The sequence below is a fragment of the Aethalodelphis obliquidens genome, unplaced genomic scaffold, assembly GCF_003676395.1.
Source record: "Aethalodelphis obliquidens isolate GAN/ISIS:26980383/991018 unplaced genomic scaffold, ASM367639v1 scaffold8, whole genome shotgun sequence".
Lineage (NCBI taxonomy): Eukaryota > Metazoa > Chordata > Mammalia > Artiodactyla > Delphinidae > Aethalodelphis > Aethalodelphis obliquidens.
Genome location: NW_020837952.1, coordinates 57,621,294 through 57,691,681, shown reverse-complemented (window position 1 = coordinate 57,691,681; position 70,388 = coordinate 57,621,294). Strand labels below are relative to the sequence as shown.

The 70,388-nt window shown below is 44.8% G+C and overlaps 3 protein-coding genes and 1 pseudogene across 10 annotated transcripts in view; 2 read left to right on the top strand and 2 right to left on the bottom strand.

Annotated features, from left to right (window-relative positions):
• SNU13 (small nuclear ribonucleoprotein 13) overlaps positions 1 to 6,226 on the top strand; it is a 7,408-nt gene extending 1,182 nt beyond the window's left edge. The window contains exons 1-3 of one of the 3 annotated variants that reach the window (XM_027107824.1): positions 2,275 to 2,332; positions 4,240 to 4,360; positions 5,013 to 6,226. In XM_027107824.1, coding sequence (XP_026963625.1) covers positions 2,330 to 2,332; positions 4,240 to 4,360; positions 5,013 to 5,275 — 387 coding nt within the window. In that variant the 5' untranslated portion in view covers positions 2,275 to 2,329 and the 3' untranslated portion in view covers positions 5,276 to 6,226. Of the gene's footprint in view, positions 1 to 2,274; positions 2,479 to 4,239; positions 4,361 to 5,012 lie in introns of those variants that run through there. The other 2 variants (XM_027107823.1, XM_027107822.1) reach the window with 2 other exon arrangements.
• Positions 6,227 to 12,360: 6,134 nt separating this feature from the next.
• On the bottom strand, positions 12,361 to 41,866 carry XRCC6 (X-ray repair cross complementing 6). Of its 6 annotated transcripts, none has more exons than XM_027107817.1 (14): positions 41,828 to 41,866; positions 40,586 to 40,672; positions 37,979 to 38,091; positions 33,126 to 33,264; positions 32,617 to 32,871; positions 31,886 to 32,069; positions 27,623 to 27,809; positions 25,625 to 25,793; positions 24,733 to 24,894; positions 23,445 to 23,474; positions 21,838 to 21,967; positions 20,557 to 20,657; positions 16,613 to 16,726; positions 12,361 to 12,777 (listed from the first exon to the last, which is right to left on the bottom strand). In XM_027107817.1, exons 2-14 carry the CDS (start codon positions 40,662 to 40,664, stop codon positions 12,581 to 12,583), a joined length of 1,860 nt encoding a protein of 619 aa, XP_026963618.1. In that variant the 5' UTR covers positions 40,665 to 40,672; positions 41,828 to 41,866; the 3' UTR covers positions 12,361 to 12,580. The 6 variants fall into 6 exon arrangements, with proteins under 6 accessions (XP_026963618.1, XP_026963617.1, XP_026963621.1 ...); XM_027107816.1 differs by lacking the exon at positions 41,828 to 41,866 and adding an exon at positions 41,330 to 41,436; XM_027107820.1 differs by lacking the exon at positions 37,979 to 38,091 and having other exon boundaries at positions 41,828 to 41,847.
• On the bottom strand, positions 40,987 to 41,495 carry LOC113620350 (40S ribosomal protein S23 pseudogene; annotated as a pseudogene).
• A 274-nt stretch (positions 41,867 to 42,140) lies between the features above and the next one.
• DESI1 (desumoylating isopeptidase 1) lies at positions 42,141 to 65,031 on the top strand. The gene is made up of 6 exons (XM_027107815.1): positions 42,141 to 42,450; positions 55,350 to 55,371; positions 56,499 to 56,568; positions 59,781 to 59,890; positions 60,551 to 60,673; positions 62,431 to 65,031. The coding sequence occupies exons 1-6, from the start codon at positions 42,363 to 42,365 to the stop codon at positions 62,522 to 62,524; spliced, it is 507 nt and encodes a 168-aa protein (XP_026963616.1). The 5' UTR covers positions 42,141 to 42,362; the 3' UTR covers positions 62,525 to 65,031.
• The last annotated feature ends 5,357 nt before the right edge of the window (positions 65,032 to 70,388 follow it).

Here is a 70,388-nt window from a genome sequence, read left to right as displayed (position 1 = left end):
CATTCATTCATTCAGTTAGCCCTTGGAAAAATTAAAAGGTGAATAAATACACACTAAGCAAATTTCAGTTGCTATTTATAAGGTGGTTTGGTTTTAAAGTTGAGTGGAATTTTTGTTGTTGTTGACTTTTATTAAACCAATAAAGTGACTCTTTGATCGTGTTGGATCTCCTGAAGTCTCCCCTTTTGTGCATTTTATGTTTATTAAGAGTTGAGAATCCTAATTTCCAGAGATGGGCTATTGGAAACTGCAATAAAAATATCTGGCATTTTAAAAAGTATATTTATGAGGAGTGATAGGAATAAAAGTGTTGCTGGAACCTTTATTGTTTAAGAGGAGGGTGACATTATTGAGCATTAGATTTTGACAGACATAAGTTGTGATTTCTCAGATAGCCACCAAAAGAATATAGATAAATAACTCCAAACCACTAGAGGGGAAAATAGTGGGGAGAAAAAACTCAAAGGAAGGAAAGAGAGAAAAGGAAACCGAACAGGTGGGACAAATAGAAGGCACAAAAGAAGGGAGATTTGGACCCAATATATTAGTACTTAAATAAATACAGGAATGGACTAAGTGCTTCAGTTAAAAGACAGGTTGAAGTAAAAAGAACGGGAAAAAAAATCAGTAAAGATAGTGGCTAAAAAATAAGGTACAAGTAAAATGAAAATGACATAATTACAAGAAGAAATAGACAAATATGCAATTATATAGCATTTAATTGATCGTGAAGCCAAAACATCAGTGTGGAAATAGAAGATTAGAACAGCACTATGAATAAACTTGACGTAGTGGTCGTAGTGAAACCAGTGAATACTTTACCTATCAGTTATAGAAGACACTTCTCAAGCAGAGAACATTAATGAAAATTGGCCACCTACTGGGTCATAAAGCAAGTTAAACAACTCTTAAAAGATGATAATAATATAGACCGTGGTCTCCCAACCAAAATACAAATGACTTAGAAATCAGAAACAAAGCGTTTAGAAAGAAGGTATAAAGAACTCGTGGTTCAAATGGAAAATATGTAAGGGAAATTTGAAAACAACTGAACAATAGTGAAAATACCACATATTGAGAGTATGTAGGGTACAAATGAAGCACTGGAACCTAAAATGCTTGGTGAGGGAGAAGTAGTAACGTGAAAAGTCCCTTCTGGTGAGATTAATCAAGAAAATAAGCAAAAAGTTATAAATAAGGAGTAACAAACTTGAAGGAGCTATAATTTGCAGACATTAAAAGAAAGGATATTATGAACAATGTGATATCTATAAATGTAGAAATTTAGATGAAATGAACAAATACCTGAAAAAATAGAATCAAAACCAATTCAAGTAGAAATAGGACGGCTGAATAATAATAAAGAAACTAAGTTAATGTACCGTATGTTAATTATAACTCAATAAGAAAAACTAAAGTTTTTTGACATGAAAAAACTTTACACCTACTTTAAAAAATAGCTTTATTGAGATAATTTGCATACCATAAAGTTCCACTCTAAAAGTGTATAACTCAATGGTGATCATTTTGTAATGTATAGAAATATCAAATAACGGTGTTGTGTTTTGCACCTGGAACTAACACAATATTGTGGTCAATTATACATTAATTTTAAAAAACAAAACCAAAACAAGGTGGTAGTAGAAAAAAAGTGTATAACTCAGTGGGTTTTCTTATATTTACAGAATTGTGCAACCATCATAAGAAAATATTAAAATTGGTTTTATCTCGGGAGTGTAAAAGTGGTTTAACATTAGAAAAACTTTAAGGAGAAATGTCTAATTCATCCAACTCAGTACAAAAAACATGACAGAATTCAACATCAATTTTATTTATAACAGAAGAAATTCTTAGTATACTACGGAATAGAGTGAATTTTCTTAAGCTGAAATATCTTAAGAGTAAATCTAAAAGATATTAAAACTTTTGGAGAAATTACAAAGCTTTATTTAAAAGCACTAAAGGTAGATACATGTGTTTGAATGGGTTGACAGATTCTGTATCCTAAAGGTGTCTTATCCTAATTGGGATTACTTCAAATCTACAAATCAGTCCCAGCAGGCTTTTTTTGTACACCTTGAAAAAGCTGATTCTAGAATGTATGAAGAGAGCAAATAATTAGAGGTCTACTCCAGCCCTTGCCTAATTCCTCACCACCCTGGGACCATGACAAATTCACCCAGTGCGATGTGTTGGTATTAGGGAACAGGCATTTTGGTGCAATCAGGTTATTGACGCCACTTCCCCTGACGTCACTTCCTGCTCCTCTGTGGGTGGGTCATTTCTTTGTCTTTGCGGCATCGGGCTGGAGACCGCCGAGGCGGACTCAATGGTGAGTGTTCCCACTGGGCCATCACCCATGGGTCACCACCTAGAACCGCTGTGCCGCCGCGGCACCGCACACGTGTATAATCAGCAGCCTCCAAACCCAGGGTTAGACGGCACCGCTGCGGGCGAACTGCTCAGTGCTCAGGAATGGTAACGTGGGCTGCACCCGGGTTATGTCTATAATAAAATATATATTTGTAAAAAGAATCACAGGGAAAACAAATGAGAAATTAATAAAAATGGTTAAAGTTGAGAGGTGAAGATGGGATAGAAGGAATGGAATAGGCCAGGCACCACCCAATTTGTTCCCTACGTGTGTTATTTTGAAACGGATCTATTGAGGTAGGATTTTTTTTTTTTTTTTGGTACGCGGGCCTCTCACTGCTGTGGCCTCTCCTGTTGCGGAGCACAGGCTCCGGACGCTCAGGCTCAGCGGCCATGGCTCACGGGCCCAGCCGCTCTGCGGCATGTGGGATCCTCCCGGACCGGGGCACGAACCCGTGTCCCCTGCATCGGCAGGCGGACTCTCAACCACTACGCCACCAGGGAAGCCCGAGGTAGCATTTTATCCATAGGTATTACAGTATGTGACTATAAAATAAGGATTTTCAACAACTGCAATGCCACTACAATACCCCAAAATTTAATAATTCCTTAATATCAAATATCTAGTATTAGAATCAAAGGCTGGGACTTCCCTGGTGATCCAGTGGTTAAGACTCCACAGCTTCCACTGCAGGGGGTGTGGGTTCGATCCCTGGTCGGGGAACTAAGATCCCGAATGCCCTGCGGTGCAGCCAAAAAAAAGAATCAAAGGCTGGATCAGATTTTTTCTTAGCTCTCCGCCCACGCCCCCCCACCCCAAGACAGCTTGATCACAGATGTTTTGCTAAGAGGGGCAGTGGTCACATGGTATTTTTTGTGATGTTGGTAGCTATTAAAATCAATGTCTGGATCCATTAATTTGGATTAAATTAGTATGGGTTGCAAGATGGTGCTATTTAATTTTATCATTCTTTCTTTATTAGGTGGAATACGGGAGAAACTTATCCTCGCTATTTGGTTACCTAGTAATACAGTCTGTATAGGAAAGGCAGGATAAATGCTCTACAGTTTACCTTTACCAGTTTTCAAAACACTGACTTTGGAACCATGTAGATGTTTTATATATTTTTAAGAATTTTTTTAAAAAGCAAACTAAATACGAAGGAGCCCTAATTGTATATCAAATTGATAACCACAGGAAAAAAATAATTTGAGTAACTTTTGAATATAATACTCTGGACGGCTTTAGTCAGATATATTCTAAGAATAAAAAGAAATGTTGACCTTATAGTTGGTGTAGGTAGTATTGGTATAGCAATTCTGAAACAATTTTTATATGTATTGTAGGGTAGAATAAATGAGAAAATATGTTGATGTTTTGGAAACCGGGATTCTTACTGAAAACAGAATAAGATTCAAATATTGAAGGGAATAGAGGGAACTTTGTGCTAGGTTTCTATAAATTATACCTTAGTTTAGATTTAGTAAATTCAGGGTGGAATATGGAAATCCAAATTTAGAGATTACTCCATGTGACTGAAATGGGTACTGAGCCATGGAAGCCTGTAATAATCCATTTGCAATAATATTAGCAAGCATTAGGCTAAAGAGGCAAAAATACATAAGCTTTAGTATACATTATTGGATTATGTAATTACTAATTTTTTTTTCTTGAGCCTAATATTTTCATTTTTCTAAGTTGAGAGTGGGCAGGCCAGTGTCAATTATTAAATGTGTGTGTTTGGATGGGGGGAGCAGGGAAGCTGACCATTGTCTCTCTCAATTGTTGACTGAAGTATTTTGTGACTTGTCTGGAACAACTTCTAGTTCAGTTTGACTCATGCTTTGATTTCCCCCCCGCCATAGACTGAGGCTGATGTAAATCCGAAGGCCTACCCTCTTGCAGATGCCCACCTCACCAAGAAACTATTGGACCTCGTTCAGCAGTCATGTAACTACAAGCAGCTTCGAAAAGGAGCCAATGAGGGTAAGGCAACCAGAGAGTGCTCCAGGAAGAGTGCTAAAGGCACTGTCCCTGTGTGGGGTCTCTGGACTAGATTTCCAGTATGGAAAGAGGGCTGGATGCTCTTGATTAGGCCCAACATGAGGACCTAAGAGTGTGGTTCGTGGGCTAGCACTGGGTCACAGAGATAAGCAATCAGGAATAAGTATTTGAACAATGCTGTGGTGCATTGAACTTGCTCGGTGAGTTGCATGTGGTATGAGGTTTCTAGAAGTATAGATCGTGGCAGATTGGGATGGTAAAACCCTGATCCTTGATCACAGAGTTTGAGAAGTGCTGCATTGCACTGCTTCGTGCTGGTAGAGGTCAGCCAGGCAAGGGGTGGTGGTGACTTGGATGAGTGTGGTAGCAGAGGACAGGAAAGAAGGGCTCTGATTTAGGATGTGTTTGGACAGAACTGATGGGTTTGATGTAGGGTTTGAGAAAGGCATTGGGGATGAGTAATTGGTGCTTGGCTCCCTATCACTTCCCAAGGCCACTATGGGGCACAGAATTGCTTAGTCCTGGACGTTTTGCCCAGTTTTCTTGCACCTGTTTCTTTTCCTTGGAAATTGCTTTGTTGTGGCTTCCCTGCCCCAACCCCACATCACCTATTGGCCTCATGTTCTCTCTACAGCCACCAAAACCCTCAACAGAGGCATCTCTGAGTTCATTGTGATGGCTGCAGACGCCGAGCCCCTGGAGATCATCCTGCACCTCCCACTGCTGTGTGAGGACAAGAATGTGCCCTACGTGTTTGTGCGCTCCAAGCAGGCCCTGGGGCGAGCCTGTGGGGTCTCCAGACCTGTCATCGCCTGTTCTGTCACCATCAAAGAAGGCTCACAACTGAAGCAGCAGATCCAATCCATCCAACAGTCCATTGAAAGGCTCTTAGTCTAAACAGGTGGCGTCTGCCACACTCCCTGCTGCTGACTCCTACCCCAGGGGTTATGTATCGTTTGTTTGTTAGCATATAGTATTTCCAGCTACCTTCTATTGTTATAAAATATTTTAGTGCTCAGTTTGGTTTTTGTATTTTTGTATTGTTTTTGTCTTGTTTTTAGGTTGTCATCTCCTCCCCAGCCTCTCCTGTAATCTCCACTTCCACTCTCTCTCTGCCGTCTTATCCTCCCTTTTGGAAAATGCATGCCCAGAATAGGTGGAAGCAGGGTGGTTGATACCATTCAAAGGCAGGGAAGAGCCAAGGTAGAGATTTGGTTACAGCCTTCAGGTGCCACCTTCCTACTGTGCAGGGCATGATGGAAGTAAACACTGTCCACTTTGTATCCCTTGTGCCCAGCATACAGGATCATGTTTGAATAATCAAGGGGTTTCCTTTGCTCTCTAGGACATTATGTATCATTTGGGGAGGAAGCATGTTTCTGTGAGGTTGTTGGGTGTATGTCCCAAGAGTCAGTTTCTGATGTACCCCTGCTGTTTGCTTTTGGTAATATATTTCCCCCCAACTCCCACCTATGCCTCTGAGGGTGGCAGGGCAGCAACATACCAAAGAGATACGCTGCAAAATTCCAGAGGCACCTTGGTGAGTGAGACATGGGACAGTTGACCTAGGTCTTGAAGGTGTGGCAAGAGGTTCTGGAATGGAGGATTCTGGGCCAGTCATGGAGAACTGGAAGCTACAGCAAAGATGATGGAATTCAAGGGAACATCCTTGCTTTGGTGAATGGAGATTTCTACAGTAGACGCTTGGTACCAGCTCTGAGAGCCCTTACCCCTTGCCTATTTCCTGCCATGATGTGGGTCAGATGTGTGTATTCTCTGTCACATCAGAAGGACAGTGCTAATGTGTCATTCTTGTGAGCACCCTAATAAAGAACACATATATTCGTATTCCAGTTTAAAGAAGGTGTGATTCTTGTTAGGAGTCCAGCTGATACTTGAATGAAGCGTTAGAATGGTTACTAGTTTCTTGAACTTTTCACCAAGAAGGTGTGGAAAAGCCATGACCTCCACCAGATGATTTCTGGTAGTTCAAAATGTCTTGTTCAGTCATTGAGGTGTTGCTGTCACTCTAGAGCAGTATTTCTCAACCTCAGCTGCCCTGTATGTTGTAGAATGTTTAACAGCCTCCCTGGCCTTTACCCACTAGATGTCACTAGCAATCTTCCCCGTCTACCCGGACATTGCCAACTGTTCCCTGGTGGCAGAGTCACCCCTGGTTGAGAATCACTGTTGCAGGACTAGGGCTCCTAGCAGTCCTCCACAGGTGCTAGAGAGCGGGGGAGCCGGTATTGCTGACTGAAGCTGCTGCCACCTCGCCTGCCGCATTACTCTCTATCTTAAAGTACCATGAGAGCCTGACACCTCCTCTACCTTGAGAAATTTTCTTCCAAAGTACAAACAACTGGATACCATAATGGTCATATTGATGAGAATGGATTACATTTAGTTTACTCTTGGCCAGCTTGGGCCAGTGTGACCACTCCAGCAGTGGGTTCCTAGGGAACCTAAAATCACCCTGTCATGCTAAGGCCTGTTCTGTACCTACTGAGCTCATCATCTCCCCCAGCTCACTCCAGTGTTTATATACCCCGCCCCAACTGCCACCCCAAGCAGTTTTCTATCTATCTGTGGATGGTGGATTCTGAGGTAGTACATACGTTCTTTTGTTGTATATGTATCTTTACAATCATACTCTAAAAGACTGAAGTAATTTGGGGGTGGAGGGAGATCAAGTAATCCAACCTCAGGAGTTCCCTGGTGGTCCAGTGGTTAGGACTCTGAGCTTTCACTGCCAACGGCCCAGGTTCGATCCCTGGTCAGGGAACTAGGATCCCACAAGCCATGGGGCATGACCAGAAGAAAATAAAAAAGGTAATCCAACCTCCACTTAGATGGAAACTAGGGCATACCCACCAGAACCCTGAGAAATGGGGTGGGGCAGGGCTTCTGGAATCTTCATCTCTAGGGTCCATCTGGAGTGCTAACTCAGTTCCCACAGCTTCATCGTAATCCTTCAAAGGACAGGGCATCGATTTGTGATCACCCGAAAAAACTCCATGACTCTTCTCTGTTCCTAATGGCTCTGCTGTGTGTCTTGTGTCTGCCTCTCTGCCATGTTCTGTCTTTGCTCAGTGTTTCATATTTGGTTTCTTGAACACTTCAAATCTGTTTCTCAGATTCTTTGTACTTGGTATTCCTTTACTGCACTAGTGGCTTTCTCCTCATGCTAGTCTTAATTCAAGTACCACTTTTTAAGGGCCTTTCCTAGCTACATCTCATGTTTCCTTTACCCCTAGCACTGTAACATTCTGTTTTTTAACCTGTCCTTAGCTAATATCTGAGGTTGTTTTCTGATTATTGCCCTCATTAGGAACTTGTGTGACTGTGATCCCCTAGCACCTGCAGCAGCGCCCTAACACTGATGCTCCAAAAGTGTAGAATGAATAATTCCTAAAGCCTAGACATGCAAGCAAGAAGGAAATCTAGTAATTCCATTCAGTCACCTATGAAGTAGGTTGCAAATTTTTGTGTGTAAACATTTTATTTTGGAGAGAGAATCCATTAGGCCTCAAAGGGTCCTCTGACCTCAAACACTGGTTAGGAATTTCTGTTTTAGAATAAGTTTCCTGAAACTCTTTTCTCAAGAGGACCTATGATTAAGGAATATTTTTACATTAACAGTAATGGTCTTGTTAAAGAGATTATTCATTCTGTAGTATTCTTAAGTACTAAACAATGCATTTCCATTATCTTTAATCCCAAACTGATGTGACAAGGAAGGGAGGGAGAGGAGCTTGTTCTAGGCACTTAGTATCCCTGGGTTCCTCTTCTCAGTGTCAGCTAAGTTACATTTTGAAAAGTCAAGAATGTGCTTTAGCAGATATATCTGCTTGAGGGAGGTGGGGGGGTATAATTGCTTGTTTTCTGAAGGAAAAAAATTTTTTAAGTAGCAAGTCAGTATTTTCCGTGATACCCTGTGGCAGCCAGCCTCTAAAATGTTCCCCAGTGACACACACAGCCACCCCCTAGAATTCATGCCCTTCTGTGTGAATGCTCTGAGACCAGTCTACACCAACTCAGAGCTGGTCTAGCTGCAGGACTCAGTATTATGGAATAACATGTGACTTTCAAGTTTCTATAAAAGACATTGCAGCTTCTGCCTTCATGTCTCTGGATCACTGACTGTGACAGAAATCATAGCCATGTTATAAAGACTTCTAAGCAGCCTGTGGAAAGTGCCTTGAGGCCTCTAGCCAAAAGTCAGCACCAACTACCAGCTGTAGGAAATGAGTCTATCTCATCTGTACTTGAGGTATTTTAATTCATAGAGGTGACAGAGTGATGACATGGAGAAGTTGGTACTACTGAAAGAAGAATTTATTACTTTTCCCAGGAGAAGGGTGCCGGTGTGCCATGCAGGACCACAGGGAAAACACCAGGTTTTGGTCAGGCAGCAGAAGCAGGAGCAAGGGGAAAGCTTAGGCCACAGCCTTTATTGGGGTTTCTTTGGCAAAGGCAAGGCAGGGCAGAGTAAACAGCTTAGGATTGGCTAATTTGAACAATTCTGGTGGGCTTTGGGCTATAAGGGTGGTCTCTAGTTGCCTGGTACCCTGCCCTGATAATTTAAGGCAAGGGCAATACTGGCTTGGTGTGTGACGTAGATAAAGGAGGTGCTTCGCTTGCGTGAGAGGTATGCTCCCAAGTAAGTTTTTAACTGGCTTTAGTAACTACCTAGCCCTGGGAGGAGCAGTCTCTCCATCCATTTGTAAGGCCCCGCAGCTTATGTCAAAACATAAAATACAGAAAATAAAAAATGTGATTAATACAGCCTCCCTGCAAGTGGATCCTCCAGCCTCAGTCAAGCTTTCAGATGACAGCAGCCCTGGGCAACATCTTGAATGTAGCCTCATGACTGACTTCAAGCCAGAACCACCCAGCCTCTTCTTTCCCAAATTCCTTATCTACAAAAATGGTGAGAGAATATGTGGTTATTGTTGTTTTCAAGCCAACAGTTTTGGGGGTAATTTGTTACACAGCAATAGACAACTAAGGTTGGGAGGTAGATGAAGAAAAGCTGAGGCAGTCTTGTCAAAACAGCACCAATAAATACGACCATGTCAAAATTGCTCTGGTGACAAAGAATGCCGGAAGTGCTAGCAGGGCCCACAGGTGAGAGGGTCCCAGCTGCTTGAGTACCCAGAAGTAAATTCTAGGTAGGACTGGCTTTCATATATGAGGCAGTCAGTTACAATGAAGATTACACATTCAGGGATAGTTTGGGCTCAAACCAGAAAGGCTGGATAGTCATCATAGCTGCTGGTCGAGAATAACAGGTATGTGCTTTCCCTCCAAAACAGATTTGAGGTTGGAATTTCTGTTTGAGGGGGAGGGAGAGGAAGTGGATGACTAATCTCTCCCAGATTTCACGGTCCTGCGTTACTTTTCTTCTAATTTTTTAATAAGACATTACATCTAAACATTACAGGACTTCCCTGCCTGCCAATGCAGGGGACGTGTTTGAGCCCTGGTCTGGGAAGATCCCACATGCTGCAGAGCAACTAAGCCTGTGCACCACAACTACTGAGCCTGTGCTCTACAGCCCCCGAGGCACAGCTACTGAGCCCGTGAGCCACAACTACTGAGTGCCACAACTACTGAACCTGCGTGCCGCAACTATTGAAGCCCGTGTGCCCAGAGCCCGTGTTCCACAATGAGAAGCCACTGCAATGAGAAGCCTGCACACCACAATGAAGAGTAGCCCCTGCTTGCTGCAACTAGAGAAAGCCCTCGTGCAGTAATGAAGACCCAACGCAGCCAAAAAATAAAAATTTAAAAAACAAAACAGGACAAAAAAAACTAAACATTAAGGGACATCCCTGGTGGCACAGTGGTTAAGACTCCACGCTCCCAGTGCATGGGACTGGGGTTTGATCCCTGGTCAGGGAACTAGATCCCACATGGATGCCGCAACTAAGAGTTCACATGCCACAACTAAGGAGCCAGTGAGCTGCAACTAAGGAGCCCCCAAGCTGCAACTAAGACCCAGCGCAACCAAATAAATATTTTAAAAAAAAATTACAGATGTTCCCTCTGCATTCAGCCAGGAGGCATATGCACCTATGCACATATGCTTGTTTGGTGCAGTTTTGGCCAAACATCCATCCGTGCTCTCCAGCTCTTGCCCTGCCCCCGCCCCCGCCGCTGGCCGGTCAGAGGCGGATGCACCTCCCTGCCCTTCCCTACCCGCGTGGCTCCTAGCCGCGAGGTCTGCAGCGCGCATAAGCAGGCCGTTTCGTCCAATCATTGGCCGCGCGTCACCAGCACCTGCAGGAGCGAAGCGTGTTTGCAGCCAGAGAAGTTAGAAGGATAAGAGTTAGTGCCTATTGAGTACCGTGCCCATTTACATGTTTTCTCATTTATTTTCCATATTCCACGTTATTATTATTATTATAAATATGATGAAACTGAGGCTTGAAAATGCCAGGTAAATTGCCGGTGGTCACTTGTACGTACGTGATGGAGCCAAGATGCAAATTTACTAAATCTGACTTGTGAGTTTACAAAAGCCCAACCAGATTATGTCTGGACATGATGTTTCTCTCCTGGGGAGCTCAAGAGCAGAGAAGGCAAACATTAATTTACAGAGAAACTGAGATCACACAGTTGCTCTTTATCACAGACCTCAGTGGTTATTTTTCTAACATTCATATTACTGGTGCTTTGTTGGACCCTTGAACTCTTTCCTTCTCTCCATTTTGTAAATAGAACAGAGGAGAAGGAGCCTAGACGTGGGTAAGGTCCTGCAGGAGTGCACAGAGAAGCTTGGGACTCACTAGGTTTCCTCCTCACTAGCCAAGAAATCCAGGCTTGAAAACAAAGGCCCAGCAGTGGTACTCATTCTTACCTTCCTACTTATGGTGACTAGCCTGATTCTAATCTACCTTTGTGGTATTAGTAACCCTCTCTAGAACCCAGAGTTTCCAAGCATGCTTCATTTAACGGGGATGGTCTTATTTCTCAACAACAAGAATGAATAAGTACTATATTAAATGGTTTTGCATTATTTTGCTGTATCCTCAAAGGCATCTCTTCTAATTGAAGAATTATTTTCCCTCTCCCCCAGATAAGGAAAGAAATCCAAACAAGAACATAACATCTCCTTTCCAAACAAAAACAAGCAAAAAGAAGTTAAAAAAAAAACAACTTATAAAAATCAGAGCAAAGAATCCAAAACTGAAAAAACTCTTCCAAGAGTAATCTGACCCCTCCAACACTCACCTCATGAGATGCTCATTCTAGTTTTGAAAGACACAGGACCTACAAGCCATCCTCAGAGGATAAAAACCCTTCCATCTCCTTCCTTCTCTCAGGCTAATTCTTCAAAAGCAATAGCTGCAGGAAGAGCAGGAAAGGGGCAGGGAGGATAGAGGGATGGGAAGGGGAAGAAAACAAAGACAGACACTCCCCTCCTCTTCCTCTTTTCCTGACACTAGGACCCTTCCTTTTTCCCTTCTCCCATCGAACCTCTCTGTATCTTCTCGAACTTCCTACAGCACCCTGAAAATAACAGGAATAACTCATTTCACTTACACTGCAACCCAAACTCTCAGGGAACAGAAAATGTGTATCTCTTCTTCTTATACTTGAGTGTCACATTAAGAAAATACAACATGAGGGGGGGTTGCTATTTACTCATGAAGCAAGTGGTACCAGAATTAGAAATGTTGCCTCCTTATTACTTCTGAAATCTGATCTTTAGATCTTCAATATGACACATTTAAAGGAAAACAGGTGGGAGGACAGAGGATCAGGAGAATATAACCTTACTAGGGCTTGTCATTCCTAAACTATGTTCACCTGTCCTTAATTGTCACACTCTTCCCTACTCTCATGGATATTCATTTTGTTTCCATTGTGATGAAATGCGTTCCCAGTGGGAGAGAAAATTAAGCTAACAGCCAATGGCATCTTTGGATGCAAAGCAGACACATCTTTCTCTTTTATACTATAGAACAATATATAGTACAAAGTTAGGGCTCTTTATTCAGACAGTAGAGTAAGGCACAGCAAAGTGAGATGGCAATGCTCTCTCCATGACAACAGAAAGTCTCATAAACAAAGTCCTTGGCTTCTGTCAGCCAGACTCTCCCTGGCTCAGGAGAAACATGTTTTAACTTGATAAAAACAAAACCAGGCCACCTGGCTGCAATGTGGAAGGGTAACTGGCTGTATGGTCTCTGGTCAGGCCTTCTGGAAGCGCTTGGTGAGCGCATCCAGCAGCTCCTGCTTCTTTGTCCCGCTCTTCAGCCCGTACACCCTGCAGGCTTCCTTCAGTGTGGGCACAGTGAGCTTACCCAGTGTGCCCTTGCTGACGTGGGCCTTCAGCTCCTCTTCAGATAACTCCACCTTGGGCCTTTTGCTTCCAGAATTTTCATCACCTGGGGAAACAGGTCAGGTGGGAGTGATTGGAAATGCTACCAGTGGGATCCCAGCTACACTGCACGGGGGCCCTCATATGATCTGGGCTGCAGTTAACCATCTTCCATAAAGCTGTGATGCCTACCTAGAACACCATGGGGAAGACAGATGTCTTGATAAGGCAGCTTCAGTTAAACACAAAAAAATGTATCATGTCTAGGAGGGAGTTAAAAGTAGTGAATCCTATCAGTTTACCCGAAACTGCTGATCACGCTGGGTGAGCAAGTCATTCCTTCCTTCCTTTCTTCATTCGAAAAGATTTATACTTTCAAACTATACTACAAAGCTACAGTGATCAAAATAGTATGATATTGGCCCCAAAACAAGACACATAGGTCAATGAAACAGATGGAGAGCCCAGAAATGAACCCACACTTATATGGGTAATAAATCTATGACAAAGGAAGCAAGAATATACAATGGGAAAAAGACAGCCTCTTCAATAAATGGTGTTGGGAAAACTGGACAGCTACATGCAAAAGAATCAAACTTTCTCAGACCATATTTTAAAAAGACCTCAAAATAAATTAAAGATTTTTTAAAGATTAAAAAATAAAGATTAAATGTAAGACCTGAAACCATAAAACTTCTAGACGAAAACACAGGCCGTATGCACTTTGATACTAGTCTTAGCAATATTTTTTTGGATATGTCTCCTCAGGCAAGGGAAACAAAAGAAAAAATAAACAAATGGGACTATATAAAACTAAAATGCTTTCACACAGCAAAGGAAACTACCAACAAACAAAAAGGCTGCCTACTGAATGGAAGAAGATATTTGCAAATGACGTATCAGACAAGAGATTAATATCTGAAACATGCAAAGAACTCAACATCAAAAAAACAAACAACCCAATTGAAAATGGGCAGAGGACCTGAAAGTCCATTTTTCCAAAGAAGACAATACAGATGGCCAACAGGCACATGAAAAGATGCTCAACATCACTAATCATCAGGGAAGTGCAAATCAAAACCACAGTGAGATATCCTTACACCTGTCAGAATGGCTATTATCAAAAAGACAACAAATAACAAGAGTGGAGAAAAGGGAACCCTCATGTACCATTGGTGGTAATGTAAATTGGTTAATGGAAAATAGTATGGAGATTCCTCAAAAATTAAAAACAAAACTACCATACAAGCCAGCAATTCCACTTCTGGACATTTATTTGAAGAAATACAAAACACTAATTAAAAAGATACATGCACCCCTATGTTCACTGCAGCATTATTTACAACAGCCAAGATATGGATGCAACCTAAGTGCCCATAAATAGATGAACGGATAAAGAAAATGTGGTACACATATATGCAATGGAATATTAGCCATAAGAAAGAATGAAATCTCGCTATTTGTGACCACACAGATGGACCTAGAGTGCATTATACTAAGTGAAATAAGTCCGACAGAGAATAGCAAAAACTATATGATTTCACTTATATGTGGAATCTACAAAACAAAACAAATGAAAAAACATAACCAAACAGAAACAGAGTCATAGATACAAAGAACAAATAGATGGTTGCCAGGGCGGCCTGAGGGGAGGAGAGAAATAGGTGAGGGAGATTAAGAGTATAAGCTTTTTTCAGTTACAAAATAAATGAGTCACAGGAATGAAATGTAAACTGTGGGGAATATAGTTAATAATTATGTAACATCTTTGTTTGGTGACACATGACAACTAGACTTATCGCAGTGATCATTTTGAAATGTATAGCAATATTGAATCACTATGCTATGTAGAAACTAACATTGTGTTGGAGGTCAATAATACTTCACAAACAAACAAACAAACAAACTCATTGAAAAAGGGATCAGATTTGTGGTTACCAGAAGTGGGGAGTAGGGGCAAGGAGAACTCGGTGAAGGCAGTCAAAAGGTACAAACTTCCACTTACAGAATAAAGAAGTACTAGGGATGGAATGTACAACGTGATAAAGATAATGAACACTGCTGTATGTTACATATGAAGATTGTTAGGAGAGTAAATCCTAAGAGTTCTCATCACAAGGAAAAAAAAATTTTTTTTCTATTTCTTTAATGTTGTATCTACATGAGATGCTGGATGTTCACTAAACCTAATGTGGTCATCTTTTCATGATATATGTGAGTCAAATCATTATGTTGTAGGGACTTCCCTGGTGGTGCAGTGGTTAAGAATCCGCCTGCCAATGCAGGGGACATGGGTTCGATCTCTGGTCCAGGAAGATCCCACATGCCGTGGAGCAACTAAGCCCATGCGCCACAACTATTGAGCCCACATGCCACAACTACTGAAGCCCGTGCGCCTAGAGTCCATGCTCCACAACAAGAGAAGCCACCGCAACGAGAAGCCCGTGCACAGCAATGAAAACTAGCCCCTGCTCGCCACAACTAGAGAAAGCCCGCGCAGCAACGAAGACCCAATGCAGCCAAAAATTCAAAAAATAAATAAATTTATTTTTAAGAAAACCATTATGTTGTACACCTTAAACTTATACAATCGTGTATGTCAATTATATATCAATAAAACTGGAAACAAAACAAAACAAAAAGCATTTACAGAGCACCTTGTCAGTACCATGGCGCTATGCTAAGTGATAAGGACATGCAGGCTGAGTGAGATAAACAAATATATAAATCACACTCATGCAGGTGTGAAAAGTTCTGACAGCACACAGGGCACTGGAGGAATCACTTCTGATGCAAAAGGGAGAAAGCGCAATGACCACAAACCTAACCTCTCATAGCTACACTTCCTCATGGGTCTCAGGGGCAAGCAAGGCCCAAATTTGGCTTTACTTGAGCAAAGATAGTTAAAAGGATTACAACCTAAGACAGAATTATTCCCAAATGCTGAGGAATTCACAACGTGCTGTCCTGAAAAATGTGAGAGTCGCAGTAAAGACATTTTGTTTGGGTCCAGCAGTAAGAAAAAGGGCAGTCTAGTAGGAAAAATGATTAAAGCCCCAAACTGGGAGTTCACAGAAAAAAAAAAGTCCAGTAAAACTACATCTTACTCATAACTGAAGAACTGCAAATCAAAACAGAATACATTTTCCCTCTATTATTTTTTTGTGAATATATAATTTTTAAAGTATATAAAGTCTACAATTGGTGAGAGTGTAGGGAAACACACCAATCCCTTCTTGGATAGGGTATAAACTATCACTTTTTCAGAGGCAAACTGGCAATTCTTATCAGAATTTAAATGCCTACACCTTGACCCAGCAATTCCACTGCTAAGAATTTATGCTGTGTAACTGCTCACACCAGTATGCAATGGTGGTTCCTGTTCACTGCAGTATATCTATCCATCAGTAAAGGTCTGGTTGGATAAATTGTGTATATCTATCCAATGAAGTACTCTGTAGCCTTATTTTTTTTTAAGTAGGTAGATATGTGAGTGTAGATATAAATACCTGCCCAACATATATAGCTGAGTAACAAAATAAACTAGAAAACAATGTGAATATTGTTTCATTTGTGCTGAAATATGTTGTGTTAGTAAATATGTAGGTTTGTATAGCAATTTCTGAAAGGACATTATCCTCTGTGATAGGACTATAAAGGCAACTTTAAAAAATAACCCACTGGGAATTCCCTGGTGGTCCAAAAAATAACCCACTGGGAATTCCCTGGCGGTCTAGTGGTTAGGACTCCACGAGTTCACTGCTGAGGGCCTGGGTTCAATCCCTGGTCAGTGAATTAAGATCCTGCAAGCCGCACGTGTGGCCAAAAAGAAAAACAAACAAAGCAAAACAAAACCAAAAAAAACCCAAAAACCCACTGAACGTCCACACCCAGCTCCTTACCTTGTTTTCGCTTGGGAACTTTTTCCTCAGGATTGTAATCTGGTGGGTAGACAAGTTCCTTAAACTCATCCACCAGGGAGCCCAGTCTTTTGTCCATTACTTCAACCTTGGGCACTAGAAAATAAAAACACAAGAAGAGTGGCCTGTGAAGTCACAAGCCCTGGCTTCCTGTCCAGTTCAACTCTACTGGGACCGGAGGAGAAAATACTTAGTTGCTGAGATGGGGGAGGGTCCACAAGTCAGCTGAGCTGGCCATGAATACATTTGCTCGAAGTCTAACATTTACCAAGTAGCTTTTAACAATTGTACTTAATGAGCACTTTTGACAACCAGGCACTCTCCTAAATGCTTTAAACTTATTATTTTTATTTAATCCTCCTAACAATCTCTGGGGTAGGTAAACCTGTCTTCCCGTTTTACAGAGGTGGAAATCAGAGACGTTAAATGACTTTCCTGAAGTCAAACAGCTGGGAAGCGGTAGAGTTGAGAACTGGGCTAGACCCTGTGGATTCAAACAAGAGTCTGTACCCTCAGGGCTTACAGTCCACGCGCCATAAGGAGGTGGTAAAAACACCAATGCAATAGAGCTGCACAGTGCCATGAAGAAAGGGACCGTACAGGGCACGCTGGAACACAGGAGGGGTCAGGAAGGACTCTGTGCAGCACAGTCTCGCAAGCTGAGTGTCCTTCCTCAGGCAGATACTAGTCTAAGCAGAAGGCACAGGGGTGAGAGACAGCCAGTGACACACAGCTTGCAGGCAGGGTGTGAGATGGGCAGGACCAGCAAGGAGGCTAGAAAGACAAGCATGGCGAGGTCATGGAAGCCTCGAATGCCTGCCCAGGAATTAGGCCTTATCCTAAAAGCAGTGGGGAACCTTTGAAGGTCTACAAGCAGGGGAGCGACGTGATCAGATGGACGTTTTAGATCACCCTGCCTGCCAGCTGTGTAGAGTATGAATTGACGGAAGGTGAGACAGAAGGCTGAAGCAGTGTGTGTGAGTGGGGCGGCCGGGGGCTGGGGGGTGGCAATGGGACTGTAACTTGAGAAGTGACAGCACTGGCAGGACTTATGGACGGAATAAGAGGTGTGGGGGTGGGTGGGGGAGGAGGTGAGTGGTTGGGGTGGCAGGAACATTCCCCAAGGCAAATGCAATAGGCAAAGGAAGCTCTGGGGGAAAGATAATATTTTTATTTCCTTTCTTACAGCTGTATAGCTTGTAGAGCTTTTGCTGAGAGCTGGGTCACATCAAGGACAAGCATGATGAGATGAATATCTCATCTCCTCATGTGACCACGTTTGCCAAGTACAGAGGGGAGCTCCTGCCCTGTGGTGTATGTACCTACAAGACGGCAGAACGTCACCGTCAAACTGCGCTACCACCGTGTCAGAAGCCCCATGTTCCAGGTTACAGGAATCTCTACTAGAGCTTTGGTTCTCAACCTGGGGACTTTTAAAGAGTACTGATGCCCAGGAGATTCTTATTTAATTGGTCTGGGGTGAGGCCTAAAGAGCCAGATTTTTTTTTAAGTCCCCCAGATGAGTCTGCTGTATAGCCGAAGTTGAGAACCAATGTGCTAGAGGCAGTGGCATGTCTCAGAATCACCGGGAAGGCTTGTTAAAACACATGTTGCTGGGGACTTCCCTGGCGGTCCAGTGGTTAAGACTCTGAGCTTCCAATACAGAGGGCACGGGTTCGACCCCTGGTTGGGGAATTAAGATCTCACATGCCACACGGCATGGCCAAATACAATAAAATAAAACACACGTTGCTAGGCCTCAACCTGAGTTTCAAATTCAGTCAGCTTGGGGTAGGGCTCAAAAGGTGCATTTCTGACAAGTTCCCAGGAGATACCAGTGCTGCTGGTCCAGGGACCACACTTAGAACCACTGATGTAGCCTGATGAGGCCATGCAGGGACAAGTGAGAGGACAGAGAAAGATGGCGCCCAGGATCACCCAGCACACTTCCATGTTAGAGGAGAAAAAAGGGAAGCAGGTCCAGCAAAGAAGTCTTAGGGTCTCCACAGGCATAGGAGAAAAACCAAAACAGTATGGTGTGACAAAGCCAAAAGAAGAAAGAAAACAATTTTGAGTCTTTGATAAGGTATTTATTAAAAGAAAGCCTTATGGCTTCCCTGGTGGCACAGTGGTTGAGAGTCCGCCTGCCGATGCAGGGGACACGGGTTCGTGCCCCGGTCCGGGAAGATCCCACGTGCCGCAGAGCGGGTGGGCCCGTGAGCCATGGCCACTGAGCCTGCGCATCCAGAGCCTGTGCTCCACAATGGGAGAGGCCACAACAGTGAGAGCCCCGCATACTGGGGAAAAAAAAAAAAGAAAGCCTTATTGTGTCACAGAGAAGCAGACACATTTGATTAGAACTGAGCTAGGGATGTGAAAGAACAAAGAATCAAAGGGGTCACATGTTTGAGCAGTAGGATACCCAGGGCCTTCAATAGATGTCACCTGGGCAGCTGGAAGCTTTGGCCAGAGCTTAGAGGAAAGGACAGGGCTGGAGATACAGGTTTGGGGGTTGTGGGCATGAGGTCATACTTAAGGCTATGGGAGTGGATAACATAACCAACAGAAAGGAGAGAAGAAAGGGCTAAAGACAGGAACCTGAGACATTTAGCTTACAAGAAACACTACAGCAGCCAAAATTGTTTTTGAAAAATAGAAGTAGAAAGAGAAAAACAAGACTTTCTCCCAAAAAGTATAGGGCCAGAAGAGAGAATGCAAGAGGCTGGGGCGCTAGTAAGTAGAGCACACGGCTGTGGAATAAAGGAGAACAACTGTGTTCTGAGCACCTTCCCGAGTGTCAGGGCCTATATTTTGTTAACACCTTGTAAGGACAGATCATTATCCCCATTTTACCAATAAGGAAACTGGGCTTCAGTGAGATTAAGTATTGTTCCAAGGCCACGCAATTTAATAAGTGCCAGAGAGCTGGGATTCAAATCTACCTACATCGAGTGTTTCCAAAGTCTGTGTCTCTAGCCATCTTGCTAGAGACTAGGCAATTGACTTCCTGATCTGCCTAAAGGCCATAAAGGAAGAGATGGGCTGCCTCACTCAAGGGTTCTTCTTCTGCCAGGCCCAGCTGACAGTCACCACCATGACACACGTCCAACAACTCATGCTTTTAATGCTGGCGCTAGCATGAAAGAGATCAATAATAACTGGGAAGCTAAGCAGGCCGAACTAACTGTTCTGATCTTTTCAACCTCTGTCAAGAGTCTTTATTAAATCCAATCTGTTTTCCAGTGGGTATTTACTTACATTGCTAAACTTCATGCATCCTCTTATGAAGTACATGAGAGAACCACAATCCAGAAAGGGACCAGCAGAGAGCTCAGAACACCTCAGCCTGGGAGGCCAGGCAAATGTCCTCCATGCTGGGTAACGAGGTCCATTTTCTCAGGGCAGAGCACGCCGTCTGATGGAGCAGCAGTAAGGTAAGCATAGTGGTTCAGAGCAAGGGCTCTGGGCCAGACTCACTGGATTCTGCGCCGACAGCCACCGCTTACTACTTAGTGCAAATCACTCCCTTCCCTGCAAACTAGGGACAGTGACAGAACCTACCTCATAGTCACGCAGAATAAATGAGTCAACACACAGGACAACAAGGCCTGGCACACAGTAAGCACTCAATAAATGTTGCAGATTTTTGTTTTTAACTTTTACCAACATGTAGTCATGGATGGTCTACTTCAGAGGCAGGTCTCAGAAGCCTGGCACTTCCTCCTCCTCTTACTGCAGAATCGGCCAAACCCGTTCCCAGGCAATCTAAGCTGGTCTAGGAAACCTCTCAGGCAGAGATGATCTGGACCACAAGGTTGTGTACTTAGAGGGTGCTAGGAAATGCATCCATATTACTGGTCCAGAGTAAAATGGACACAAAAGCCTCCCACGAAAAGAACTTCTCAACTCAGTCACGGCCTCCTTACGTGTCAGATCCACGGCTTGTTCGGGCTCCATCAAATCCAAAGCCAAGGCCTCCATGTTCCTAAAGTGCTGCTGCAGCACTGGGTTCTCAAAGCCGTCACTTCTGTTAAAACATTAACAGTGACATGAATAAGTTAAAAAATAAAAATTTAAACATTTAAAAAATAAAATAATAAAGTTAAAAACCCAGCTGAGACAGTGAAGGCCCAAGGTCAGCTGAGAAATACACCCCAGGTAAAACAGTTGGGAATCTTATCTCTTGAATCAACTTCTCTCTTTCCAATTTTCAGTTTATTGTCCAATGCTAGGGATCCAGAAGCAAATTTTAAAGCAAAACAATACCTGCCCACCTGTCTGTCACTGGAAGCTGTGGACAGAGACAGAAACAGAGGAGGCAGGGCCAGAGGAGGTAAGTACAGAGAAAACACAACAGAGGGATGGTGGGAGGTGAGGAGACAACGAACCTGATTATTCTTTCTTCCCATACTCGATAGAACATGAAAGTAAAAACAGAAAGAATCTAGAGGCATACAGTCCTACACTTGAATCCTGGCTCCAGTTCCTTCTAGGTGGGTGAGTCTCGGCAAGCTGCCTCACTCCTCTAAGCCTCAGTTTCTTTACCTGTAAAATGGGCACCAAAACTTTCAGGGTTCTCATGAAGAATAAATGAGATACTGTTGGAGCTGTATCTAGAACAGTGCATGGCACATGGTAGAACCTTAACAATGCTTCCATTTGCCCAACAAAGGACTACACCAGGAGGTTTCCTTTGGAGAAAGAAGGTCACTTTGCCCACAGGTAGGAAGAGTTAGGGAAGTAGCCCAGAGACAAAAGACGAAATGTGAAAAAAATTACGTTTGGTGTCACCTTATGCGGGTTCTGGGAGATGGTCTATGTGCATTATATAATCATTTCTTCAACCCCATGACAATTTACACTGGATTTACTTGCTTTTACTCACCATGTGACAACAAACAGTCAAGGAGAAGGCCAACCAAGAATCTTCTCCTTACTGCTGCTTTGCGGAGCTTGTTCAACTAACCAACCTGGCTTTCTAAGCACAACACAGCAGGTCAACCAGCTGTGAACCCTTAGCACAATTCCAGAGCCTTCAATAAAAGAACTTCCACTCTCCCTATAGCTTCTAAAGACTAATTATCTATCAGTTAATGGAAAAGGATACAATCACATTCTCTTGGTTTATGCTTAACTCAAATCTCCAGTACGACCTTCAACTCAGGAGGCAGTTCCAGAAGAAAGCCTGTGAATGACCCATCACTCACCTGTACTTGAAGCGGAGCTTCTGAACAATAGCCTTCATCTTGTCTATCTGCTCTGGGTTTGCCATGACTTTTTCGGTAAAGGGCACCTTCCGTTTGTCATCAGCATAGGGCAAGAAGATGAGCTGGAAGCCTGAAGAAGAAAGAAAAATACGTTTCCGGAGATTTGACTCAACGAAAGGTTTCAGTCACTGAGCTATCGTTTTAATTCCTTTTTTAAAAAAATTAATCTATTTTATTTTTGGCTGCATTGGGTCTTAGTTGAGGCAAGCAGGTTCTTTGTTGCAGCACGGTGGGCTTCTCTCTCATTGTGGCACACGGGCTCAGTAGTTGCGGCACACAGGCTTAGTTGCTCCGCAGCAAGTGAGATCTTAGTTCCCGGACCAGGGCTCGAACCAGTGTCCCCTACATCAGCAGGCAGATTCTTAACCGCTGTGCCACCAGGGAAGTCTCCTGAGCTGTCGTTTTTTTCTCAGCTCCAATTCACCCTTCTGCGTGCTGTGCTGCTGGAGCTAGGACCCTGCAAATCCCATTTCTCCTTTACCAGCTGATTCCCGTTAGCATCTGCCTAGCAGACTCCCTTTGGAGTCTCCAGAGGGGGACCTGAAAGGAGACTTCTTCCTTCCTTCTCAGGTACTTCCTGTTCCTGCCAGTGTCGCCCCAGCCAGCTTTCAGCCACCAGCTTTTTCCATACACCCAGAACCAGGTGGACAGTGCCCCTCCCTGGAGGGCTACATCCAACTCTGTCGGCCCCTCCTCCGAGCTTCAACCTCTCCCCTTTGCTCCCCAGTCCCCACCATGTGCTAGAAGGGAAGAGGTAACGGTTACCAGCCTGACCCTGTCCAGTTGCTGACGGGCTCTAGAAAGACTGAAAAATCTAGAGACTGGAACCCACTGCTGCTGCCAGGTGAAGAGCCCTTGCTGGCAATGCCAACAGCACTGAGCAAGAGGAAGTCTCTTAGCTCTCCATGGCCCTAATGTCTCCCTCTAGCACCCACTATTGACAGAGCATCACCGAGAGCCCGCTGGCAAAGGAGAAATGGGGCTTGGAGAGCCTCTGCTTCATCAGCACAGAGCTGAGAGACAAAGCGTCAGAACTGACATAAAAGGTGTTCCTGAGCATTCACATGACCAGGGTTGGAAATATAACGCATTCAAAGACTTACTTTATAATTTTTATTAGCATGGCTAAAGAGGAAGGATGGGACTCCCTGGTGGCGCAGTGGTTAAGAATCAGCCCACCAGTGCAGGGAACATGGGTTCGAGCCCTGGTCCGGGAAGATCCCACATGCCGCAGAGCAACTAAGCCCGTGCACCACAACTACTGAGCCTGCGCTCTAGAGCCCGCGCACCACAACTACTGAAGCCCGCGTGCCTAGAGTCCGTGCTCTGCAACAAGAGAAGCCACCGCAGTGAGAAGCCCATGTACCGCAACGAAGAGTAGCCCCCGCTCACCGCAACTAGAGAAAGCCCATGCGCAGCAACAAAGACCCAACACAGCCATAAGTAAATAAATATTTTTTAAAAAGAAGGATGACTAGTAGTCATCTGTTGGCTGCTTTGTGCTAGGCACTTATCTGTTTATTAACTTATTTCAAATGTGAACTGACCTTGAGAGAAAGGTGTTCCAGAATTCTCATCTTTGCAGATAAGGAACATAAACAGAAAGGTTAAATTATTTGCCCAAGGGCTTCCCTGGTGGTGCAGTGGTTGAGAGTCCACCTGCCGATGCAGGGGACACAGGTTCGTGCCCCGGTCCGGGAAGATCCCACATGCTACGGAGCGGCTGGGCCCGTGAGCCATGGCCGCTGAGCCTGCGCGTCTGGAGCCTGTGCTCCACAACGGGAGAGGCCACAAAAAAATAAATAAATAAAAATAAAAAAAATTATTTGCCCAAGTTGGCCAACTAACAGGTGGCAGAGAAGGGTCTAAAACAAAAGAAAGTGAGCTTTCAGACACATAAGTGTAAGACAAAGTCAAGTGTGACTTCAAAACCCACGGTCATGGGACTTCTCTGGCATCGCAGTGGATAGGACTCCACACTCCCAATGCAGGGGGTCTGGGTTCCATCTCTGGTCAGGGAACTAGATCCCACATGCGTGCTGCAACTAAGAGTTCGCATGCTGCAACTAAGGAGCAGGTGAGGCGCAACTAAGGCGCCCTGAAGCCGCAACTAAGGAGCCCTGGAGCCGCAACTAAAGAGCCCTAGAGCCACAACAAAGGAGCCCACCTGCTGCAACTAAGACTCGGTGCAACCAAATAAATAAATAAATATTTTTTTAAAAAAAGGGGCTTCCCTGGTGGCACAGTGGTTGAGAGTCCGCCTGCCGATGCAGGGGACACGGGTTCGTGTCCCGGTCCAGGAAGATCCCACATGCCGCGGAGGGGCTAGGCCCGTGAGCCACGGCCGTTAAGCCTGTGCGTCCGGAGCCTGTGCTCCGCAACGGGAGAGGCCACAACAGTGAGAGGCCCACATACCGCAAAAAAAAAAAAAAAAAACCACAGTCATTCCATGATACCTCACTGCTTTGGTGTACACAAGAGATAAACCAACCATTAAATATTACAAGGGTACCAAACAATGGTTTTTAGTAAAGAATGTGTCAGCAGTGAGACTGCATGAACTTATGCCAGTAACCTGCAAACAGTCCCTATGAAGTCAATTTTCAACCCTGGCTGCAGAGCTGCCTTGTACAGTTGTACATGCTGTGCACTGCACAACCATATTTGACAGACTTACCTGGCTGTTCATCAAATTCACCTGTGCAATCTTATAAACACACATTTCCCAGGCTCCACTCCTGGAGACTCTGGTTCAGCAGGTCTGAGTTGGTATCCCAGGAATGACTCCAAGGCTAAGCAAGGTTCAGAAGCACTGAAATTATCTCTTTCACATACCTGGGGGAGTCACCTGAATTTTCTGGTCATCCAGCTCCTCTTCCTGTGGCATCAAGGCCACAAAACAAGGGGGGACATTCTGGCGGGGTGTGTATCTGCACACTGCCATGACCTCCTTCTCCAGACACTTGGTGAGTAGAGCACTGAATAGGGTTGAGCTCCCTGGAAAACAAACATCCCAGGGATCTATATCCTAAAGATGTCTCCTCCTTTCTTAGCCCACGTTATAAACCTACAGTTTCTCTCACATTTTCTTAAAAGCATTTATGATACTTTGATAGCTCAGGGGTGATGGACCCAGAGGTGAGGGTAAAGTGAGGGTAGCAGAGGCATAGAAAGGAAGAGAAAGGAAAGGGCACCTCAAATACTCCATTTAGGGGTGTGAATTATTACTGTCAGTTCACTTTTACTATCATTAGGCTAATGACATAAGCCCTAGTTGCTAATGAAAACCAGTCAGGTCAGATCTGGGAGGTTCATTAGCTATAGCACAGAGGAATATAGGTCTGGACAGCACAAATAAACCCAATGGCCAAGTTCATATCATCCTTAATCGCAACACTAGGGAAGAAGCCAGGTCTGTTTTTTAGTTTTTCCCGAACTCTTTATCTGATGCCTCAAAGAAAGAATTTCATAGCAACTAAGTTTTAAATATGCTAATTCCATATCCCCTCCTGGATATTCACAATGCTATCAGTATATTATAGTTCCTAAAGAAATCTCTTTAACTTTGTTTAGTCCCACATTTCCAAAATTTATTTGAGCGTGAAACACTTTCAAAACACCCAGTAACACATCCTGTATAGTTTCCAGCAGCAGCCATTTAGGAATGCTGCTCGGTAAATTGCCTTCTGCGTGGCTTATTCGTTTATCCCTGGTTTATGCCCCTTACCATTTATCAGGGACTCCTCGGGGTACACGAACAGGGAGGGCCTCAGGTAATGGTGCTTCTTCAGCATTATCAAGGGCTTGAAACCGATGAGAATCAAACCTGGTTCATCAAACCGTTTAAGCTCTTCTGTTTCCTCTTTCTCTAATACAATCTGACGACTCCCATAGGTCTATAGGAGGGGAACAACGAGGGCCACATAGCGAGGATACACAGAGATGCGAAATGGTTGCCATATGACCCTAGCAAGTTAAAATCAGCTTTCTTCTAAGGAGCAGGAAGAGGGCTCATCAGAGGCATCTTCCTCCTATCAACAGCAATTGACATGTATTGAGTGCCAGCCAGGCACTTTACTTTTGCCACCCAGTTTATCATCTGTAACAATCCTAGGCAGTAAATGTTAAAAACTCTGTTTTACAGATGAGTGAACTGAGGCTCTACAGTTAGTAACTTGCTCCAGAGTATACAACCGAATTGGGCTTTGAACTGTACCACATCTGTCTGGTGCTAAAGGCCATGCTCTTCAGGCATTTGTTCCTTCCCTCATTTAATGTGTACTAAACCCTCAGCATCATCCCTGACACACAAAGGATGCTCACACCTTACCTACTTATTGAGAGGACCTACGTCAGGTATTGTGCTAGGTCTCAGTGTAGGAGGCTCACACGCACACACACATACACACATACTACTTCCAAACTTTAACATTTGCATTTGGATCCTAAATATGTGATTAGTAACAGAACTTAGTAAAGGTCAAATTTGGGTTTTATAAACAAAAACAGAGCCCTTAAGACTTTTTGTAGGCACAGTTAATCAAGAAAGAAACTTAGTAACCGGAAGAGCTACTGCCTATGAATAAACCAACATGGAAAACTAGCTACTTCCAAAATGGAAGGAGAAATTTCTTGTCGTCTTCTCCTCCTGAAAAGTAGGGCAAGACACTCTGGCCTGAAATTTGTGCTCCAAAAGACATCTCGAGGGTTGAATCAAAATAATATTTAATTTTAGTCACTTAGTTGATCCTTCTAGGTCCTGAACTTAGGCAAAATCGCTCTCCCACGTTTTGCATAACTAAAAAGGAAGGATGACTCACTTGATTTTAATTTCAGATATCAAATCCTTCTATAGGGAACTACATTCAATATCCTGAGATAAACCATATGGAAAAGAATATTTAAAATGTATATATATATGTATAACAGAATCACTTTGCTGTACAGCAGAAATTAACAGAACTTTGTAAATCAACTGTACTTCAATTAAAAAAAATCCTTCTATAGATCGAACAAAGGTGAGAGGATGAGGAGAGAGAATGTTCTGCATCCTTAGTATGTCTTTCAGATTAAGAAAGGCATGAGGGGGGCTTCCCTGGTGGCGCAGTGGTTGAGAGTCCGCCTGCCAATGCAGGGGACACGGGTTCGTGCCCGGGTCCGGGAGGATACCACATGCCACGGGACCCGTAAGCCATGGCCGCTGAGCCTGCGCGTCCGGAGCCTGTGCTCCGCAGCGGGAGAGGCCACAATGGTGAGAGGCCCGCGTACCGCAAAAAAAAAAAAAAAAAAAAAAAAAAAAGGCATGAGTGTATCATTTCAAGGCACAGGAAAAACTGGTTACTTTGGCAAAAAAAAAAAATTTCCCTAAAACGAGGGCACTTCACACCTAACACACTTTCTTTCCCTAGCTCATCTCCCTAGTTAACTATAAAACAATTTCTGCCACTGTACTGGAATTAGACTGTTAAGACTCAGAGTAGCATGTGCTGGCTGATCGAGGGCTGAAGTTTTCACTGACACCTCTTCCAAATACTGGCTCTAACTTTCTAGCTCCCAAGGTATTACTGATCTAGATGCCATATTCCAAAGGGTAATGACAACAACTTTCTAGCTTGGCTAGAAAGATGCACCCATGAAAGTTATTTAACTAGTTAGGCTGATCATGTCTTCCCCTCCCTGTTAACTCTTCAACAGGACAAAATTCAGTAAGAAGGCAGAGACCTACCTGGGACCTCTTGGTGTCGCTAGGCAAAAGCAAACTGCCTGTATTTACATTAAATGTCCGGGTCTTGGTTTTCACTGGTTCATTTGTTTCCCGATAAAGCCTCACTGGAGAAGGTTTGAGAGCCTTCTGGACCATATTATAAATGCCAACAGTGAGCGCTACATCTTTGTTGAGCTTAAGCTTCAACCTGAAGGAGAGAAAAATTTTTTAATTTGGACAGAAAGAGTATATTTTCCTATCTAAAATTCATTCATGGCACCCAAGCCCTGATTTGTTTTATTCTCTCCAATAACCTAAGCTTTTCGAATACAAATATAAAGCTTTTTAATAATACAATGGAGTTTGCTGTAATACATCTCAGCGTCTATATTGCACAATATTAGTCTCAGAATGTATTGTTAACTCCTTAAAATAATGATAAAGAACGTACCGTGATAAAAATAATGATTTTTTAAATAGAGCCTAGCAATTTATTAAATCACTTTACAGTTATTCTCTCATTTAATCATCATTATAATCCTATAAGTACTATATTATCTGCTGCTTCTGCTTGTCTACTATACCTTCCCTCTTATTTTAACAATGAAACCCCAATTTTTCTTAGGGAACCACCCTTGTCCCACTGCAGTTTTAGGAAAATGTTCATCCAGGTGCTATGCTTTACCCTCACCAAGAGATAGGCACATCTGGCCCAGGCTCAAGCCATCAGACTTATTCTCCTGAGAATGTGGGTCTTAAACAGTGACCAAGAAAGGACACGGTTGGAGGGGATGCTTGCTGACAGTGGTACCCCAAAGACACTGTCAATAATTTTTATTTTCTAGATTCCTGGTGCCACCCTGGTTCCTATACTACCCACCCTGTTCAGGATTTTGTTTTAATATGCTGAAATTAGTCAAGAGTCAGTTTCTGTTACTTGCTACCCAATAACCTTATTGTTGTCATTTTTACAGATGAAAACACTGAGGCTCAGGGATGTTATCTAACTTGCCCAAAGACATACAACTAATGAAAACTGGTATTCAAATTCACGTATGTCTGATTCAAAGCTCAGGTACTTTTCCTTTATAACATTTTGCTCCAGAGTATTTATATCAACATCTTCAGCACAAATAGGACCTCTTGAAAATGTGTTCTATAATAAAGACAACATGCAAAAATATTTACAATACAATACTGTGGGGAAAAAAGGCAGAACAGAAAACTAACCTGTGCTACACATTCTCTTCAAGCACACACGGAACATTCTCTAGGATAGACCATATACTGAGACACAAGACAAGTCTAAATGCATCTAAAAAAATTGAAATTGGAAATTCCCTGGTGGTCCAGTGGTTAGGACTCTGCGCTTCCACTGCAGGGGACACAGGTCAATCCCTGGTCAGGGAACTAAGATCTCACATGCTGTGCAGTGCAGCCAAAAAGAAAAAAATAAAAAGGATTGCTATCATACAAAATATGTTCTTTACCCCAAATGGAACTAAGTTAGAAATCCACAACAGAGAGAAATCTGGGAAAACCTCAAATATTTGGAAAGTAAACAATACAATTCTGAATAACCCAGGAGGTCAAAGGAGAAACCACAAGGGAAATTTAAAATGATTTTGAACTGAATGAAAGTGAAAACACAACATATCAAAAGGTATAGGATGCAGCTAAATCAGTGCTCAGAGGGAAATTTATAGCTTTAAAACCTTTATCCCAAAAGAAGAAAAGTCTTAAATTAATAACCGAATCTTCACTGTTGTAGAATGTTTAGCAGTATTTACTTTAAAGAAGAGAACATGTTTAAACAAGTTATAGCTAATTCAAAGGTATATTGGTTCACACAGTAGAAAGAACATTGGTTTGGGACAGAGCCCTGACTAGAAATTTTAGGTTCCTGGAGCAAGCACCTGGTAGGTATGGTACAATTTGGTAATGTATGATGTGCCCCAGAGATGAGTGTTAGTAACAGATGGGCATCAGTAATAACACCACCCATTTGATGGCTTCCTACTTTAAATCATTCCGGCTTACTAGGTGTTAAACACAGTTGTTTAAAGGCTGCTGAAGGAGAGCTGACAATAAATGTAACCAATTTAAAAACTGCACAATCTGCAAAAGTAATTTTTTTAAATTGTTGTGCCCTCTAAATTTTAGTATCCTGGGAAAAAGCACTGGTCAATGTGGTCTACTCTGGCCTCAGGCTTCAAGTGACCTTGCTTCTATTTCTGAACCAAAAGAGCCAATCGGTTAGTCCCCCCACCCCATATTAAATGTTCACATCTATAAACTAAGGTACCTTTCGACCTTGAAAATGTCATAACTCTAAGTTAAGACAGAATTATAGTATAACATCATGTGGTTTGTGTCATACCAAGGAAAGGAAAATGTGAAAGCCCACAGCACAAAACAAGCTGCTTATGTTAAACTTCACCTGAAATGATTTAAGGTTAATAAATGTTACTAATGGGTAGGTTTCAACCCAACTCAAAGCACTGTTTTTATAGATTAAATGAGGTAATTATGTTAACAAAGAACTTAGGACATACGGATGAACCGGTTTGCAGGACAGAAACAGAGACACAGGGCTTTACTGGTGGCACAGTGGTTAAGAATCTGCCTGCCGGTGCAGGGGACACGGATTCGAGCCCTGGTCCGGGAAGATCCCACATGCCGCGGAACAACTAAGCCTGCGCGCCACAGCTACTGGGCCTGCACTCTAGAGCCCGCGAGCCACAACTACTGGGCCCACGTGCTGCAACTACTGAAGCCTGCCCACCCTAGAGCCTGTGCTCCGCAACAAGAGAAGCCACCTCAATGAGAAGCCCGCGCACCGCAATGCCCCGCACGCAGCAAGAAAGACCCAACACAGCCAAAAATAAATAAATAAATTTATTAAAAGAAAGAAAGAAAGAAATAGAGACACAGATGTAGAGAACAAACGTATGGACACCAAGGGGGGTAAAGTGGCAGGGGTGGGAGTGGTGGTGTGATGAATTGGGAGATTGGGATTGACATATATACACTAATATGTATAAAATGGATAACTAATAAGAACCTGCAGTATAAAAAATAAATAAAATTCTAAAATTCACAAAAAAAAGAAAAAAAGAACGTAGGACAGTGCCTGGCACATAATAATTATGCAATAAAATAATTCTATTATTTTATTATAGCAAGAATAAGTGTAATAATTTTCTAAGCCTTAGGCAATTAATTCTCAAATAGCTCCAATTTATTATTATTACTACCAAGTATCCTATAATGACTCTTTCACAAAATAGTAAGAATAGCTAACGTTTATAATTACTATGTTATTCCATTTAATCATCACAGCAGCCCTATAAAGAGGGACCATTTTTGCTCCCATTTTACTGAGGCTCAGAGAAGTTACATGATTTACCCCAGGTCACACAGCAGAGGACTAGAATCTGAGCCAATCTGACTCTAGAATCTACTTTTAACCACCATTTTATCCCCCCTGCCACTCCCACCAATATGTGTAGATTTCCAAATTATAGTAGTAACAATATTCTACCATTTCAGGAAGGAGAAAAGGTGACAGGGTAATTGTTTGAGGAAAGAGAAATAGTTTCTGGGAGGAAAAGGAGAACAATGACAAAACTATAACTGTAGCAATGAGCTGCTTCATGGTTTCCTTAAAATATTTAATTTCATGGGTTTTCTAGTAGAATTGTCAGTAATCTCTTGAAAACAGCTCAAAAACTACCAAGGGTCTTATTCCTCTATACTGAGGAAACTAGTCTAAAATGAAAGTCTGATGCTCTTTAGGAAGAAACACTGAGGCGGCCTTAGGATTCTAATGTCAAAGGTCTCTAAAGGAAGATAATCCAACCACCTGGTTCTTATTGGTCTCAAGTTTATAAGAAATTAGAATAACACAATTTTAACAACAATGATAATAACTAAAATTTATTGAGTTTTTGCTCTATACCAGGTACTATCGTTATCCCCAATTTACAGAGGAGAAGAAAACAGACAATGTCCTAGTGAGTGCAACTGAGGATACCGTTAGCCGCAACTGTTTACCCCAAAGGAGTGGAGAGCTGTTTTATTTTGGAGAAACAGCATACCAGCTCTTTCTAGAGAAAGAGAAGCAAATAGCTTGTGCTATCCTGAAATAAAGCAAGTTTTTTTTTAGAGGAACAGTGAGGCAGTGGTACAGCCCAGAGTTAAGGAGCCAGGGAGGTCAAAGCCATGCACTGCTTATGATCAGTTAGGGGCCTTGTGGGCAGCTGACCCGGGCTTAGTGCCTACCTGTAGAGCACGCGCTTCCTGGTCTCCTTGGCGCGAACCTTCCTCAACAGGTCTTTGAGCTTGCTCGACTCCTCAAAGTGAACCCCTATGTCCTCATCCTCTGCTATGCTGATAATATCTCTGTAGAACAAGGATATGTCAAAGCCCCCACGTTTCCTTAGGTGCAACAAGTCAAGGAAGATACCTGGAGTGAGGATAGACAAAAGTGAGGGGAAACAATTTCCAGCAAGGGAGAATTTTTTTCAGTTAAGTTTAAATATGCTGTTAAAAGCTCCCAAAGAACTAGATTGATTATAAACATTTTCAGGACTTAGAGAAAGTGGTTAAGGGGATCAGCTGCTCTAATGACTTCAGACAACTTATTCAAATAACCACCATTTGTGGTGGCGTTAAAGTCAAGAAAAGCTCCCTCTGGTAGAGCCCTTCAGACAACTAATGGCCTGGTCATTTTCACTGGGAATATTACATAGGGGTCTCCCCCAGCTTCACTATATTGTGTCATTTTACTCTGAAGGGTGAAAAGCAACTATTTGACATCAGCTATAAAAAAGCAAAAAAAATTAAGTGCCAAGTTAAAAGAACAGGGGGCAACTTCCCTGGAGGTCCAGTGGTTAAGACTCCTCGATTCCATTGCAGGCAGCACGGGTCCGATCCCTGGTCGGGGAACTAAGATCCCACAAGCTGCACAATGCGGCCAAAGAAATAAAATAAAAGAACAGGGGAATGCCGACCTGTGTCACGGAGATCCCCAGCTTTGGTCCTGGCCCTGCTGGCTTTGGCACTGTCATTGCCATGGGGGTCATCTTCATTGGTGAAAAGCATGATCCTCTTATGGCTCATCTTGAACTGGACATCACTAAAGAGGTTGGCGCAGACCCACAGTACTTCACTTAGGGAGTAGTCAGATCCATGGCCAATTAGGTCTTGGAAATGTTTCTTCCCCTCCTGCCCCTTAAAGCGGTCAAGCTCTAGCACTCGTTTAGCACCTGATCAGAGACAGGGAGTCAAATGGGCAGAAAAGTCAGAACAGCATAAGTGTTTTACAAGACTAACAGAAGCTCTTTCTCACCCAGAGCTGTTTAACCCACATAACAAAAGTCTACACCCCAGTAAGAACCCCCTTGTGCAGGAAAGCATACTCCCAGTCAAGATGTTATCTGCTTCCTTCTTCACATCCCCCTTTGTGCATGTTAGTGACCTTCTCATGTAAGGGAAAAGCTGATCTTAGAATACTACTGACCTGGATTATCCAATTCCTGCAAGACGTAAATATTTTTGAAATTCACTGAATTTTTGTCCTTCTTGGTACCATAGAACACCACTGCCAAGAGATCTCGATCACTGCTTATGATCTTACTGGTGTATACACTCCGGATACACTGAAAAAACAAACATAAAATTTCAATTAATATTTAACTACGTACCACTAAACTTAAGCTCCACAGGTGCCTGACACATAGTAGGGCACTCAATATATATTTGCTGAATTTGTACATGGCATTAGAGTAAGGCGTGACCCCTACCTTCAGGAAACTCATAATCCAGTGAGGGTGATGGTCATTTATATTATGTATAACACAAAGCAAAGTGTGGTTAAGTATACAACAGACATATAAGCAGTCCCTACAATAAGAAATCAGAGAATTCAAAACATGTAGGGCTTCCCTGGCGGTGCAGTGGTTGAGAGTCCCCCTGCCGATGCAGGGGACACGGGTTCGTGCCCCGGTCCGGGAAGATCCCACATGCCGCGGAGCGGCGGGGCCCGTGAGCCATGGCTGCTGAGCCTGCGTGTCCTCAGCCTGTGCTCTGCAACGGGAGAGGCCGCAACAGTGAGAGGCCCGTGTACCGAAAAAAAAAAAAAAACATGTATATACTCTGGAAGGAAACTCTGCTATAGGGAAATAAAAATCAATAAAAGCCCAGCACTAGAATCGGAAAACGTGGATTTGAGTCCCAATGATGTCACTTACTTAATTGGCTGAGTTTGAACAGGCCATTTGATCATTCCTCAAGTAGCTTTTTTTTTTTTTAATGTGGACCATTTTTAAAGTCTTTATTGAATTTTTTACAATATTACTTCTGTTTATGTTTTGGTTTTTTGGCCCTGAAGCATGTGAGATCTTAGCTCTCTGACCAGGGATCAAACCCACACCCCCTGCATTGGAAGGCAAAGTCTTAACCACTGGACCACCAGGGAAGTCTCTTTTCCTCAAGTAGCTTGATACCAAGAAACAAAATTTACATATATAAAATAATTACATATATAAAAGGTTTAAGTGAATGTTAGTATATGTGACATTAATAAATAATGGAAAATAAATCTATACCTACTAAAAGCAACTTTTGAAATAAAATTTGCCTAATTACACAATTAAACACATCAGTATTCCAGGAAATATAAACTAAAGCCATATCTAGTAAATCAGTGTCTCATAAGTGGTCAGTCCTGGTGGCCTATAATTCTGGGGGTACTGACAAAATTAAGTTTCTGATTCTGCAAAACTGAGGAATAAACCAACAATGGTGACCTCCCTCCATATCCTGCTTGAGACTCTACCTGGCCTTCCTCCATAGCAATTCTCTCCTTAAATGCAGAACTTATGGTATGTCTAGTCATTGACAGTTATCTTCATGGCAAGCAATCATTTCTTTTTATTTATTTGTTTATATATTTATTTTTCATATTTATTTATTTATTTGGCTATGCTGGGCAGGATCTTTAGTTGCGGCATGCGAGATCTTAGTTATAGCATGCAGGATCTAGTTCCCTGACCAGGGATCAAACCTGTGCCCCTGCAGTGGAAGTCTTAACCACTGGACTGCCAGGGAAGTCCCAGTGAGGGCTTCTTTAGGTTCTACTATTAACCACCCCTCCCCACCCACACACACACACACACAAACTAAAATAGAATTTTAGAAAATGTTTTTTCATTGCTCCTTATCAAATACATTACGTTCATCGGTGAATGTTTCACTTATTCACTACATAATACTACAGTTGCTTCTGGGTTCTCTAGGCGTTAGCATTTCATGAACCCTTTCAAATTACATGTAGAACTGTATCTTTTTGGGGAGAGGGTACATAGCCTTCATCACATCTTCAAAGAGGTCCATGGTCCAAAAAAGGTTAAAGCAGTGCTCCTCAAAGAGTGATCTCCAAACAACATCAGCGTCACCTGGGAGCTCTGTTGGAAATGCAAATTCTTGGTCCCTCCTCTAGACCTATAGAATCAGAAATTCTGATTGCAGGGTAAGGCCCTGCAATCTGTGTCAACAGCCCTGCAGGTGATTCTGATGTAGGTTAAAGTTTGCAAACCACTGCTTTAAAGTTAAGAATTGTTTTTATTAATTCTTTTTTTAGATGCAAGATATTCTGACTTGTCAATTGCAAGAACTGTCTGTGTACAAATTAGGATATGAGAAGCTTCTGTTTGGTTCCAAACTCCAGAAATATGAGAAATGAGATGTACAATAAATTCTTAAAAATTCTTCTCTATGAAGAAATACTAAACTTTTTAATTGAGGTGAAATTCACATAACAAAATTAATCTTTTTTTTTTTTTTTGTGGTACGTGGTCCTCTCACTGTTGTGGCCTCTCCCGTTGCAGAGCACAGGCTCCGGACACGCAGGCTCAGTGGCCATGGCTCACAGACCTAGCCGCTCCGCGGCATGTGGGATCTTCCCAGACCGGGGCACGAACCCGTGTTCCCTGCATCGTCAGGAGGACTCTCAACCACTGCACCACCAGAGAAGCCCCAAAATTAATCATTTAAAGTGAACAATTCAGTGTTCAATTTAGTACATTCACAATGTTGTGCAACCACCATTTCTATCTAGTTCCCAAACATTTTTATCATCCCAAAAGCAAACCCCATACCAATTAAGCAGTTGCTCCCTCCCCTGCAGCACCTGGTAACCACCAACCTGCATTCTCTATGGACTATCTATTCTATACTTCATATAAATGTAATCATACAGCATGTGACCTTTTGCCTGGCTTCTTTCACTTAATGTAATGTTTTCAGGGTTCATGCACCTTGTAGCATGTATCACTACTTCATTCCTTTTTATGACTAATATTCTACTGTATATATAAACATTTTGTATATCCACTGAAAAAGTTTTAGAATGAGATAGGGGTGGTGATTATTGCATGACGTGAATGACTAAATACCTTAAAACTGTATACTTTAAAATAGTTAATTTTGTTATGTGAATTATACCTCAATTTAAAAAGTAAAAATATTTAATCCTCATAACAATTTGACAAAGTAGGTACTATTATTTTATTTTTTATTTTTAATAAATGTATTTATTCATTTATTTTTGGCTGCACTGGGTCTTTGTTGCTGCGCACAGGCTTTCTCTAATTGCAGCAAGCCAGGGCTACTCTTTGTTGCAGCGCACAGGCTTCTCACTGCGGTGGCTTCTCTTGTTGCGCAGCAGGGGCTCTAGGTGCGTGGGCATCAGCAGTTGTGGCATGCGGGCTTCAGCAGTTGTGGCTCGCGGGCTCTAGAGTGCAGGCTCAGTAGTTGTGGCGCACGGGCTTAGTTGCTCCACGGCATGTGGCATCTTCCCGGACCAGGGCTCGAAACTGTGTCCCCTGCATTGGCAGGCAGATTCTTAACCACTGTGCCACAAGGGAAGCCCAAAGTAGGTACTATTATTATCTCCATTTTACAGATGAGAAAACATATCAAGAGCTTCAGCAACTCTTCCAATATCATACAGTTTGTAAGTGGCAGAATCAAGATCTGAGTAGCTGTTATTTATTTAATTGGGTAAACACCTAGGAGGGGAACTGCTGGCTCATGTAAGTCTACGTTTAACTCTTTGAGGAACTGCCAAACTGTTTTCCACAGCAGCTGATCCATTTCACATTCCCACCGACAATGTATGAGAGTTCCAATTTCTACATCCTTGTCAACACTTCTTATTGTCCCTTTCTTTTTTTTTTAAAATTACAGCAGTCCTAGTGGGTGGGTATGATACCTCATTGTGGTTTTGATTTGTATTTCTCTAATACCTAAAAATATTGAGCATCTCTTCATGTGCTTTTGGCCATTTGTACATCTTTAGAGAAATGTATATTCAAGTTTTGTGCCCATTTTTAAATTGGGTTGTTTGTCTTTTTGTTGTAATAATCTTTTTCAACCACAGGTAATACTCAACTACAAAAGGACTCATCTCCACACCATAATAGCTGGAACTTCTTTCCTTCCTTTACACTGACATCTCTATAGAAAGAGGAGCCCACTTCTGCTACCAGGGCTAACACAGAAGGTGGAAGCAGTGTAGTCCCAGGGTCGGAAGTTCAAACCCAAAATAAAATGGGCCTGTTCTCCAACACTGCTACTCTTTTTTTTTTTTTTAAGTTTATTTATTTATTTATTTTTGGCTGCGTTGGGTCTTTGTTGCTGCGTGTGAGCTTTCTCTAATTGCGGCAAGCGGGGGCTACTCTTTTTTTTGTTTAAAGGAATTTTGCCTTATTTATTTATTTATTTATTTATTTATTTATGGCTGTGTTGGCTCTTCGTTTCTGTGCGAGGGCTTTCTCTAGTTGCAGCAAGTGGGGGCCACTCCTGATCGCGGTGCGCAGGCCTCTCACTGTTGCGGCCTCTCTTGTTGCGGAGCACAGGCTCCAGATGTGCCGGCTCAGTAATTGTGGCTCACGGGGCCTGTTGCTCCGTGGCATGTGGGATCCTCCCAGACCAGGGCTCGAACCCGTGTCCCCTGCATTGGCAGGCAGATTCTCAACCACTGCGCCACCAGGAAAGCCCCGGGGCTACTCTTCGTTGCGGAGCGTGGGCTTCTCATTGCGGTAGCTTCTCTTTTTGCACAACACGGGCTCTAGGCACACAGGCTTCAGTAGTTGTGGCACGCGGGCTCTAAAGCACAGGCTCAGTAGCTGTGGCACATGGGCCTAGTTGCCCCGTGGCATGTGGGATCTTCCTGGACCAGGGATTGAACCCATGTCTCCTGCATTGGCAGGCGGATTCTTAACCACTGTGCCGCCAGGGAAGTCTCCATATTTTTTAAAGTGGTGTTGATACTTTTTGTTGTTTGCTTAATTAAATGAAAGGTAGTCTTACCTGGATGCTCATGTCAAAAGGAGTCAACTCATCTTCATCCTGAGTTTCAAACATGGCCTCAGAAGCATCAATCAAAAAAATCAAACTATCTCTTCCTGAATATTTATAATCTCCTATGGGGAAAAAAATAGAAGGAAATGTTTGCCCTTGTTTTATATTTATCATGTTTATTATTCATATAAAACAAACAGAGGGACTTCCCTGCTGGTGCAGTGGTTAAGACTCGCACTCCCAACGCAGGGGGCTAGGGTTTGACCTCTGGTCAGGGAACTAGATCTCACATGCATGCCGCAACCAAGAGTTCACATGCCACAACTAAGGAGCTGCTGAACTGCAACTAAGGAGTCTGCCTGCCAGGGCTTCCCTGGTGGCGCAGTGGTTGAGAGTCCGCCTGCCGATGCAGGGGACACGGGTTCGTGCCCGGGTCCGGGAAGATCCCACATGCCGCGGAGCAACTGGGCCCATGAGCCATGGCCGCTGAGCCTGCGCGTCTGGAGCCTGTGCTCCGCAACGGGAGAGGCCACAACGGTGAGAGGCCCATGTACCGCGGAAAAAAAAAAAAAAAAAAGGAGTCTGCCTGCCGCAACTAAGACCCGGGACAACCAAATTAATTAATTAAATCATCCGTCATAAGCATGTCAAAAAAAAAAAAAAACCCCAAAATTTCAAAAAAAAGAATAAAAATAAAATAAAATAAAACAAATAGAGAAAAGCCCATTAAGCAAAATTATAATCTGAGGAATTCCCTAAGGTGAACACCCTTAGGGAATTTCTTGGTGGGCCAGTGGTTAGGACTCCATGCTTTCACTGCTAAGGGCGCGGGTTCAATTGCTGGTCAGGGAACTAAGATCCCGCAAGCCACAAGCTGCGCAATGCAGCCAAAAAAACAAGAAAAAAAGTGAACACCCTTAAAACCACCATGCACATCAGGCAATTGAATCTTGCCAGTCACCCCAGAAGCCCTCTCCAGGTCGCCTCCCAATTTTAACACCCACCTTCCTCCCAAGAGTAATCACCATCCTGACTTTTGGTAATCACTTCATTTTTTTCTTTATAATCATCCAAGCCAACATTCCTAAACACTGGTTTTGACTTTAAAAAAAACAAAAGTTTTTAAAGCCTCTTATAATCTGTAGATACCCCCTCTGTCTTTTGTCTCATAATTTATTTGCTGAAAAACCTGGATATTATGTCATATAGTTTTCCACCTTCTGGATTTTGCTGACTGCATTCTTTTGGTGTAGATTAACATAGTCCTCTGTCTTTTCTACTAAGGACCTAGAGAGGCTTCATTGGATTTGGGTTTTGGTTTTTTTTTTCTGGCATGATTACATTATAGGTGATGTTGAGTTTTTCATAAAACGGCATATAATATCTGGTTGTCTCCCTTTTTGACGATGCTGCTTCCTAATGCAGTAAATTTAATTACCCATCTTTTCTGAAGCAATACAGCAATACGTGTCAAGGGCCTTAAACAAAAATTCTACCTTGAGCCAGTGAACTCTACTTCTTAGGAATCTATCTTAAGAAAATAAAATATGGAAAAACCCTATGCAAAAATTTCCACAATGTTGTTTATTAAAGAAACTGAAAACTAAAATGTCCAACAAAAGGTAGAATGAACAAATTATAGCATATTTAAAATGATTTATAGAGGCTATATTTGCAGTTACATGGAAAGATATATCTATAATACAGTAAGAAAAAAAGGCAGAACACAAAACTATGTATATATGTTTAAAATTCTTTTTGAAGATGTAAATTTTGAAAATGTAAATTAAAATGAAAAAAATATATGCACTATGATTACAACCATATAAAAAATCAGACAAAAACAAACTATATATAGTTACAAAATATAAAGAAAGATATATGAAGGAAATATGCAAAATGCCAAAATGCTAGTAGTGGTTGTGTTAGGGTGGTAGATTACATACATTACTGAATTCTGTTTTATTTTTTATATAAATAAAAAATATTTTTAATAAAAAAATAAATATAAAAAATATATAAAATATATAAAAAATATATTTTTCCTACTTTTAAAAAATAAAAATACTTTAAAAATTTCTACCCAGGACTTAAATTAACCAGTATGTAGAGTACAGGCACCCCTTATTTCTCTTCCTTTGTCCTATGTGTTACTGTGTTGTCTGAACATATACTCCCAAACCTGCAGGCTAGGTGAGGGAATGACTCTTGTAACTGTGTTGCTAATGTATACTCTTTGGTTGCTGCAGTTATTGAAGGGTGAAAGCATTTTTACACTGAGGTCCAAGAATGAGGAAAACTACTTTCCTGGGTGAGGAAGGGTCTTACCTGAGTCACCTAAGGTGACACAGGATACCAATGTTCAGGGTCATTTATTGGAGATCAATCTACCAGTGTCCAGCAAAAGTTTAAGGCTAGGAATGTTCCATAAACTAGAGTAGGACCTGAATAAAAGAGCCTAGGGTAGCTCTGCAAAGTTCAAAGGGAGAAAAGTATTGGAGATTCTCTGGGGAGAGAAGCATGGACCACAAGACAGCAAAGATCACCCAGCAGAGACAAGTAGGGAAAGTCTTTCTTCCACACACACAAGGGTACATGTTAATGAAAGTCACTTACCACCTTCTTCAAGGCCCTCCTCTTGATCTTCTTCTTCCTCATCACCCTGATTTTTGTAATAAGACTCCCACCCTGACATGTTGGTTACTGCTCACAAGATGAAAGAAAGTGGAGATCAGTAACAACCAAATTTAAACCTAAAAGTTATCGACCCCTAGGCTTCTTTGAGGTCTGTCCTAAAAGCTACATGTTACTGCTGAGGAACGTGGATGCTGGATCCTGCTGCCTGGAGAGCTTGGTAATTGAGATGCAAGGTAAAAGGGCATGGGGATCATTCCTGAAATAGTCTCACCTTAGCTATCCCTTAGGGACAATTCAGGGCCAGTGGCCCGTAATGACCTCTCTGACGGGTGTGCTGGGGCAGCCTGACCTGGAGGTCCAGTCCCGCCTCCAGCATCATCTGGCATATGAAAATTTATTACTATCGTGCTTTCATCATCAAAACTTATGATCTTGGTCTTTCCTTCTTGCCTTTGTATAAGGCCAAAAGAGTGACACTGGCTACTCTGACAACCTTAAAGCAGACTCCAGGAATGTCACCAACAGCATGACCTTTGCGACCAAATCCAGAAACCAGAACTTCATCATTTTCCTCAGTAAAATTCAAACAACCATCATTGTGTACAAAGGGTGTGATTTTTTTGCCATTCTTGATTAGCTGAACCCTGACACACTTCCTGATGGCAGAATTTGGCTGTTTGGCCCCTACTTTTTCAAGCACAATTCCCTTGGCATGAGAATCACCTCCAAAAGGGTTGGCCTTCAGGGCTGTACCCAAATGGGCTCTTTTGTACTGTTTATCATGCCACTCCTGGTCTCGTCGGCGGCTACGGAGCTTCCTGGCAGTACGAAGACCGCGACACTTGCCCAGCCTGCCTGCGCCACGGGCCTGAGCGAAAGAGCTCCGGCATCATCTGGATTTGAGAGATTCCCGGTCCAGTGTACTGCGTCCTTTAGCAGACCCACTTGTCCTCATCCCGCCCCCAAATCTCCCCCAACTCCTCAGCCAGCTATGCCCAGTGGGGTCTCAAACGCAGGCGGGCCTCCAAGGCCGGGTGCGCCTCCCCTCGGAGGAAGGAACAGGGATCAGAGGCCGTCTCCACCCCTCGGGTCCGCACACTTCTGGCTGACGCTGCCCCACGATGAGGCTACGGGGACGCGCAAGGCTGTGTGGGCAAAGCAAAATGAAGCCAGCCCTGGCAGAGAGCAACAAACACAAAACTCAGCCCCATTCTTACCTACCTTGAGCGTAATGAAGAGATCAATTTGGGCAGAAGGCGGGGCGCCGCACACGCGCAGGCTCCTGTTCCCGCTCCCAATCAACGCCCCTTACGTCATCACGCATAGCGCGCGCCTTTCGCGTCCAGGTGACACGCCCACTCTCGCAGGCGCTTCCCACACCCGTCCCGAACTAACACCACCCCGTCCGCGAAGCCCCGCCCCCTGGGAAAACCCGCCCCTCGCCGCCCGTCAGGACGGTACGCACATGCGCGAGAATGCGTCCCCGCCCGCGTCCCCGCCCCCGCTCCCGCCCCCGCCCCCGCCCAGTCTTCCGCGCGAAGCCGGCCGGTCCCCGCTCTGTCACCTCACGGTAGTCGTTGCCGGTGGCGGGTGCGGGGGCCCGAGCAGCGCTGGGCGACCTCTACCCCGCCCCTCAGGCCGGGCCCGGGCTCGGTCTCCCCGCTCCCTCCGCTCCCCTCCCCCGTCGGGTACGGGAAGGTCCAAGCAGCTGCCGGGTGCCTGAGGGACTTAGTGGCTGCAGCCGCCACGGGTCCCGATGGAGCCGCCAAATCTCTATCCCGTGAAGCTCTACGTGTACGACCTGTCCAAGGGCCTGGCCCGGCGGCTCAGCCCCATCATGCTGGGTGAGGGGCTGGGGGCGGGCGGGAAGGAGGGCGGGAGCCGGGCCGGAGGGCGCCGAGACGGCCGGCCGAGGTGGGGAGGCCTGGGCCATGGCTCAGGGGAAGGCCCAGAGGATGGAGAAGAGCCCCAGTAGAGAAGGTGTGGGTCTGAGGTTTGGGCCCCCGAAGCCCCTCTTGGCCCTCATCACGTTTGAATCCACGGAGAGGGGATAAAGGAGTCGCGCTCTCCCCTAGACCTTCAGAGCCACTTCAGCTGGGAGGTGGGGGAAGCCGGCGCTGGGTCCCCGTGGGTTTCCTGACTCGCTTGGGGAGCCCCCTACACTCCTTCCTCGGCGCTGTGGAGTGGAGGTGAAGATGCCTGCCGCGCGGTGCCCCTCGTGGTGAAAGGGACACTGCGGAGGAGAGCCTTCCCTCCGTGCCAAAATGAAACTCTTTGTGCAGTCTCTGGGGTAGGTGGGGAGAGAAAGCTAGAGCTGCACAGGGGCCCAGCCGTTGCCCCCAGGTAGAAGTGAAGTCAGGTCTACTGGAGCCCGAACTCAAGAATTCACCAAGTTCCGCCTGACAGTGCGGTCTTCTCAACAGCTTCTAAGTTAATTGCTTTTGCCCAGGTGGTAAGAAAGCAATTCTGGGGGAGGATTGGTTGCTGTTGTGTCAGTAAGGATTAGTAAGGGAAGTATTTCTGTTGTGCTCCATTAAACTACTTAACTGCCAGGAGAGAAAATCAGCCCTAGTTCAACATGGATCAAACCTCTTTATAACCCAAATACCAAAATGTCTTGTGTAACATAGGAATTGTCAGGTTTGTGATTTCAGATGATGTTGGGCAGGAAAGGATTCTGGGAATTGAAAATTGAACAGCTTTGGCAACATCCATTTGAATGGCTAGTATTTCCTGGCTTCTATGGAGACATTAGAGAATGTTTTAGTTCATGTCATATCTGTGAGACAAGAGGGCAGAGATCAAGTAAGCAGGGCTGCTTTTGAGTTTCAGTGTCCTTGAGTTTCTAATGTGCCTTAGTGGGTTGAACTTAATCTCTTAACCCTGGGGCAATGAGTGATTCCTATATTTGGCTTCACATCAGAATCACCTAGGGTGCTTGTTAAAGATACAGATAACTTCATTTCCAACATATATTGTTTTTTGTTTATTTTATTTTATTTTATTTTTGGCTGTGTTGAGTCTTTGTTGCTGTGCATGGATTTTTCTCTAGTTGCGGCAAGCGGGGGCTACTCTTCGTTGCGGTGCGCGGGCTTCTCATTGTGGTGGCTTCTCGTTGCGGAGCACGGCATGTGGGATCTTCCCGAACCAGGGCTCGAACCCGTGTCCCCTGCATTGGCAGGCAGATTCTTAGCCAGTGTGCCACCAGGGAAGCCCCCAACATATATTGTTAAATGGGAATAGAAAAAATGAAGTTGGAACAGTTCTTTAAATATGCAGTTGTGTGTTTAAAGCAAAGGATACATGGTTGTTTAGGCAAATAATTATCTGGAAGATACATAAGAAAATTGCTAATAGTGGTAGCTTATGAAAAGAGGAACTTAGGGAATTCCCTGGTGGTCCAATGGTTAGGACTCCGTGCTTCCACTGCAGAGGGCACAGGTTTGATCCCTGGTCGGGGAAACTACATGCTGCACAGTGAAAGAAAAAGAGAAGAAAAGGGGAACTTGACGCTGAAGACATACATATATTTTCTATTCAAAATAAGCAAAGTTTTTTTGGCCACGCCGCACAGCTTGCGGGATCTTAGTTCCCCAACTAGGGATTGAACCCTCACCCTTGGCAGTGAAAGCATGGAGTCCTAACCACTGGACCTCCAGGAAATTCCTGCAAAGTTTTAAACGTATGGATTCTAGAGTCTTATTACACAAGTACTTAATAAGAATCTTTTGGAGTTTTGATCCAGAAATCTGTATTGTTAATAAGCTCCTCAGGTAATTCTTACGTAGCCAATCCATTATTAGAAGGTTGGGCCTAGATCTCCAACTGTTAAAATGAATAAGGCCAATCTGAAAGCAAACTAACAGAGTCACTGTTTGAGGAAGGTGCTAGTCACTAGTACATTACATCAGTCAAGTTCTGACTAAACGTCTTGTAATGGAGCCATTTAGTTAGCTTGATCATAGTGAGGAGTTACTTAGGTATTTCCTAGACCCATAAATAAAAGCCTCCACCTTTACACTGGATATTTTTTTGTTCTATTATATACTAGTTATTGATTTTAGCTAAAGGGGGCCTTAGGGTCATTGATTCATGATTCATTCAGCAGACATTGAGTGTCTACTACGTGCTAGTCCCAGTTTAAGCTTAACTGAAAATGATGTGATAAAGATGTTCTCTGTCATCATGGAGCTATTTAGTGGGGAAGACATTAAAAATAAATAAGCAAATGAAGTAATTACAGATCGTGATAAGTACTAGGTTGTGCAGGAAGCCAACTAGGTGCTGAGACAGAAAATAAGAAGAGAGACCTACTTTAAATAAGGGGATCAGAAGTAGTAACTTTTAAGTTGGGAATTAAAGGATGAGGAAGAAGTAGTCACAAGGTGGGTGGTGAGGGAGTTATAATGTTCCAAACAGAAGGGAGATTAACCTGCCAAGGCCCTCAGGCAAAAAAGAGCCTGGCCTGGTCTAGAAGTGGCCTGGCCTTTGTGGAGTTTAGTGGGTGAAGAGGAAGGTGCCATAACTGAAGGTGGAGTACTGGGACTCCCTCCCACCCCCCAAACCTTTTTTAATAGATGTGAAATCCTAGAAGACCTCAGCCAACGTCATCAGTTTAGCACATCTGATTCCAGTGGTATTTCTGAGAACATTACCTTGCCTGCAAATCTGATTCTCTCTTTTCTATCCCATTTTCTCATATTGCTTTTATGCCTTTTTCAAAAGTAATGAATAAAGGGTTATCAAAGGTGGTAATCATTACTTTCTAGAGTTAAAAACTTATGGAAAATGGGCATTGCCTTACGGGTGCATCCTATCCAGACATCACTAACCTTAAAGTTGGGTATGTCCCAGTTCTGTTAGGAGCCAACTATTAATTTCCCGTTCCTAAATATATTTGAACCTTTAAAAAATCAATTTGTTTCCTGATTTTTGCAATGAATTCTAGAAGCATATTAATAGCTAGATTTACTGAGTGCTTACCATGTGCCAGACCCTTTTTTTTCTGAGTATCTTCATGTGTTATATTCTTCACCACAAATTTGTGAGATAGGTCCTGTTATTATCTCCATTTTTCATTTGAGGAACCCAAGATATAGGACATTAAGAAATTTGCCCCCCAGGTCACACAGCTGGTAAGTGGCAGAGCTGGGTTATAAACACAGGCAGTCTGACTTCCAGAGCTCATGTTCTCAGGTATTTTGCTATACCACCTTTCCTGTGTAATATGTTCCTTTATAATTGATGTAAAGTAGTTACCTAGTTCAAGTTTATAAAGGCATCTCTGGCCAAGTGTTTCAAATTTGGATGAGGAAAATAGCTGGATTCAATGTGAATGTGCCATTCATAATCATAGTTTTATGATCATCCCTCCTAGCCTTCATTGTCCTGAACTAGTGTGACCTCATCAACAGTGCCAACTTCTTCTTTTTTTTTTTTTTAAAGGGGGAACTTCATGGGTGGAGTGGCCTGGCTCTTTATCTAGTTATAGTAGCCTCTTATTATGACAGCTCCTCATTGTAAGACCCCCATCTCGTCTATTACAATCCTGATTAGACTAGATAAACCCAATGTAATTCCTTTCTCCCCTGAAACAATGTAGACTCCACAGTTTTACCCTGTCCAGTTTTCAGTCTTCTAGAATTGCTTCCTATGAAGGTATTCCTGCTCCACAGTCTTTCACTCATAATGAAGACAGTCCTGGAATTATCCTTATCACTCTAATCGAGTAGACAGCCTGATTGTACTTTTTTTTTCATAGTTACTATTTGCCTAAGATAATTAGCTATTATGATTGTCCTTCAGTTTGTCCTTTTAATAATTTTGGCTGCTCTTTAAATTTCTTGACCTCTTTCTGTGCTAAAGTACATAAAGATAATGGTGGAAGTTTGTTATATTTGTTTAATCGTGGTAAGGGATACTTTATATTTGTTGACTGTTTTCCGATCTGAAGTTTGTGTGCATGTACGTGTTCCAAGATCACATTTATTTTTCTTTACAAGCCTATCTCAAAATTGTTGTCAAGGGGCTTCCCTGGTGGCACAGTGGTTGAGAGTCTGCCTGCCAATGCAGGAGACACAGGTTCGTGCCCTGGTCCAGGAAGATCCCACATGCCGTGGAGCGGCTGGGCCCGTGAGCCATGGCTGCTGAGCCTCTGCGTCCTGAGCCTGTGCTCCGCAACGGGAGAGGCCATAACAGTGAGAGGCCCGCGTACCACACACACACAAAAAAAATTGTTGTCAGGTTTAAAGACTTAGGCATATGGAATGTGTGTGTGTGTGTGTGTGTGTGTGTGTGTTTATGTATTTCTTGGCAGAATGCAATCAAATGAATATTTGAGATTTTACACTGCTCAGTTCCTTGCTTAATTCTGTAGTACAAATAGTAATGAAATAAAAGACATGGACTCTGTCCTCGAGGAGTTTAATTAGTTAAAAGTAATGCTGTGCATATGCAACATTAGATAACAGGACAAAAGAGATTATGATTAGGACTTCCCTAGTGATACAGTGGTTAAGAATCCGCCTGCCAATGCAGGGGACACGGGTTCAAGCCCTGGTCTGGGAGATCCCACATGCCACGGAGCAACTGAGCCTGTGTGCCACAACTGCTGAGCCTGTGCTCTAGAGCCCATGCTCTGCAACAAGAGAAGCCACCGCAGTGAGAAGCCCGTGCACTGCAGCAAAGAGTAGCCCCTGCTCGCCGCAGCTAGAGAAACCCCACGTGCAGCAGAAAAGTTCCAACGCAGCCAAATAAATAAATAAAGTAAATTTTAAAAAAATAAAATAAAAAGTGAATTAAAAAAATAGAAATTATGATTAGATGCCAAAAAGGCCTTGAAAGATGGGACAGGCCATGGTGGGCTGGATGTGTCAGAAAGACTTAAGCAAGAACCTTGAGCTCCTGGAGGGCAGGAACTCTGACTCCCCTGTGTGTCCCCTGTGGCCTTTCAGAGCTAGTGGTCAGTAAATATTGATTATAGGAATGATTGCGACTTGGACTCAAGCTTAAAGATTGAGTAGAATTTATTTGAATCTGAGGATTTTTTATAACGTTTTAATGCCATCTATTGTGCTTTGTTTTAGATTTTTTTTTGTTCATTGTGTGCACTGTTTTACATCCGTCCACTGAATTAATTTAGTAATTGTGCAGTTTCTTTCTGGCAAAATGAAAAAACACCAAGCCCTTCGTGATCCTTCTCCTGCTTTTCTCTCCACCCTCACCTGTCTCTACATACTGAACACACTGTACATGAGCCTTTCTCAACTGGGTTCCACAAGAGAATTAAGCACTAGGGAAAATGATCTGAGTAGCTGTTTTCTCATTCTCCCAATAGATTCCTCAGGGCATAAGGGCTTAATTCTCTTGCAGAACCCCAGTGGAGAAGGGCTGTTTCACTGAACAGGACTGAACAGTGACAGTCTGAACCCGTTACAGGTTCAGACAGGTAACAGGACTGAACCCGTTCAGTTCTTTTTTACCTCTAGACTTTTCGAAGGCTGTGCTCTCTGCCAGGAATACTTTCTCTCCCCATCTCTTAGCCTGGATAACTTCTGCTTATCCTTGAGGTTTCAACTGAAATGTTACTTCCTACAGGAAACTTTCCCTGTCCCCCACCTCGCAAATCTTGGTCATGTGTCTCTATAATGTGCTGATAACATCCTGTAATCTCCTTTAATAGCATTTATCATTCTATTTTTAAATTGCATGTTTTCTCATCTGTGTCCACTCCCCCAGCGCCAACTTGACTTTAAGCTCCAATGGGGGCAAGAACTCTTGAGTGTGTCCCCAGAGTTTAGCACAGTTACTGGCATTCAGTAAATACAACCTGAGTAAGTGACAGGATGTTGCAGACCTACCTCAAAGCATTGCTACAAGGCCTGACTAATAACAACAAGCAGTGGTTAAGAGGGAACCTTCTGAGTACTGAAATAAAGAACTCACAAATTAGTTATTTTTATTCTGAGAAAGAATCCTGTACTGGCTCCAAGGAATCCTAGTGCTAGAGTATTAAGTAGTTTTAAATCTACCCTTTTTTGAGGATTAAAATACCCTCTTAGTTTTTAGCAATGTTTTGCATTTTGATTTTGTGATAACCTCTCTACCTAAAGGAGGGGCAACTGCCAATAGGCATTTTTTTTAGCCTATAGGCACAGAGGTCCACTTATGTTATACAAATGTATCCTTTTACCTTTTCCCACGTAGATTCGACATTTACCTGGTAGTTCCAGAGAAGAATAAGCTGATTTTTTGAGTTAACCCCTTCACATTGCTGGTAATCTGGCAAGTCACATGAAAACACTGCCAATTAAGAACACTTTGTCAGGGACTTCCCTGGTGGCGCAGTGGTTAAGAATTCGCCTGCCAACGCAGGGGGACAGAGGTTCGAGCCCTGGTCCGGGAAGATTCCCACATGCCGCGGAGCAACTAAGCCCATGTACCACAACTACTGAGCCTGCGCTCTAGAGCCTGCAAGCCACAACTACTGAAGCCCGCATGCCTAGATCCCGTGATCCACAACAAGAGAAGCCACTGCAGTGAGAAGCCCTCGCGCCGCAACGACGAGGAGCCCCCCCCCCTCCGCTCTCTGCAACTAGAGAAAGCCCGCGTACAGCAACAAAGACCCAACGCAGCCAGATAAATAAATAAATAAAAAGAACACTTTGTCACTGTGGGGTGAAATCTAGGAGGTGAGCTAGGGCTACTTTTGATTTATACTAATGAGCTAATACTGCCTGCCCCTGGAGTCCCAGCAACATCACCCACTTTATGCTTATTAATAGACATTTATTTAGCACCAGCAGTATACCAGGTGCTGATCTTGAGCACAACCCATAACCAGCAGGAATGTCTATATGCACAAGCTCCATTACCTTAATTGATGAGGAGGTAGATGGAGTATTTTCTCCTTGGCTTTTATGTACTGACTTTACTTTTTACAATCAGTGGACGGCTGACTAGTGTGGACCTCACTCTACATTCTTTGTTGTGCATGATGAAAAACAGGGCTAATATCCATGTCTTCCATTTGTTTTCTTTTCTTTTTTATTTTTGGCTGCGTTGGGTCTTTGTTGCTGCACGCGGGCTTTCTCTGGTTGCGGTGAGTGGGGGCTACTCTTCGTTGCAGTGCGTGGGCTTCACATTGCAGTGGTTTCTCTTGTTGCAGAGCATGGGCTCTAGGCGCGTGGGCTTCAGTAGTTGCAGCATGCAGGCTCAGTAGTTGTGGCTCGCAGGCTCTAGAGCACAGGCTCAGTAGTTGTGGCACACGGGCTTAGTTGCTTTGCAGCATGTGGGATCTTCCCGGACCAGGGCTCAAACCCGTGTCCCCTACATTGGCAGGTGGATTCTTTTTTTTTTTTAATAAATTTATTTTTTTACTTGTTTTTATTTTTGACTGTGTTGGATCTTCATTGCTGCTCACAGGCCTTCTCTAGTTGCATCAAGTGGGGGCTACTCTTTTTTTTTTTTTTGTGGTATGCGAGCCTCTCACTGCTGCGGTCTCTCCCATTGCGGAGCACAGGCTCCGGACGCGCAGGCTCAGCGGCCATGGCTCACGGGCCCAGCCGCTCCACGGCATGTGGGATCTTACTGGACCAGGGCACGAACCCGTGTCCCCTGCATCGGCAGGCGGACTCTCAACTACTGTGCCACCAGGGAAGCCCTTTTACGTTAGGTTTTTTTTTTTTTTGAGGGGGCTACTCATTGCAGTGCATGGGCTTCTTATTGTGGTGGCTTTTGGTTGCAGAGCACGGGCTCTAGGTGCATGGGCTTCAGTAGTTGTGGCATGAGGCTCAATAGTTGTGGCTCACTGGCTCTAGAGTGCAGGCTCAGTAGTTGCGGCGCACGGACTTAGTTGCTCCGCGGCATGTGGGATCTTCCCAGACCAGGGCTCAAAGCTGTGTCCCCTGCATTGGCAGGCGGATTCTTAACCACTGTGCCACCAGGGAAGCCCTTCCATTTGTTTTCATGTGCATACCTCATAGGCTTCAAAATCAACGCAACGGACGTGCCAGCAAGCTTGAGACATGCAGCCATCTGACCCACCCACTCTCCAGCTTGCTGAGGAAATCCTAGTGGGAAAACAGTCTGTTCCTAAAGTGTGCTAATATCCACTGAGCCTAATTCACATCCCAAAATGGCCTTGTGCCCCAATTCAATCTCAAACCCCCACCATCTACTCACCTACTGTACCTCAGTCTGGCTGAAAAAACTTTTTAAATCAGTTCAGTCCCACTTTACAATGCCTGTCACCCCCAGAGGAGGCCATGACCCTCGTTCTTGTCCTCATGAGAGCAGGCCACTGAGTAGCCAACCTTACGTTTCTACCTGAGCTGCTCCAACAAGTACATGGTTACATCCTTTTTTTTTGTTGTCTTTACACTGGACAAACCATGCATCTTTATTTACCTGTTTGAAATGATGTTAATAAATATTTGTTCCACTCTATCATGTAAAGATGTGAGAATAAGGATAATTATGAAGCACTTTAAATTAAGAAAGGATGTAAATCCACTCAATCCATTTTAAATGTTGTTGGCTCCAAGTGTTTGGTAGACAGATTAATAAATGAAAGAATGAATAAGAGGATCTTTTTTCTACAGTTTCTATCACCATTCTATGGATGGATGTGATCTTAAGCATACCTTGATGTAGTTGAATAAGGAGGAAGTATAATGTCCAGCTTACAGATAAATTTAGTGATCAATACAGAGAATATCAAGTAGAATAAAGTAGGGTTTGTATCCCACAACTTTTGAATTGTTTTTCAGGTGTAAAATAAGTGGCAGGATGGTCTCTGAGGTCTCTCTCCAAAAACCCATTATTTTAGTAGGGCTGGGTTTGAACCGGTGCATCTGTACCTGCCACCTGTCCACCTGGGTCATTGAACATAGGCATCTGAGAAGGCAGTAGCAGACTCACTCAGGGTGCAATATGCCAGGGTTGCAAAGTCATTTGAGTAACAAGCCAGGGCAGCAAAGATTGGGGTTAAGAACTTTGGCCTCATTAGCACTGTGTGTCAACCACAACAGCTGTGCATGTAGCATCTCTGTTCCAGGTTCTTTGCTAGGTGCTAGAATTGCAAAGATGCATAAGAAACTGACCTTGTCCTTGAAACAATTATAGTCTAAAGAGGGAAAAAGGTAGTTTCCATACCAAGGTACTATGAAAGCAGCCATAACACTTTCAAATCATGAAGGCTAAAAGAAGAGTTAGTTTTTGTTTGTTTGTTTTTATTTGGCTGCGTCAGGTCTTAGTTGCAGGATCTTCGCTGCAGCACGTGGGATCTGCTGTTGCAGCACGTGGGCTTCCTTCTAGTTACAGCGCGCAGGCTCAGTAGTTGGGGCACGGGGGCTCTAGAGCCCGCAGGCTTAGTTGCCCCGCGGCATGTGGGATTTTAGTTCCCTGAACAGGGATCGAACCCAAGTTCCCTGCATTGGAAGGCGGATTCTTAACCACTAGACCACCAGGGAAGTCCCAGAAGAGTTAGTTTGCGGGGGGCATATATTATGTGCCAGGCACTGTGCTGGGCCTATTTTGTGTGTCATCTCTTTTAACCTTGGAAATGTTATGAGGTAGACACTATTACTATGCTTTTTTTTTTTTTTCTGACAAAATAGGAAACTAAAATTTAAACAATGCCATCCAGAAAAACTTCCTGCAATGATGGAAATGTTCTAGATCTGCACTGTCCCATCTCTAACTGCTAGCCGCATGTGGCTACTGAGTACTTGAAATGCAGTAGTCAACTGAGGAACTGAATTTGTTCTTTTAATTTTAATAGCCACACGTGGTCAGTGACTACCATACTGGACAGCTTGGGCTTAGAAAAGTTCTCAACTTCTACAAGTTCATCTATATGATCTGGTCCTCGATTACCTCTGCTCATCTCCTACTTTTCTCCTCCTCACTCACCAAGTCTAGCCACACGGGCCTCCTTAAGGTCCCTCAGATACACCTAGCATGTCCTGCCTCTGCATGGCTCCCTCCCTTGCCTCCTTCAGGCCTTTGCTCAAATGACACTTTCTCAAAGAGGCCCACCCTGACCATCCCTGAAACTCCCAGTGTCCCTTACCCTGCTCTTATTTTTCTTTATCACTCATTATTGTTAACCTACTATGATTTATTATGTTTATTAGTAGTATTTATTGACTATCCTATCTCCCCACCCTGTAAATACAATGAAGGAGGTTTTTTTTCATCTCTTTTGTTTACTGATGTATCCCTACTGCCAAGAATATTGCCTGAAGTATAATAGTCACTTCATAAACATTAGTTCACTGACTGAACTGATAGGATTCAGACCTGGCCTGTCCACACTAGAACCTGTGTTCTTATTCACTACACTGTACTTCTTCTCATACAAGTATAGTGTTTTTCCCAAAGTAAATAAGAGCAGGAACAGTCAAGAGAAAGCAATATCCCTTATATGTCTAGTTTCATGCATCATTGCATGTCTCCAAGGAAATAAACAACAAATTGCTGCCATTTAGACAGCAAGCTGTTTTATAAGTGGCAGTCCAGAAGAGCACATCAGCTCTATTTAAAATGCAATGTTAGGGCTTACCTGGTGGCGCAGTGGTTAAGAATCCGCCTGCCAGGGAAGTCCCTAACGTTGCATTTTATTTATTTATTTATGGCTGCATTGGGTCTTCATTGCTGCACGCAGGCTTTCTCTTGTTGCAGCGAGCAGGGGTTACTCTTCGTTGCGGTGCGCGGGCTTCTCATTGCAGTAGCTTGTCTTGTCGCAGAGCACGGGCTCTAGGCGTGCGGGCTTCAGTAGTTGTGGCTCAGAGGCTCTAGAATGCAGGCTCAGTAGTTGTGGTGCACAGACTTAGTTGCTCCGCGGCATGTGGGATCTTCCCGGACCAGGGCTTGAACCCATGTCCCCTGCACTGGCAGGCGGATTCTTAACCACTGCACCACCAGGGAAGCACCTTCTTTTATCTTTTGAAAGTCTTCACCCTTTTCCCCAAGGAGGCTATCATATGTAATATCTCCATTTATCAAACTTCTGTGTACCACACACTGTGATGCTTTATACAGATTATCATTACCGGTTACAACAACTTTGTATTGAAGTTTGTATTTTCCCTTCGCTAGCAAAGGGAAAAAGCTCAGCTCTGAATCTGTGCCATATTCTTAACTGCCTCCGATGACACTATGCTGAGCCATCAATAGGTTGTCATGCAGGACCCATGGTTTCTTCTGTCTCTTCCAGAAAAAAGAAAATTAGGCTACTGTTATCTTATTTTAAAAGCTTTCTTACGGGGCAAAATAGTGCAACTTATGCAAAGGGAGAAGTGTAATCATATCACCTCTCCTTCCACACAGTGCCTAGAGTTTCATCCTTTAGAAAGTCACAGGGCAAACACTGAAGCATTGAAAGTATTCAATTCAGCAATCAATAAACAGTTACCATAAAATTATTACCAAAGGTGAATGAGTGATGTTTGATAATGTTCTCATGTCTTTCACTGCCCTTCCTCTTCATCCTTAGCACTGTGGAATCTCCCGTGGGCTACTGCAAAGACCTCCTCACTCTCGTCTGCTCTCTCTACTCTCTGTCCTCCAATTCATCTTCTATCCCTACAGTTATCTCTTAGAAGATATAGTTATCATTTAAAAACATGGATCTGATCAGGGCACTCTACTGCATAAAAACCTTCAATGCCCCACAGTGTAGGGCAGCCTTCAGTCCAGGTTTGCCCTGCTTTGCTCACACCCTGGCCTGCCACTCGTCCTCTTACCACCATCACTGCACCCTTTGTTCTACCCTGCAAGACCTTAGTCTTTTTCACAACTATGCATTTGTACATACTATTCCCGCTGGCACAAATGTCCATCCCTCCCCCGTTTGTTCATTGGTTGAATTGCAGCTCGTGAAGGTAATTCTGTATCTTTATTATGTTTACCACTATTATGGAGCCTATCAACATTGTGTTTTAGTAAGTTACGTGTGTCTCTCTCTTTCCATTTGACTTTGGGCTCCTTAAAGGCAGGACAGTAATCTGTTCATATTTGCATTTCCATACCTCACATCATTTCTGGCACATAGAGGTGTAGAATACATGTGCATTGACTATTCCAATGGATGGCATCTGCAGTTTGCTCTCTAATTTTCTAAAGGAGTTCACCTCACATATGCTCCATGAAGAAGTGGACAATAGTTTTTCTATACTATTTTTAAGATTTTTTTTTCTTTTTTCTTTTTTTTTGCTGTGGACCATTTTTAAAGTCTTTATTGAATTTCTTACAATATTGCTTCGGTTTTTTTATGTTTTGGTTTTTTGGCCACGAGGCATGTGGGATCTTAGCTCCCCAACTAGGGATTGAACCCACACCTCCTGCATTGGAAGGCGAAGTCTTAACCACTGGACCACCAGGGAAGTCCTCTATACTATCGTTTTGCTTTATCTCTGTAGATGAGACAAAGACATTAAAAAGGCAGAGTTGAGTTGACCCTAAAGGGGAAAGAAAAGCAGACATAAAATTGGGTACCTCTATACCAGTGTTCCATCTTACATTCTGCTTAAGGATTCTGATTATTTTTTCAGCTTATTTAACACAACATACCATGTCATGACCTAAGGACCTTATTGGAGGAGAATTGTGTTCCTAGAAAGTCCCCCAGGAGGTTTATAATGGGTTACTCTGGGTTTGACTGATGTTCTGAATTTACTCCGGCTGGGGGGCCAGTTAGTCTAGTCCCAAGTGGTTAAATCTGTTCTTTTTTTCTCCACAGGGAAACAACTGGAAGGCATCTGGTAAGCTGGGTGGGACTTCTTAATTGGCTGGTTTATGAAACCAAATAGCACCCATGCATTTCAGGTTCCAATCTGTGGCTTCCAGTTTGAAACCTAGCTCTCTCAAGTCACAAATCTTCAAGTTCTAAAGCAGTGGTTCCCAGCCAGGAGTTATCAGTGTCTCGAGACTTTTGGGGTGGATGGGTGAAGGCCAGGGATACTGCTATAAACATCCTACATTGTACAGGACACCCCTCCACAATGAAGAATTTTCCAACCAGAAATATCAGTGGTGCAGAGGTTGAGAAAGCCTGTCCTAAAGAAAGGTGGAATGATGTTATGCACACCCCTGACCAAGCTTTCTAACTATGGAAGTCATGAGTATCCCACATGTCTGTCCTAGAACACATTCTACTTTGGTCTCTCAGACCCATCCCTGTCAGACACAAGGTGGTGGCTGGGCTCAGTTCCATTTCTGAGAAAACCTTAGGTCAGCGTTCTGTCTGGATCCTAGAGCCTGCTGACATATTGGTTGACCAGAATGACCCTTTGCTTTGTTTGACTCGAACCAAGAAGTAATATGAGCACCTTCACCTGAAATAGTTTCACACTTATCATCTGGCCTTTCTCTCAACATGGTCCAGGTTAACTGCTCCTGTTAGTTTAAAAAGTCTGGGAACACACCTTGGTCTGCAGAGATTTATTTCAGTAATTGATTTGTTAATACTGGGGTGAATCTGTAAGGACTCCTCTCTGCTTACATGATCTACAGCGGTGGTTCTCAACAAGGGACAGTTCTGCCCCCAGAAGACCTTTGGCGATGTCTGGAGACATGTTTGTCGCCACAGCGGAGGCAGGTAATGCTAGTGCCATCTAGTGGGTAAAGGCCAGGATCTGCTGAACATTCTAGAATGCACAGGTCAGTCCCCACAACAAAGGATTAGCCAGCCCCAGATGTCAGTAGTGCCAAAGTTGAGAAACTCTGGCCTATGGTATTTATCTTACCTTTGTTTGGTTAGTTTTATAAAGATGTTGACCTTATAAGTCATATCCTTGGCAGAAATCACTCTCATTGCAGTGTGGTGTTTGCTTTTTCTCGGACCAATTTTAAGCTTTCTGGCTTATTCTGCCTCTTCTCTGCATTGCAGGCACACCTCCATAGTTGTACACAAGGATGAGTTCTTCTTCGGCAGTGGCGGTATCTCCAGCTGTCCACCGGTGAGTGTCTTCCCCCACCCTGTCTGCAGTCTCGGGTTCCCATAGACCAGGAACTTTGTTCTCCTCTATAGTTCTGGCTTCTAGCCCAGTGTATACAGGCCTGTGGCATAGTTCCTCATGGTGACCTTAAGACTCAGCTCAAGAATACCCTTCCCAGATCTTCCAGCTAGCTGACCTCCCCTCTGCTCCCATGGTATTTGTGGTCCCTCTGTGTCACACTGAGCATGTTATGGTGAAATGGGCTGTTCCTGAGTCTCCAGGGGGAGCCCTGTGTAAGCTCCTTGTAAGCTGAGACTGTCTCATTCTTCTGTCACCATCACCAGCTCAGTGCCTTGTGCATGGTATGAACTCAGTCAATGTGAAGCGCAGTCAGTGTGAACTATGAGGGCTCTGAGAGGTAAAGTGAGTTGCCCAAAGTTACATGGCCAGTTACAGCACCAGTACTAAAACTCACGTCTCTCTGACTCCAAAGCCCATGCCCTTTTCCAGAAAATTTGTCGGAGCTGTCTAAGGGTCGTCACAGGAGGTACTCAAGCAAAGACTAAAAAAACATTCTTTTTTTAAAAAATTTATTTATTTGGCTGTGTTGGGTCTTCGTTGCTGCGCGCAGGCTTTCTCTAGTTGCAGCAAGGGGGGACTACTCTTTGTTGAGGTGCGTGGACTTCTCATTGTGGTGGCTTCTTTTGTTGTGGAGCACGGGCTCTAGGCACGCGGGCTTCAGTAGTTGTGGCATGTGGGCTCTAGAGCGCAGACTCCGTAGTTGTGGCGCATGGGCTTAGTTGCTCCGCGACATGTGGGATCTTCCTGGACCAGGGCTCGAACCCGTGTCCCCTGCATTGGCAGGTGGATTCTTAACCACTGTGCCACCAGGGAAGTCCAAACCATGCATTTTGATACTTATAAATGGGAAGTCATTTTTTTTTATCTCTTCCTCCCACTGGCCCCCCCACCTCATATAACAAGTCCTTTGTTAAGCCCACGTCTGTTCTATCTTGTAAGTGTACCTTAAACTAGTCTAATTCTCTTCATCTCGTCTCATTTTTCCAGAGCTTTCACCTTAATCCAGGCCACCCTCATTTCTAGCCTGGACCACAGCAATTCATCTACTGTTCCTTCTCAGTGAGTTCTCTGTACAGGAGGCAAAGTGATTGTTTCAGAATGAAAATCTGATCATGGCATTCCCCTGCTTAAGTCAGTACTCTGCCCGTTGCTCTTGGAATAAAAACAAGAAAGCTCAGCATAGCCTACAAGGCCCCATCTGATCTGGTCTCGGTCTCTCTCTCTGGGTGGCCTCTTTGCAGGTTGTGCCCTTCCCCACCCACCTCTTCTCATTCCTTGAACACACCTTGGACATTTAAACCTGTCCTCTGACTTCAGTCTACCTCCCTGACCCTTCATGTGGTTATGCCTCTCCATTCTCCAGATGAACTCAATGTCACTTTCTCAACCAAGTCTTCTCTGACCCTTCAGACTGGGAAGGTCCCCTGTCTTAAGTACTGACAGCAGTACTTTTTCCAACAAGACCCTATCGCAGCTCATAATTATACATGGTTTATGGGATTTTTTTGTTTGCCTTCCCTGGTAGACTATAAGCTCCATGAGGGCAAGAATCTCATCTGTTTTGTCCAATGCCTAGCATAAGGCCTGGCAGATAGTAAGTTCTCAATACATATTTGTCATATGAGTGAATAATAGGGGGTTGAATAATGACCTTTTAGTTTCTTGCAACTCTGACTACAATGATTATCCTGCTCACCATGTTTTCCCCAGTGCCTAGAACAACGTCAGGCACATAGTAGGTGCTCAATAGCTGCTATTGTGTGAATTTATGGTCTTTTCAGGGAGCTCTGCTCTGGAGTACTCTCCCTTACTCCTCAGCCCATTCCCAGCTCTCTCCTCTTCAGTGACCCTGTTGCTTTCCGCTTGGCTGGTTTCCCCCAGGACCTCGGTCTCTCCTTGAGTCTGCTATGGCAGTCTGTTAACCCATGGCTGAGACTTTTCTGTAGGTCTTTCGGGGACCATTAACTCCCTTGCCAGAGGAACCCTATCACCTCGTTAAATTAGCCTCACAGATCAAAAAGGAACTGAATTGTGGAAATATTTGCCAGCCTGCCAGCTTCCTCACAGTTCTTCACATTTTCCCAGTGTTACAAGGGATATCAAGTGTGTCACAAAAAAAACTGGCTGCATACATTATGAATATAGACCTGGAAAGATGGCCTGTCAAGTGTGAGCCATTTCTAGTCGTCCTGTTCTGCCCTCGTGAGTAGGCATGTTGGGGCCAAAGGGAGACTTCAGATTCCGGGTTTCTATCCTTTTATCAACTGAATGAATGGACAGTGTCAGGAGTCTGACCTGCAGGAGACTAAGCTTCCCAGGGCCCTGCCAGAAACAGGACACCTGACTTCTTAGCCATGTTGCCAGCACGTGGCGATGGAAAGTCTCCAGGGAGCTCTAAGCCATTATAACCTTGACACAAATAGGAACTAACTCTTGGGCTTCCCTGGTGGCTCAGTGGTTAAGAATCCGCCTGCCAATGCAGGGGACACGGGTTCGAGCCCTGGTCTAGGAAGATCCCACATGCCGTGGAGCTACTAAACCCATGCACCACAACTACTGCGCTTGCGCTCTAGAGCCCACAAGCCACAACTACTGAGCCTGGGTGCCACAACTACTGAAGCCTGCACACCTAGAGCCTGTGCTCCGCAACAAGAGAAGCCACCGCAATGAGAAGCCCGCGCACTGCAACGAAGAGTAGCCCCGGCTCGCCACAACTAGAGAAAAGCCCGAGCGCAGCAACGAAGACCCAATGCAGCCAAAAATAAATTTAAAAAGTAAATAAAGGGGGCTTCCCTGGTGGTGCAGTGGTTAAGAGTCCGCCTGCCGATGCAGGGGACGCGGGTTCGTGCCCCGGTCCGGGAAGATTCCACATACTGCGGAGCGGCTGGGCCCATGAGCCATGGCCGCTGAGCCTGCGCGTCCGGAGCCTGTGCTCCGCAACGGGAGAGGCTGCAACAGTGAGAGGCCCGCGTATCGCAAAAAAAAAAAAAGTAAATAAATTTAAAAAAAAATAATAACTCTTCATCTGTCCTGGGTGCTCTGAGAGTTAAAAGTTGTTGGAACAGAACATTTGTGGTCTTCCATGGAAAACCACATGAAAAAATTCAGTGGAGAGAGTGATTTACTGACTTTCTTTGGGTTGGCTTTTTTAGGGAGGTACGTTGCTTGGGCCCCCAGATTCTGTGGTTGATGTGGGGAGTACAGAAGTCACAGAAGAAATCTTCCTGGAGTACCTGTCCTCCCTGGGGGAGTCTCTGTTCCGGTGAGTGGAGACAAGGGTGGTGGTTAGTTGTGTCTGTCTCCCCCACTAGATGATTGGCCCGCAGGGGCAGCCACCAGGTCATTTCCCCCAGAACACTCAGCGTGTTTGACCCGGTATTTGCTGAATAAATATGAAGGGAAAACAGTTAATCGTTACACAAAAAGAGCTCAGCATTGCCTCCAAGGCCACTGTTCCATCCCAGCATATGTACTGCTGAAACTTTTGAGGAAAGGAAGGGCTGTTTATTCCTTCTGATTAAAATCAGCTGCTGCTATTTCAGCACATGCTGCTCTCAACAGCAGTATTTTATCCTGAAAATCAAAAACGGAATTTGTAGAGAGGTTGGGATAAAATACAAATTTGATCATATTTTCTCTTAAAGAAACTTTAGTCAATTTGAAGTGTTAAACTCTAACCCTGTAGCTCTGATTTTGTGACTATAAAGATTCTCCTGAAACTGTGGAGGAGCCAAATGTGTTTATTTCATCCTTCCCTTAAAATGCCCAGAGTGGCAAATCAGGCTCTCCTTTTGGGTGTAAGAGAGGGGAAATCGCAGTCCTCAAATTCAGGTGTGCTCACCATTCTGTTACCTGGTTTGAATGGTTTCCCATACATGGTTGCTGACTTTCATATCTGTTTCCCAAACCTGACAATGTACAGAGGTGAAGCCTACAACCTCTTTGAACACAACTGTAACACCTTCAGCAATGAAGTGGCACAGTTCCTGACTGGGCGGAAGATCCCTTCTTACATCACTGACCTTCCCTCTGAAGTTCTCTCCACGTAAGTGGCCTCTGTCTCTGCCTTTGAAATCCCCATTCACAGACAGGGCCTCTCCTCTGGCCCACATCTGCCCCCACTGTTCTCAGCAGAATCCTCCCAAGCTGGGTGGGGTGTCATGATGGCAGCTTCTAACATAGAACGCCACCATTCTTTCTACTCTCGGGTGCTCACCTGTGTTACCTTCACCCTCCTTGGAGTTGGACCAACTCTATCCTGACCTGAGTGCAACTGCAGAACTTAGAAACCCAGTTGACGCTGGCCCCAGTGTTTGTACAGAGTCCTGGTATCTGTCTTCCCCATTGCACATGAAGCACACCACTCCCCAGAAATGCCCACTTAAAAGGCGGTTTAGATAGACGAGCCGAGAGTAGGTCAGAGAATTAGTAGGGTGGCTTGTTTTGAAACTGTTGTTCGTCCTTCTTCCCCTGCACCTTGAGTTCTTTGACACCTTCAAACCTCCTAATTGCCCTCGTACCTCGTAGCGCACAGTCAGCCTTCGGTAGATGTTTTCTTCAAAAATACTGTGTAGCCCCTCCCTCCCTGATGTGGTCCAAGCTTTGTGGGCCATCATCCAGGCACCCCCAATGCCATCACACCCCTCCCTCCCTTTGCTGTTGATTGCGTTCAGGCAGCTTCTGCCCACTCTAGGACCGGGTCCATTTGCTGACTCTGACTCAGTTTCTCCTGAACTGGGGACCTGTTCAACAGGGATCCTGGCAGGTTTAGCAGACTCAGCAAGGTGAGCTGTTCTTCGCACCCAGGTAGGAGCCCCTCAGGAAAAACTTACACAGGAAAGAAGGCTATTGTCTGTGTCAAGCTGGTGAGGAGAGCCCCACGTCCCAGTCCTGGCCCTGCCTTCCTGTTCCTTGGTGGGTGTGTTAAACACCACAGCATTGCTGAAGGATCTAGGTTATAGGGCCCTGAGCAAACCCGAGTAGCTGGAATGTTCTTACTATTATTATTTGATGGGTGGGGTTCCTGGACTTGTTGGAATTGGGGTTAGTATTTCTTCGTTTCATCAGTTTATGCTTTAGAATATTTCATTTCCTTTGAATTTGGGGATGGTTTTCAAAAATGGCAGTATCACCGAAGAAAAAGAAAGCCAGTAACTGAGATGTGTTGTGGGCAACCGGACTTAAGGTTGCAGTAATCTTGGAAAGTCTCTAAGACTACAGCATTTGTGGTCTTTTTTCCAGCTAAGCTACTCTGAGAGCAAACTGGGAGCCCTTTATACAGTGGCATTAACACCTTCTGACATCCTGCAGCTGTCATTTTTCCTGAGTATTCCCTGTACTCCCTAGAAGACCTCAGTTCCCTGAGGAGTCCAATTACGTACCATCCTCACTTCTGACTTTTTCTTTTTCATATCCTTTTTCTTTTACCTCAGCTTCCTCACTTAAACTTTATCTTCTTGTACCGTGAGAATTAAAAATACAAGTACAGAAAGTACAGAAAGCTCTAGTTCCCAGTACGTCACCAACCTTTTCAAACCACAGCTAACCAGGAGGCAAAGGTAGTACGATGGTAGCATTTACTAAGGAGGGGACACCAGGAGTAAAAATGCAGAGCAGCTATGTAGAGATCCCCTCTATGAAAAAGGATGGATGAGATAGGTGAGAAAATTAAATGGACTGTAGCGAACTTTTTCCTGGCGTGGCAGTGCTGCTGCACGTGTGGGCAGAGCTGGGCGCGCCGGCCAGCTGTGGCAGTCTGCGTCCGAGAGCCCACTCCAGCTCCCGTGTTTGTTCTCTCTGCAGGCCCTTTGGACAGGCCCTGAGGCCCCTCCTGGACTCCATCCAGATCCAGCCTCCCGGAGGGAGCACGGTGGGCCGACCCAACGGCCAGAGCTAACAGGACTGCATGGGACCGCCCTGCCTAACCAGGGCTTTTCCTTTTTAAACAAAACAAACCCTACCAGATTTCTATTTTATAATTTTACATCAGAGCTAACAACCAGGGAACGGCTTTTTAAATTTCCCAGGGAAGGAGATCATCAGGCTGCATGTAGAACAATGCTGCTAAGAAACAGAACAAAATGCCATCCCTTCTAATAGTATTATACTAATTTATTCAGGCTGTCTTGTCTGTGAGTTCACTTTTGACGCTGCTTCCTAAGCGTCCTCCACACTGGAGAAACAGAGGGCATTTGTTTAAGCAGAAAGCAAGAGACACAGTCTAGGGGAGCCCCAGCCCAGAACCTCTTTCCAGAGAATGCCCACGCTCTACCCAGGTTGCCACCACCTGTGGGACCCAGGTGAGTTTTACATTATCCATGACCTGGAAACGGTTACTTTCCACCATTAAATGAACCAAAGGATTTGGTGCACATGGGGCCAGTTTCAGGATGACTAAACCAGCCTAAGTGAACTCTTTAGCCATGATCTCTCTCACCTTCCCTCTCCTCCCCCAAGCAAGGCCATGGGGCGGGCTGGAGCAACCAAAAGCCTCAAGATGGAGGGGGAGTAACAGCAAGTGTCAGGCCAGAGGAAACAGGATAAAGCCATTCCTCCCTCCACCTAGACTGATTGCCAGTCCTCTGACATCAATCTTGGAGAACCTGCTTTGCTGTCTACAGGCTGCATTTCCTCAGCATAGCTGACCTGTCATAGTTAATGAAGGTCTGGAGCAGCAGAGACCTTTTGTCTGCAAGTAATAATGTAGGTTATTTGCAGTCACTGTACCCACCCCACCCAGACCAATATGCAGTATTCAGCTAGGGGCCAAGGGGGAATGATTCCCTGCTCTTGGAAAATATCCCTGATGTAGCAAGAATAATGATGCAGAATCAAGGTGGCAAGAAAATTTAGAGTTATTTCTGATATGGATTTTTACCTTATCCTAAATGTGTTTTGAAGGCACGTGTTATTTCTGGTGTCATTCTGACGTTAAAGAAGCAAGGTTGAGGGCATGAGTGGGCATTTTCATAAAGAGCTGCTGCTAGGAGCTTATAGGCAACAAATAATCTGGAAGTTTCTAATCTGGAGAGGCTTTCATATTCTCTTTCTTCACGTGAACCTCCTTTAACTTGGGAGAGTGAATGTGGAGAAGAACTCAGAGCTGCGTGGTACCTGAGTCCCAGCCCTGGCATCCTCGGGCCCCTCATGCCGTGGCTCCTGCCACTTCTCAGACTTGAATTATGTTCTCTTTCCTGGCCTCTGGCCTGCAGCAGGTGCCTTTCCTCACCAAAAAGCTGCTGCTCACCTCTGGCCTCATCTCCTCCCATCTCTGCCATTAGCCATGGCAATTGGCATCATCAGGGTCTCAGCTAGAGGACAAGATGTTATTCTGCCTTAGTGTTTGCATGTGACCTGACCAGGGCACGTCCATGATGACTAGCTGTGATGTCAAGTGACATTTTGGAACTGTTAAGATTGGAAGCCAAACCAGTGAGCACTTTAATTCTTCTCAAGACCCACTGATTGGCCAGTGTGCATGGTAATAATACATTAGAGCAGAAACTATCAGGGGCTGTTATCTAATGTTGACCGACTGGCAGAATTGGGCCGTGGAGAATGGGTTTCAGGCTGGCTTTCTCCTGGGAGGGCAGCATGTGGATCAAGGCCATGGCTCTGCTTCTCGGCTGCTGGGTTTCTCTCCTTTTTCAGCTTGCCTTGCCCAGCGCTCTCTCCCTTCCAGGCTCCTGCTCCAGACCTCTCTGCCCAGGGCACTCAGCTCTGGCCAGAGCATGATGGACATCACAAACTCCTTCTCTTCTCCCTCCTCCCCCACGTCCAGGCTCAGCTGATAGCTCTCCTTCCAGTAGTCACCTCCAGACCCAGGGCTGTACCACGAAGTTAGCCTGAGTGGCTCCCCTGAGAGACTTTGAGTCACTTGGTTCATTGAAAGACACCCTTCATGTGCAACAGCCACTTGTGCCAATGCCTGTGCCTTAGGGTTTGTGGGGGGAGAAGGAGGGATCAATAAGCCGTCTTCTCAGCTCTGCAGGAAGGCAAGCCCTCCCTCCCCCACCCTAGTCCCACCGTCACTAACTGGAAACCTAGTCTCAGGCTAGGAACCCCCCCAGCCCCATCCTCACATTTCTCTGTCTATCCCAGAACCTCAGGAGCCTGCTCACTGTGACCAGCGAGCTCCACACGGGCGTGCGCAGGCAAGCAGGATGAGAAAGATGTGTGTGACTATATCACACAGGTGGACACCTCTATCAAGGTCCATTGGTTTAAAGGGACAGGGAAGGAGGAGGAGGGATGAGACTGTCACCCCCTCCCAGAAATAAAGTTTGTACCTTTGAGATTCCTTTTCGCCCTTGAAGTCAAACTAATAATTGTGTCTAGTACGGAGGTGTTTGCTGTTTTTCTTTGGTATTTTTTCTAATGCAATAAACTCATTTCTGCCTGCGGCATCTGGGTAGCACTTGAAGGTCTGGGTATGCATCCACCATGAAGCAACTCCAGGCTGCTGCTTCATCTGTCTCCCTCTGAGCCTAAATATGCTGAGTCTGGCTATGCCACCTTTGCTTGGTTGTATACCTTGTGGATAATAAGTGTCAAGAGCAGAGAAGAATGTATGACTTTCACCATTGGATTATAAAGATGGGGAAAGGGCCCAGAGAGAACTCGACTTGCCCAAGGTCACCTCGTGACTGGGGGTGGAGTAAGACTCAAAAGCCTGAGCTGCTGGCCCCAACCTCTGAGATCTCAGAGGACCTCTGACCTCACCAAGAAGTGTTCACTTCTGGCTTCAGTTTGGCTGTAGGCTGGGACTGTGGCCCCAGGGATCTCTCCCCACCTTGTTACTGTCACCTCACTGAACAAGTGTTGGGGTGGGTGGACAGCTCTCTGAATGTCCCCTGATAGGACCAGGCTCATCAGCTTGGCTGCTGGTGTCTGCAGGTTCAGTCAGGCCACTTTGAGTGAGCACCTTCCACTCACAATGGACGTGAGATGTGAGCAGTGGTCCTGTTTTACAGATGGGGAAACAGGTGCAGAGAAACTAAGTTATCCATGTGGCGAGTGGCTGAGCTGTTGAATCCAGGCTGTGTTCTCACCACCACCCAGCTGAGACCTCATCATTGAAGCACTGTATCTTTCCAACATGCTAGCTTAAAAATTAAACAAGAGATTCTGTCTTTCCAGAGGACACAGAGGGCAGGTGGCTTTGGCTGACATATTTGCTTCCCAAGAGCTGACATTTTCAGAAGCAGGAGTCCTTTAAGAACACCTGGTCTGGGGGAGTTCCGTGGTTTGTCTAGTGGTTATGATGTGGTGTTTTCACTGCAGTGGTCCAGGTTCAATCCCTGGTCGGGGAACTGAGATCCTGCAAGCCACGTGGCACAGCCAAAAAAAAATGTGCACCTGGTCTGAGATCACACAGCCTGGGCTGAAGTCCTAACTTTGCCACATATGGGCCAGTCTGTTTATCTCCTTATCTGTAAAATGGGGGAACTGGTACCTACTTCACAGGGTGGTTTTGAAGAGAGTAAATGGAATGCATTTTGCCCAGTGCCTGGCACAGATTAAATGATCGATGAATGTCAGGCCGAGGACGGAATCCATTCAACAGCCACTGACTGAGGACTCCTGCCAGCCAGCTCTGTGCCGAGGCCCTGACCAATTCTCTGTGCTGAGGACGGTTTACAAGATAAGGTACTGCAGACTTGCACTGTTTGCATCAGGTGGGGGGAATGGCAGAAAACAGATATTTTACCCTTAGACTTCGTGACTCATGACAAGTCACTGTGGGGTTCGTTCATTCAACCCCACAAACTTCCCTGGGAGCCTACCGTGTGTCAAGCGGCACTGGGCTCTTTGCTGGGGTACAGTGGTGAGCAGGACTGATAAGGCCCCTGCCCGGGCAGGGGTTAAATTCTGGGGAAGCTGGGGGAGACTTGGGGAGACATAGGGTAGACAAGTTCAGCAATCTCAGGTGGCAATTGCGCTAGGGAAGAAATAAAACCAGATGGCAGCATAGTGTGTGGTGGGAGTCGGGGGGGGACAGGGGGATGTTTTAGGAGGCTGGGGAAGCCTTGTGTGACAAGGTGATGTTTGATCTGAGACCTAAATGACAAAGCACAGATCTGAGGGAAGAGCATTCCAGGCAGAGGGAGCAGCAAGTGAAAGAACGTTGGAGGGACTGAATGGGGGCCAGAGCAGTTGGTGCATGAGCAGAGGGGCTGGTGGGAGGTGTTGAGGTAGTTTCTGGAGGGGCCGGTGGGCCAAACAGTGCAGGGCCTTGTAGGTCAAAGAATGATGTGATTGATTTGCACTGTTGAAAACAGACTGGGGGTGGGGGGAGATGGGGTGGGCGGGTGGCAGAAAACCAGAGAGGAGGGTAGCGCAGTTGTCAGGCAAGAAGTGAGGTGTATTGTGCATCTGCTCTGTGCCCAGAGCTGTGAAGAAGCTCTGGAAATTGGTTTGGTCCCTGCCCCCAGGAGCTTAGAGTGCCAGGAAAAATGGAACAGCCCTTGTGAAACATGCAAAGGCAAGAGCTACAGGACTGCAGAGCCACTGTCAGGCACTCACTTTTACTGCACTATTCCAGCTTCGTTTGGGATGTGCTTAGATTTCTTAATTTGTTTTTTCCAAAATGAAAACTTTGGGGTTATGTGAGTATAAAGATAATATAGATTTAGAAGATGTAAGGAATCAGTAAAAGTACAAAGATGAGAGAAAACAGTCACCTAAAATTCCATCATCCTAAGATATGTTAACATTTTGTGAACATCCTTGCAGACGTATCTGTGGATTCAAAGGCACACATGCTAGACATGCCTTGTTGTACCTGGCTTTGATCCCTTGACACGTGGTAGAGATCTGTACGGCCCCAGCAAGGTGGAAGAGAACCATGGAAGAGGGGGTGGGGGGGCTGACGGGATGGACAGAGGAAGTCCTAAGGAGAAGTTATTCCAGCAAAGTTCCCCAAAGCCTGAGGGAGCTTTAGATAGGAGTAGGATGCTCATCACAGATGTGTGCTTGGAGGTGGGCCCTGCTCTGGGGTGGAATGATAGTGTCAGAGGATTCCTGCCCAGGCTGGCAGGTTGGCCCATGAGACCCATGTCTCCTCACGCTCTCATGGGGACCCTGGCCTGAGAGGGCAGGCAAAGAATCTAGTAGGGGTCTGGCACATCCCTGAATGTGAGCTCTTGACCATAAAGCCTGGCTGTTTTGGAAGGGGACAGAGGTTCCGGGACTGGTCCTGGTCCACAAGTTTGCCTGGGAGCCCAGAGTCCCCTGTAGAGATCTCTGTCCTACCTTTTCCCCAGCTAGAGAGCCCAGCGAAGTCAAGCTGCAGTGAGGGAGATGTACACCAGGTGGCGCTGTGGACCCAGGCGGCCCAGCCCACTGCCAAACTCGGCAGGTCTTGGGTATCCCAGGTCACGTGAGCGTGCCCTGCTCCCCACACATCTCAACTTCTCCGTGACGCCCCCTAGAGTCCACGGGGCAACAGCCAAGCTCCCTGTACTCATGGATCAAGGCTCTCCTCAAACTTGTCCCCAGACCTCTCCAACCCGCACTCCCTGCTACATATGTGGGTGCCTATCACGGCAGGCAGGCAGTTTCCACCTCCAGCCTTGGTTTACCTCATCTGTCCTCAGAGCAACCCCTTAGCGCTAAAGCAGCACCAGCGTTTCCTCAGAACCTTCCTGACCTCTCCCTAACCCAGGGTCGACCTCTCCCCCCTAGTAGGTGCCTCCCAGCACACTCTCCCCAGCTGGGGCTCTTCAAGGGCAGGCCCTGGCTCTGATTACCTGAGTGCCCGGCACAGAGCAGGCTTCTCTGAATCAATCCACCAGTTCAGTCCTGATAGGGCTGACATTTCAGGGGAGGGCAGATCATAAAAACCCTGAACTTGGACACAGACAAACCTGGATGGAGCCTCTGCCTCAGAGACCTTGATCAAAGCCGTCCCTGCTCTGGGCCTGTTTCTGCATCTGGCAGTTTCTGGATCAGATAGCCTCAAAGGCCCCTTCCAGGGAGACTCCCAGCCACCGCACCCCACCCCACCAGCCTCATCCCCCAAGTGATGTTTGAAAGGTGAGGAGTGACTTGCCCAAGTTCTCACAGTCCTGGGGCTGAGTTCTGATCTGCAGAGGTCACTAACACCAAGTTTTGGGGGGCTACTGCCCCTGCCCCCGAGCCCCAGGTGGGGCAGTGCCATCCCTGTCCCCACTGTCTTTGGCTAAGGGAGCCCCAAGGGGGCCTATGACAACCCAGCAACAGCCTCCACCCCTCCACAAACACCACCTTTGAGCATGCGCCCTTCAGCGTAAGTTCAATGGACTTATTTATTGTGAAAACAATGTAAGCACTGCTGGCATTTTGAAAAATGGAGAAAAAACCAGCCCACATCCACAGTCTCTCCAACTTCCCACTGCCGCTGAACCGAGATGGAATTAAAACCAGCAACCAGCCCTGACCTGTTCTTTGCAGAGCCTCTTTAAGCACTTCTCCTTCCCTGCACCCCTCATCTTCCTGACAGCTCAGAGAAGCTGGCAGTGGTGGCCCCATTTATTAATGTGAAACAGGCTCAGAGTGGGAGGCATCTGTCCAAGGTCACCTGGCTGTGGAGGGGCAGCCCTAGGAACTGTCGGTCTGACTCTACCCCCACTATACCGAGGCTGCCCCTGGGGCTGGGACTGCCTACCCTCAGAAGGCCACACTCCAGGTAGGGGAAAAGAGGGTCAACACCTCCTATATTCATTCACTCAGCAACATGTGGACACTTGGCCTTCTACCAACAGCCAGGGTCAGGGAAAAGTGTGGGCTTTGGGGGAACAGAACTGAATGAGAATCCTGGCTCTGCTGTGACTCTGAGAGAACCACTTCACATCTCTGGTGTCAGTGCCTACCTCTGGAAACTGACTATACAGTGCAAGGGTACTCACCTCAGAGGGTTCTTAACAAAAGTAAGTGAAACGCGCCAGGGAAGAGCTACACTGCCCAAAGCAAACACAGAAGTCACTAACCTCCAAACCTCAGCCACTGTCTGGCCCAGAGGAGCCAAGAGTCTTCCTTTCTGATCAGGATTCTGCCAGGCTGGGGTCTCAGGCCCCTTGCTTTCAGGCCTGGCTTCCTTTGGTGCTCTGGAAACATCCTTCTGGCCAGACCTCCCAGTCCCAGTTCCCCAGTCCTGCCCCTCCCTCTCCCTGGGGCCTCCCTGAGCACCAGCTGCCAGGCATGAGCCTCCCTCTTAAAGGGACATACTGATGGCCATAAGGGCTACCCCACCTGGTCTTCCTGAGTCTGTGCCTCAGGGCAGTTCACTCATCCCCCTCTGAGTTTCAGAGGCCTTGTCTGTGAGATGGATTGTGGTGAAAATCCAGGGTGAGACTGTGAAAGGTACTTGTAAGGAAACTAGTTCACTACAGATCTAAGGCACTGGCATGCTACTGTCAGGGAGCTTATCTTTGTTTGTCTTTGGAAAGGTGGATCGAACCCTAGGAGGAAAAAACCTGCCCTGCCCTGTGGGCCCCACCCTACAGCTTCCAGATCCCAGAACCAGGGGTGGGACCCAGGTATCTGCATTTACCCAGTTCCCTAGGAATTCTTAAGCAAAGGAACAGGTATTGACTGTGAGATATCAGAGATTAATCTAGGCAGTTCCAGCACCACCAACAGGCTCTAGATGAGGTGGACCCTGGGAGGGGTTTTGGGCCCTGCCAGCACCCAGAGTCATAGAAACCAGATCTAGATGGAACAGAGGTGCAGAAAAAAGAGTTCAGTCTTCCCTCCCATGGAGATGGTTCCATTTGCTATCT

What these genes read in the sequence shown, in the direction of transcription:
- XRCC6 (XM_027107817.1), bottom strand. Translation starts at nt 40,664, where the DNA reads ATGTCAGGGTGGGAGTCTTATTACAAAAATCAGGGTGATGAGGAAGAA. An exon ending in CTTTTGACATGAGCATCCAG is followed by an intron (nt 33,265 to 37,978) that starts GTAAGACTACCT and finishes TTGTTTTTTCAG; the next exon opens with TGTATCCGGAGTGTATACAC. An exon ending in TGGAACACCTTTCTCTCAAG is followed by an intron (nt 21,968 to 23,444) that starts GTCAGTTCACAT and finishes TTTCTTCTTCAG; the next exon opens with GCTTCCAGCTCATCTTCTTG.
- DESI1 (XM_027107815.1), top strand. Translation starts at nt 42,363, where the DNA reads ATGGAGCCGCCAAATCTCTATCCCGTGAAGCTCTACGTGTACGACCTG. An exon ending in CTGGGGGAGTCTCTGTTCCG is followed by an intron (nt 59,891 to 60,550) that starts GTGAGTGGAGAC and finishes GACAATGTACAG; the next exon opens with AGGTGAAGCCTACAACCTCT. An exon ending in CCCTCTGAAGTTCTCTCCAC is followed by an intron (nt 60,674 to 62,430) that starts GTAAGTGGCCTC and finishes TTCTCTCTGCAG; the next exon opens with GCCCTTTGGACAGGCCCTGA.